The following is a 70,891-nucleotide window of genomic DNA, read 5'->3' as shown; positions in this document are numbered from 1 at the left end:
GATGGCCGACGCCAGGGCTCCAGCAAGTAGTGAGTTGCAGTAGTCCAGGCGGGAGATGACCAGAGCCTGGATGAGCACCTGCGCCGTCTCCTCAGTGAGGAAGGGGCGAATCCTCCTGATTTTGTAGAGGAGGAATCTGCAGGAGCGTGTGACCGATGCAATGTTTGCTGAGAACGACAGTTGGTCGTCCAGGGTCACACCCAGATTCCTCACAGTCCGAGTTGGCGTCACCACGGCATCATCAATGGTGATGGACAGGTCTCGGTGCGGGCAACCCTTCCCCGGGAGGAAGAGTAGCTCGGTTTTGTCCAGGTTCAGCTTCAGGTGGTGTGTCGCCATCCACTTCGAGATGTCAGCCAAGCACGCAGCAATGCGTGCCTCCACTTGGGCGTCACCGGGAGGAAATGACAAGACCAGCTGGGTGTCATCGGCATAACAATGGTAAGAGAAGTCATGCGAGCGAATAACAGAACCCAGAGATGTTGTGTAGAGCGAGAAGAGAAGGGGGCCCAGAACTGAGCCTTGTGGAACCCCCGTAGTCAGCGTGCGTGGTTCTGACACAGCCCCCCTCCATGTCACCTGGTAGGATCGGCCTGTCAGGTAGGATGCAAGCAGGGAGAGTGCAGAGCCTGAGACGCCCATCCCCTCGAGGGTGGAGAGGAGGATCTGGTGGTTCACAGTGTCAAACGCCGCTGACAGGTCCAGGAGAATCAGGACAGAGGAGAGAGAGTTCGCTCACGCAGCGTGAAGCGACTCTGTCACCGCAAGGAGGGCCGTCTCTGACGAGTGACCCACCTTGAACCCGGATTGGTGGGGGTCCAAGAGGTTGTTCTGGTGGAGGTAGGAAGACAGTTGTTTAGAGACAGCGCGTTCAAGTGTTTTGGATAGAAAGGGTAGAAGAGAAACCGGTCTGAAGTTCTTGACATCAGAGGGGTCAAGTGATGGTTTTTTCAGAAGGGGGTGACTCTGGCAGTCTTGAAAGCCGAGGGAAAGCATCCCGAGACGAGAGACGTGTTGATGAGGTGGGTGAGGAAAGGAAGGAGTTCAGTGGCAATAGACTGAAGAAGAGGGGAGGGGATCGGGTCAAGGGAGCACGTGGTGGGGCGGTTAGATGTAACAAGGTCGAGGACCTCGTTAGGGGAGAGGGGAGCAAAATGGGGTAAGATTGGGTGTGGAGAGGGAAGGGGGAGCTGAGGGGGAAGAGCTGTAGAGGGTAGAGAGGGAGAGGGTGGACAGGGAGAGGGGGCTGAGAGAAGGAGGATCTGATATCGTTTACCTTCTTGTCAAAGAAGTTGGCGAAATCATCAGGGAGAAGGGAGGAAGTAGGAGGAGGGGGTGGGGGTTGGAGGAGTGAAGAGAAAGTTTCAAAGAGTTTTTAGGATTGGAAGCAGAGGTTAGGATTTTCGAGTGGAAAAAAGCCGCTTTAGCAGTAGCTAGAGAGGAGGAAAAAGTGGAAAGGAGAGATTGGAAGTTAAGAAGGTCCTCCGGGAGTTTGCCTGTTCTCCATTTACGCTCAGCCGCTCTTAGGCTCCGTCTATCAGTACGCACTGAGTCCGACAGCCATGGGGCAGGAGGAGTTGGCCGTGCAGGCCTGGAGGTGAAGGGACAGAGGTTGTCCAAAGAGGAGGAAAGGGTGGAGAGGAGAAGATCAGTAGCAGTATCGGGGGATAGGAGAGAGAAGGATTCAGGGTCAGGGAGGGCAGAGGTAACGGAAGAGGAAAGATCAGCGGGGGAGAGGGAGCGGAGGTGACTACGGGTAGAAACCATGTGGGTAGGTGGAGGAAGTAAGGGGGAGAGGAGAGGGAGAGGGAGTAGGACATGAAGTAGTGGTCCGAGTGCTGGAGGGGAGTGACAGAGAGGTTAGCAGTAGAACATTGTCTAGTGAAGATAAGATCCAGCTGGTTGCCGGCCTTGTGGGTAGGAGGAGAGGGAGAGCGATAGAGGTCAAAGGAGGAGAGGAAGGAAAGCAGAGGTTCTAACTTATCAGTCTGGATGTTGAAGTCGCCGAGCATGATGAGCGCGGAGCCATCGTCATGGAAGTGCGAGACTAGTGTGTCAAGCTCCTCCAGGAACTCACCAAGAGGGCCTGGTGGGCGGTACACAACAGCAATGTCATATATATTATTATTATTATTATATTCCTTTTTTATTGTGGTGAGCTTGACTGGATAAGTGACAGTAACAGCATGAAATTCAAAAGAGGAAGGGGAGAACTGTGGAACAGAGACAAGAGAGTATTTCCATTTTGGGGAAATTAGCAGGCCAGTGCCACCACCTCGCCTCGCAGCTCTGGGAGTGTGAGAGAAGGAGTACACATCTGACAGAGCTGCGGGTGTGCTGGTGTTTTCTGGTGTGATCCAGGTCTCAGTTAGAGCAAGAAAGTTGAGGGAGAGCAAGGATGCGTAGCCTGAGATGAACTCAGCTTTCGGCACTGCCGACTGGCAGTTCCAAAGCCCCCCCAACACCACTTGCTCACCATGGGCTGAGAGAGTGGGGTAGATGAGATTAGTGGGGTCACGGCACCTGGGAGTGACCCATTGTCTACGTGACCACCGGACAGAGGAACAGACAGAAATAGGATGCAGACACATGGTAGTCAATACAAACAAATTACTGACCCGTACAAGTACACGCTCGAGAAGTCTGGCTTGAAAAAGTCGCCCTGTTGCCTTTGTTTGCCCTAGCCTTCGTTTGCCTGACGCTTCCAGCCAGCAGCAGTGGTTAAGGACCTACCTACTGATTGCTCATTGTCTGCCAGGAGTGTAAGCCACTCCCCCTAGCAGTTAAGAGGACAATTGACCTATTGAAGCTAAAGCACACCTCTCAAAGCAGTTCCTGATTAAAGGGACAGGAGGACAACAGAGCATCAAACACTTCCTGATTAGAAGAATGTCAGAACAGTAGAATCAAGAGAATCAGCATCAGTCACTAACCCTTTTTTAAGCAGGCTTGGTACAGTTTAAGATCAATTTTAAGAAAGCAGAGAACAATATACTTAGTCTATCCTAGCAGAATCAAGTAGTTCAGTATCCCTCCAGAGTCAAAATAACACTTCCTTTATATGTCAATGAAACATATTTGCCTCTGTACTACCCTTTAGCCTCGACTTGCAAGGTTGTCGCACATATAGGGTTAAGAAAATATATTCCACATTATCTATTTGCAACAAATGACTACATACATTTTTGTTAGCTTGATTGACACAGTTGTCATTTAACTGCTATTCATTTATGGTATGGAGGTTTGTACTTTTTATCTTTGTTTATTTTGATGGCTGGCAGCTGAAAGAAGAGTTTCCCTGAGAATGTTTCTCTCTTATTACGCTGTGGAGGCAAGAATTCACATTTTTTCATAGTCTGACAATATATGAAAACTCTCTAAATGTGATTGACTTTGAGACGGGCTGTGATGGCTGACATTTGGCTTCACCTGGAATATACAAAGAAGCCTTTACAGCCGTCTGTGAATCAAGGCAGCCTTTTATATACTTATGTCCAAAATTAAATCACTTGTACTGAGAAAGGAGCTCTTTTGCAAACAACACTTCTTTCTTTTTATAACCAAAGTCATGCTTATTTCTTAACTGCAACTACTGCTGCCCCTTGCTTTCTGTCTGGTTCTTACCATATTAAATGTTTGATACACTGAACCATATGGACGGAACAATCAAAGCTTTGTGGAACTCCTGGGCAAAGAGAAGGTTGTGCACGCCCACACTTACACACTATAACTAAAACTGAAGTAGAAAAAAAATGTCCATGCTGGAGAAGGAGATGTTTTTCTCTATGTATTGCATGTGTGTGAGGAACTTAGCGGCAGCTGGCTGTACAGTCACTGTGAAACACAGCAGATTGGTGAGAGATAGAGAGGTGCAGTAATTTCTGATTTTAGTTTGAGAATAGAGAGTTTTAGTGAGATAAGCTGCAACCATTTGAAGACAGTGGGTAGGGAAATTAAAGAGGAAAAGAAGGAGAGATGCTTACAGGTGGGGCAGAGTTGAATAGAGAAAGGGGAGGTGGTGTTAATGACTGTGAGGTCACAGTCAACAGGGGCTGGGTCTGCCCCACATGCTGAACACAGCTAATTGGCTGCACACAGGAGCACTGATGCAGTCACCAATGAGGTTGCAGTAGTGGCAGCTTTCTTGTTTGTATCTTGTCTGACCCTCCCACTCTGTGACTTTTAAAACCAGGGGAGGGCTGGTTGCTGGTTCTAGAGAGTCCTCACCCTCCTTGCTGACCTAGCCTCATGAGTTTTGAACATCAACCCAGACCCCTCTCCCTCTTCACTGCAGAGCACTTTGTTAAAAACTCTTAGACTTTTTGGCTTCTTAAGTGTAAGAGATTGAAGATCATCTGTTGTTTTTTGTGTTGCTTATCATCTCTGGGCAAGCTTTTTCACTCCCAACACTGTGGATGAGTGTCACATCAATCTTACTCCTCCTGGACTGAATTTATCAGCTTGCCTATACTCTGACGTGTGAGAAAAGCCTGTGTTCCCTCTTCACATCATCGCTGAGAACGTATAGTAACCCTAGGTATGTATCCAGTCATTTAATATGCTCACTTATATCTCCTCTGCTCAGTTCTTTTCTTTGCTGTTATGTTGTTTACTTTATGTGCAATTTAATGTGTGTGCATGTACAGTATGAGTGTGTGTTTTTCTTTGAGAAGACTAAGGTAAACTTGGTACAGACTAAGTCAGATGCATACCTATCCTAGAAATAGAACTGAGGGTCACTGTGTTGGAGCCAAATAGGTTATTCTGGTGTATATTCTGTGCTCAGCTGTCTTTCTTTTTGTTTTCTCTCTATTAATGGTTTTGATCAGCTGTTATTTTCCACTGCACTTGGTCGTAGACATAGCGGAGACAATAGTCAGTATACATATTGCACTAAGTACTATTAGACTGACTTAGACTAATGAAAATATGTTCATTTTAATGATTACATCTTGTTTTGAAAAAAAATGTGTATTTCAATGTAGATGCAAAGATTTTTCTTCTGAATGATTATTTTCTGGTTCTCAAATATTAGCATTGATTGGTCCTACTTTGCCTTTGATGGCCCCATCGTGTAATTTCGACAGATCCCCTTGTCGCCTGCCAGACCTTTGACCACCAGCCTCTGTGTCCTGTGAGTGAGTTTGTCAGAGAAGGTGAAAGTCAATCTTTGTTTCAAGGTGCTCTTCTTTGTGACATCTAAAACCGAACAACAATATCCATTGACCTTTTACAGCAACATGTAACATTTTGGCATAGTTTTAAATGTACAGGTTACATACTGTAGGTAAAGACACATGACTGAGATAGATTGAATCAAAAAAATGTATCCTAAAGTCAGCAGTCATTTAATGTGCTGTTTACAGTGACCGGTTATTCTTCTTTGCAGTTGTCTGGGTTGTTGTTTTGCTTGTTAAGTTTCGGTAGATGATTTCCGAGAAATGTTCTAGATCAGGATCTGTTCCTACGAACTGTTGTGGGATGTTGAATTTGGATTGTCCATATTAAGGGAGAGGTTTTAACAAAGAAGATGAAGAGAGGTAGCTTTTTGTTGTTCCTCTCACTTTCTTCCTCTCTCTGTGTTAAACACAACATGCATGTGTCTGGCAAAGTCACATTTCACCGTTGTATTATAGCCACCAGAACTTTTATAGCCTCATAGCATGTGTGTATGCGTTTAAACACGTGTTGACTTGCAGTGAAAAACCCCATTAACACTCAGTTCAGTGTTACCCGCTTATAGCACATGATAGCATTCGTGAATACTCTTCACATCTCCAAATCGTAGGGGGTGGAGTTCTCAGCAGAGTTGGTCTAAACGGAAAAGTACTGAGAGGCAGGGACTTAAGGAGATGTGTGTGTTTGTGCATGAGTGTGAAATTAGTGTTGCTGCGCCTTTGCCAAGATGCACTTTTGCACCTGCATGAAAGAAATTACCACAAGGAATAGAGACAGAGAGGGCACTCAAGACTAAGGCGCTCATCACAGAGGAAAACAATCCTGTTGCCTCCCTGCTTTCTGGCCGTAGCGCCAGTGAACAGTACAGCCAAAGGGTCAGACATTACTTGAAGAAGCATCACAGCAAATGCACTCGATTACAGCCCACATATACCAACTGACCAACTGATTTTCACACCAAAGTATCAAATAATGCAGCTTGGTCGGTGTCATTAAGTTTCAAACTATAACGCTCTACCAAGTGGCAACCTTGGGTGCTGAGAATTGAAGCCAACTCAGATGTGCCAAACACTGCAGTTCCTCTAATGGCCACTTGAGGCTGGCTCCAAAAGCGAGTCCATCCCCCATAGACCATTGACTTAACAGCTTAACAACTTAACAGTACAAATAAATGTTTTCAGGCTGTTACAAAAAAATGGTTTTGGTCTCCATAGCTAATTTCCACGTTCATGACAACTGTACGGCGTGTCATTTTTTATAACTCAGCGTAAAGTTATGTTAAGACTTCAAGTTAGACAGAATAAGGGTGTGACCACTTTGTTAAGCTGTGTTGTCACTTCCAAGATGGCGATGTACGGAGTCACCCACTTTGAGCTTCACAACGGCTCTTCAGAAACCTATGAGTGATGTCACGGAGACTACATCCATGTTTTATAAAGTCTATGGCCGTTTCTCAATAAGTGAACTTCTCTGTACTTGTGTCCTCCTGAACTTGTGAAACGTCATCTAGCGCGGCCCAAGTACTGTTCCAATACACAAGTTCGCATTCAGCCAAGTACGGTCCAAATACCCGGAAGTGTCCTTGCTCCGCCCATTATATCGGGGATGCATCGGAGGAGACTTGTGTGGACTTTGGACAGCCAAGTATCCCAGAATGCATTTCACCAGCAAACAAGAGACGACAATGTCAGTTATCATTGTCTAAATACTGCTGTTGTTGTGTAACGGAATTTAGTTTTAAGATTTTTTTAAGCGAGAATGTAGTTGTTAAGACTTAAAATATGCGGTCGATTTATCAAGATAGAGCCTGTTTGAAAATAGCGCCGACGTTTGTCGGAGATATGAGAGGTCCAGAGAGGAGACCAGGCGGTGGTGCTCATGTAGCCCGCTGACAGCAGCCTGATCTCGGCAAGGCCTCTCCAGATGTGCCGCTGGCTCCGGTGTCTCTGTGGTTGTGGTTGCAGATGTAACACAAAATATATACATATTAATATTTTAATATTTTCTAAATGAAAACGAAAAAAGGCAGGGTTGTGTTTTATATCATATTTCGTTTTATTGTCAATATATATGACTGAAGATAACCGGAGTAGGCGGGACCGACGAGCTGAGTTGGTGACGTCGTGACGTTGGTGACGTCATCAAGTTCGCTGCTGTTCCAATTGCAAAATGACCGTACTGCGTCCTCCCATCCTCGGGAGTTTGTACTCCCGAGTCGAACTATCCAAGTCTGAACTTGCAAGTTTGCAAGTCCACACTTGACCATACTTGGTATTGAGAAACGGCTGTGCCCTTCCTACCCCTTTAGCGTCTGTTTTGCACGTCTTAGCGATGGCGTGTCAATATACGCTTGTTACATGCATTGCGTCTTTTCAAAATAAACTTCCATCTTTACAAAGCTATAACCTTGGATTCAGTGAAGTGAAGCCATTGCGGAAGTGTCTTAAAATGTTTATTCTTTCTACCGGCCAGCAGAGGGCGATTCCTCCGTTTGCGATAAAGAAGTTCGATTCTATTGAAGTCTAAGAGAAAATGACCCTACTTCTCAATTGATTTATTACCTCGTAAACATGAGTTTATGGTCTCAATTGCTAGTTTCAAGACTTCTTCTTTTAATAAAAGATGGTCCAGTTGAGAGTAAAATAGACCATATGGTGGAGTATGCTTTAGGGTGGGTTTACTGTGATTGACGCGCCCTGCTGCTACCAGAGCTGTATATTGGTCTCTACGTCATTCCTTTTTATTCCAAATACGGTCACCTCCGTTCAGCTGTTGCAAAAAGTCAAGATGGCGACGGCCATAATCCAAGATAGCAATAGCGAAATCGCAAACAACAAACCAATGGGTGACGTCACAATGACTAGGTCCACATCTTATGTATAGTTTTTACAGAAGTTTAAGTTTAGGCAACAAAACCATTTAGTTAGATTTAGCTAAAGTGGTTAACATTAACTTGACTTTGTACTTGACTACCGCACTTCAGTTACGTGACTAACAACAAAATGTTTAATTTTAGTTTTGCACTGCGGCCTTCTGGATCAAAGTCCTCTGTTCATTTGGCCCATCCACCTCCACACCCGCTCACCATGTGTAGACAATCTCGCTCTTTAAACTGCGTCAGTTACATTGCGAGTCATGCCGCTGGTGGGTGCGTCGTATACACATGCTAAATGTGCATCGGTGTCAGAAGCCGAGGCGTACAGAGCAAGCTGCGTTACTTAACGCCTTGTTTAAATGCAAATGATTGACACAGACCTCTCAACCATGTCTACATGATTCATTCTTTGAAAAAGGATCATAAAAGCATGACTGTGATATGACATTAAGTGTGATGAAATCCTTGTGTCCTTATAGATATCACATTGAAAGACGCCGGCGAGAAAGCGTGAGTTTATGTGAGTGTTTAGTGAAGGAGGGGATGTATAATGGGACATTTCTTCCGACACCAAAGTAGGTCAATAGGTGTGCATATCCCTATAGAGGGACCCCAGGCCTCTCTCTGCTCTGTGAAATATCATGCATGGTGTTACAAAGTGTGTGTAGGCTCACTAAAGTAGTGTGGACTGTGAAAATCCTACCAAGCTGAAAAGAACTGAGTATACAGTTTATCATAAGAAGTAGGTCAATTACAAACAAGTCACTCATGTAAAGCAATTTATTACCTTATTTACCATTAATGTCAAATGGGTGGCTCTCAGTAACAAAACCCATATTAGCCTGTTTTAGCAAATTGTTTTTGTTATATAGCAAATTAACTTTATGGTTTTATATTGCAGCTCTTATCAACCTCATTTCCAGCAGCAACAGGACGCTTATATTAGTGTTGTAATTGTCGTGTGGATGTTTTTTTCTGGTTCCAAATGGCTAATAAATTGATTGATGCAGCTTAAAGGAAATAAGTAAATATTCCATAACCTCTGTTGTTCATGAATTCAGAAACCTTGGGTTACTAAAGGGAAAATATCTCTGTGGCAACCTTCTCAGAAATTCATGGGATTGAGACACAGTGCCCGTATAATTCCTTCTTGAAAAGTTACTTTGTTTTACAAGAGGAAAAAAATACCATCAGCAGCCCACTTGGAATTCTGCCACCCCTGTGTTTTCATAAAGCCCCATAAAAATGTTCCCTGGGTCAGTTCAAAACATTTATTGAATTCTCAGAAGTAAAGGCTATTGCTTTCTAGATGTTCCCAACCAGTCAGACAGCAGCAATTACTCGTCTAATTGGTTGAGTATCAGACTTATTGTTTGTTTAAAAGGGTTGTCTGTTCTGTACAGCTTTAATATTGTAGAAAAAGGGTTACTTGAGATTGCTTTGAGGTTAAGACATTCATGTCTGTTACATCAACCCTAATCATGGAGCATACTTGATGTATTCATTGCATGTTAAAGCTTGTTCTGCGAAGTAGCTTATATAAACAGCCGTCAGATCAATGTGATGGATTTAAAAAAAAGTTTGTAGTACTGCACTTGGCATTCGCCCTAATGTTTTTAGGTGTGCAGATCTTCTTTTTTTTAACCAATATTGCTTGCACCAGAAATATCTGTTCTATAATTTAACATGATGATGCAGTCTGGTATGTAGAGGCTGCAACAATGTCCATAAACGCACACATACAATAAAAACATGTGAGGTTTTCAGACTTTGGTGTGGCACCAAGCAGCCGTCACTCCCTCACCCATTCCTTCCATCCTCTCAGATAAGACACACACACACACACACACACACACACACACACACACACACACACACACACACACACACACACACACACACACACACACACACACACACACACACACACACACACATATTTGCCTCTAAGTCCTACCCGTATTTTCAGTCCATTCCTTTCACAAACATTTCCTTTCTTTTCCTCTCTCTATTCTCCCAAGTGGTTATACATGCATTCTTTCCACCTCGAGTTTATGATCAAGGCCAAGTTTCGTTGTATAACAAATGTTTTTCTCTTCTTTTGGCGGGAGGCCATGTCTGCTATGTGTTTGTCAACATGAAAATGATGGCTGGGTTTATGCTTTCCTGTTTATAATCAAGATGAAGTTTTCTAAGAAACTGCCTTTCTAGGATATTTTTTGAAAGAAAATACTTTTTGAGTCCTTCACATTTCCTTGACAGCATTAACACAGTTGATACAGCACAGTCAACTTCTCTGTCAATGTGCAGAGAAGTGTGCAGAGAAGTGGGTGTAAGTAGGTGCAAACCAGCAGTTAAAGATTTATGCTTTTTCTACAGACAAAGAAGAAGCTAATCTCATCTTTTTTATTTTTTTGGGAAAACCGTCTGTCTAACACTTTCAGTAACCGCACACACATAGGCACACTTGTGTACACACTAACGTGTTGTGCTCACTTTACAATGTCTGGGTTCGAAACTCGGGCCGCCCAACCACTGAAGACGGGGGACAACATCTGTCCGCCATCTTTGTCAGTGCTGCAAGTATTATGGTGAGACCCCTTTTCGCCTCTCTGACTCTTCAATCTGCCATCCCCCAAACACTTGCCTTCTTTTACCATCTCTCTCCACTTCACCCCTTCTCGACACCCTGTCTCCCCCCATCTCCAAAGCAAGCAGAGCTCATCTGCGTTACTGCTGCTCTTTTCTTTTTTTTCTCCACTGTAGCCTTTTCTTTATTTACCGTCTTTATTTTTAGAGTTCCTTTTCCACCTCGCTCAACATCCTCTGTGCATTGGTTTGAATACAAGCTACTGTTTTCTATTCATTATTGTTTATGATTTGCGCTTCATAGCTTTCTGCTCATGATGAATGTACCTTTTGTTTGTCAGAATCATAGATGACACTTCAATTTGTGCAATCTTGCCTCACCCCATGCCCTTTGCCCTGCAGTCCTACAAATACTTCTTACATTAAAAGTTAATAGAATAGGTATTGTAATGTGATTTTACTTGTGCATTTTGAGTTGTATATTACAGTGAGTTATACAAGCATTGCAAACAACATTTGCATATTTCTTTTAGCAGCTGTTATCAATTCAAGTCTTTTTCTTTCTTTATTATGTCTCTCTACAGGAAACACACTCAGAAGTAGTTCAGGATGGCTCTCAATGTGCCGGGTCTGGTGGTGATGGCGGGGTTCTACCTGCTGATCTTGGGTACGGGCATCTGGGCGTCCATGCGTTCCAAGAAGGAGGAAAAGAAGTGCTCAGGAGATGGCATGGAGATAACACTACTGGCTGGACGCAACATCAACTTGCTAGTCGGCATCTTCACTCTTACTGGTATGGCAGTCAGAGGGAGTTCATTCAGACTGATTATTTGTAGTCTCTCTGATTTGTTCATGACATTAGATAATATAATTGTTTATGTTTGTAAGAAGAATGCAAATGGTTATTAAGGTCTCCTCGTGATGGTGTGTCTAAAGAAAAGTGATTGTTTGGTAGGAATGATGAAGTCAGTGGAATGCACAAGTATGGGTGGTGTCTTTGCCCAGTTTCTCCTTTCATTGTGTATGTTTGTCTCTCTGCAGCAACGTGGGTGGGTGGAGGCTTCATCCTCGGTATAGCTGAGGCAACATACAACCCAACTCTAGGCGCAGTGTGGGCTCTCATGCCTGTGCCATATGTCCTGACCTTCTTCCTAGGTGAGTAGCACCTCTGTTCCCCCAAGCTTTAAACCCTTGTGTGTGTTGTCCCCCCCTAATATTGTAGAAAAAGGGTTATTTGAGATTGCTTTGAGGTTAAGACATTCATGTCTGTTACATCAACCCTAATCATGGAGCATACTTGATGTATTCATTGCATGTTAAAGCTTGTTCTGCGAAGTAGCTTATATAAACAGCCGTCAGATCAATGTGATGGATTTAAAAAAAAGTTTGTAGTACTGCACTTGGCATTCGCCCTAATGTTTTTCGGTGTGCAGATCTTTTTTTTTTTAAACCAATATTGCTTGCACCAGAAATATCTGTTCTATAATTTAACATGATGATGCAGTCTGGTATGTAGAGGCTGCAACAATGTCCATAAACGCACACATACAATAAAAACACGTGAGGTTTTCAGACATTTGTTGACTTTGGTGTGGCTGAACCAAATTAACTTTATGCAGCCTGACATAAACAATCTTGTACACAAGGCTTATTGGCCTTGAAATGAACACCTGCAAGCACCAGTAACTTGCCACACAGGCTGGTAACATTAACACAATGGGAAGCCTCACTTAAATAAAGATTTACCTTTATTCAGTAGAATCCCTTTGATATCTATAAGTTAAGTCTGACAGGTCAGGACTCAGTATTAGAAGAAGAAAGATTGTTGTTGTCAAGATTTGACATTCAGTGCATAACTTGTTTTACACTAATGATGTCATGTGTCATGAGTCATGTGGTATAATGACACTCATTACAATGTGCTATATTAGTATTTAAACAACAAGTAGACAGAATCTACTTGTAATACAGGATTCATGTTTTCATCATTATTCCTCAAAAGAGAACATAAACCATTTCAGAGAAAACTCCAAAATGAAGTTTGTGCAGACAGTTAACAAGATACAACATCAAATTGAACTTCACAGACTTCTCTCTCGAGCTGAAGCGTTGCTGACCAGTAAGGTAGCTGCCATGCCCCCGACTCCCATCTGACTCCGCACACCAATAAATGTGTCACTCACTTTAAAAATAGGACCATGAGAAATCAGTTCAGAACTGTAACTTGAGGCAACAGGTGCTAAGGGAAAGTTCACCCAGGGACTTAGATTGCTCACTCTTGAATTCATCAAACTACAAACTCAGTGTGCTGTCTGTGAGCATTTGAAACAGGTGAAATCCTCAGCACTCCAGTCCCAATGCACATTGGCCTGCATGGTATGAGAGAAATAGGAAACGGAAACTCCAATGTCCCTGATCAGGAAATATAACATTCCCCATGTTGGTCTAGTAGACCCATGGGTTCAGCTGAAGGTGTTTATTGTGTTATTTGGAGGGAATATTGGTTTTATTTCTTAAAACACACTTGTTCTTTCAATCTCTTGCTCACCCTCTTCCTCATCGTCCCTTTTCTCTCATTTGGATTATAATCATAGAAATAAAGCCATGTTTGGCGTCATCATTTTCAAGAGAGAGATAATCATTATATGCTTATCCCTTCCCTCTTGCCTCAGGTGGGTTTTTCTTTGCCAAGCCTATGAGAGAGAACAAGTATATGACAATGATGGACCCCTTCCAACATAAATATGGGAACGTCCTGAGCACTGCGCTGATCCTTCCCGCACTGGTGGCTGATGTCCTGTGGGTGGCACGCACACTTGTCAGCCTGGGTAAGTTACTTAACTCTGTTCAACTGTCTTGCACTATAATGTGTGCACACACCTACTCACATACTTATGCAATCATGCAGGCAACCACAGATCTTGTTACACAATGTTCAGAAACACGAGAGTAGAGCACAGCTGGATGTTGATGGTTGGTGCTTTTGGGCCGCTCTGTGGATTACTTTCAGTTTCGCAACATCAGACAATCCACGGTTCATAAGTGAGTTTACTATAATAAACTCACACTCAACTCTACAAACTCGAGAGGGGCTCTTTGTTGGCAAGACCTCGTAAAAAATGTTACAATGTGGTTGCATTTCCTATTGGTGGCACCAAGGTAGCATGTTATTGTAATGAGTCTAAATGCTGAGCTTCATTGCACTGGTTTTCATCATTCATGACTGGGCTGGATCATATGTAGCATATGTGTTTATTATTATGTGTTATGTCCACGTGTTTTTGTGTCTGTTTGATGGAATAAATATAACCCGGGGCTGTGAAGCATCTTCAAACAAACTGAATTCAAACTAAAAAACAAGTGGCAATTTATGAAAGCAATCGTCTCAAAGTTATCATACAATACAAGTCATTGATTTGGCCCAAAAAAACATTAAAGTCACCAAGCTTTCTGCCTGGTTAGCAGTGGCTTATTTCTAACGAGGTACAACACTGTGTGCGCTGGTAGAACCATTAGCTGTTAGTTGTTAGCCAAACTCACAAGGGTCAGTGATGGAAGTATCAAACAGGAAGCAAAAAGTGTTTTTAGTAACCCTAACCGCAACCCTGAGAGGACCTTGATTTTGCAGCCATAACTGGGATGCAAGATTAGCTATGGTCTGAGTCACCGCAACCCTAAGAGGACCTTGATTTTGCAGCCATAACTGGGATGCAAGATTAGCTATGGACAGACACAAAGTTGCACACTCACTTACGGACGCAGTCTGGACACACTTGAGCATACACACAATTATCCTTGTGTAGATAAGATAGATAATAACAGGCTTAATATTTATTAGGGCTGTACTGAATAATTCAAAGCTGTAAAGCTTCATTCATAACAGTGACATTTGAACATTGCATGGTTAGGTTTTATAGTGTAGGCGATAGTTAGCCCATATCTCCATATCCTTGGATTATTATTTTTATTATTTAGATGGATTATTGTTGTGTAGTGTGAAGATTTTTCAGGTGAAAAGATTACATATTTGAAGATTAAAGTGGCACTGATAATTTGTGTGTCTTTGTGTGTGTTTGTGTGTGTTTGTGTGCTTTGAAAGTGGACAGAAGTGTGCTGGTTCTCTGAAGTGTGAATCTGTTTACGTAATGTTTTCGTGTGTGTGTTTTTAATGCTGTTTTCTTTTCCAGTGTTTTTGAAAAGGGGGGTTAAACATTGAGCAGCCTGTTGATTGTGAAAGGTGATCAATTACTCAAACCAGATTGTTATAATTTGTCATTGGAGTCGTCAGACATTGTTTGTGCCAGGGCTCTTACTGATTGACAGAAGGAAAATGTTACATGATAATTCTTAAAGTCTTTTTAAACTTGAATCCGAACGGTGAAATCCATTGACAATGTTTGAGTCACCACTGTAGCACTGTATGCAGTATGACGCTCCGCAAAAGGACTGGTTGAGAGGCAGGAAAACCTATTAAACCAATATAGAATCAGGGGACCCCTCACTCTTCAGTGAAACCTCCTGTCGTTGTTTCTGGCACAGTAATGCTTACTTGGAACACACGCACAGAAACACTTGACACTCCAGAGAGTGCACCGAGCATTTGACCCACGGGAGTTGTTGCTGGGAGACTGTTTGTTTATGTGTGTGTATAAGTAGTATAAACTGAGCTTCATGGTTGGCTTAAGCGTGTGTGTGTGTGTGTGTGTGTGTGTGTGGGCGTGTGCCTGTGTGTTTGCGTGTTTGTGTATGTGTGTGGTTCAGTGCCAGAAAGGATTTCACTTTTAATACACACTTCCCATGTGCTGTCATTTAGCTGCGTGCAGTATCAACAGTACACAGTCATGGTCAAATTTCTACCGGGAAAGAATCGGGGACAGGACAGGACGGCCGCAAACGGTGTGTTTGTGGCGGTTGTGCACGCACGCACATGCATGAGTGGATCTAAAAACAACACAGGGGTATTTAGGCAGCTCTTTCCCTCAGTCAATCCCTGGCACTGCCCATTTAGTCCCAGAGGCCCCTAAATCTCATTCCCCCTTTTCCAATTTCAAATTTGGCATGGATGGGAACAGCACAGCTCAGCAGATTGTGCCATAGTGCCGTGTTGAGTGTCATGTCCAGGTCAGGTCGGGATGTTCTAGAGATGGATTCCAGTTTACACATGGCATCATAATGCATCTCGACTGACCGCTAGGGGTTAGAGTCTGATAACAGTCAAAGTTATACAAATGACAAGAGTACACAAAACAAAGCAAAGCAACACAGAAAAACTTGCAATGAGAACAAGTTAGAAATAAAAGTCGTGAGTATGACTTAAAGAGTAAAAAACATGAGGTAACTTTCTATCAATGTTTTGAGGCTTGTTATGCAACATAAACTTACAGTTCGTCACCGTGGTCATGTATACATTTGCGTCAATTACCACCTCTTAATGTATAAGTATTCGTAATATATCTGTATTTAGCGCTTACCTAACAAAATGCATTTAAGTGCCAAGTGTGAACAGGTGGTGAATAACTTTAGGATCTACTATCACTTTGGAATGGCAATTAAGTGATGGGTCTTTCTGCAGGGTTAAGAAACATCAACAAACAAATTCAGGTCATATGATAAAGCAGCCGATAAATAACATGGTGACAAATCTTACAGGGTAATAGATTTGATTTAAAAAATGCCAAACACATGGGGTGAAAGTAAAAACTGAGAATGGTGAAGTATGCATTATCAAGATGGTGCAAAGATGGGGTGGTTTAGGGGGGTGAGGGGTCAGCAGGGTGGTAAGTCGGGATCGATGGTGCCGTCTGACACTTCTCTGTTTAAGGGCATTGTTGTGATGTGGCTGCAGGCTGCGGCTGGGGAGACCCTGACAATGTGGGAGAAGAGCTGGTGAAGGTAGTGTCGTTTTGCTTGCCTTGTTTAAGTAACAGGATGTCTTTTTTTTTATGATTCACTTGTTTACCTTTACTTATACATTATTTACACATTTTTCTCACTACTTGAAGACTCTTCTCTTTACCTTCTGCTTGATTTAATTTACTTAATTAAGAATTATCAGTATTAGGATGATAATTCATCCAAGAGGGTGGAAGGGCATATTTTGGAGTCACAATCAATAGGCTGCTTCTGTTATGTGTTTCTGTACAGTTGGTTACAATTTTATCATTATCACTTTTATCTTGGCTTGTTGCTTTATATCTAAGCTATTGGGTGCTTTTTAAACGTTTAACCAAAGCCTCCCATGCTTAAGTTTAACTTTATTATTGATTTCAATAACTAAAAATGTAATGTTTTGCTTCTTGTTGGGAAAATATGGATTTATTTGTGTTTTTGGGGGAAAAACTGTATTATGATATAAAAGGTAAAACAAGACTGCCTAGCTTCTTAGTAAGTCTTTAGTATAAGTACAAACAAGTGGATGCATGTATAATGTGTGTCTGTGGGAGAGGGAAATATTAAAAAGCCAAAAAGAGACAGAGAACCTAATAAAACACTTAATTTAACTGTCACAGTAAGCATCTGCATGTATCCGTAGCAACAAACACCTGTACATTAGACAACTTGGTGTTAGATTTTTGTCCGTCGGCCCTCCGATGCTTATCGCTCTGCTGTGTTGCTCCAGGTGGAACTATGAGTGTGATCCTGGACCTGCCCTACATCTACTCCATCATCATCTCCTCAGTGGTGGCCATAACCTACACACTGCTGGGGGGGCTCTACTCTGTGGCCTACACTGATGTCATCCAGCTCATCCTCATCTTCATCAGTCTGGTGTGTAACATTTAGCTGTTGACCCGTTCACACGGCAGCAAGGTGAACCGCATAGCTTCAGCTTCATTCTTCTATTGAATGATGAACATCATTCAGGAATCCTATCAGATTGCTCACTCAACTACATTGTAGTAACAAGTTATATAAGTTGATGTTGATTAGTTGATGTTAGTAGCTGCTGGAGCTTTCAGTCATTTCATATGATCTTTATCAGCAAAGGTTGCCCAATTGTAGATGTTAAAATTTATTTTTCTCTGAGCACTTTAAAGACTTCTTGTTTGTGTTGACTTAAAAGTTGAGCTTCATGAGCTCCATGAAATTCCATTTAATTTCCACTGGGTAAACTTAATCATTGTCTGGCATAAGTTTGCTGGGCAGCACTCAGATTTCTCCCCCTAGAGAACCCAAAATCAGATAAGCTGTATCCTTGTGTTTGTGTATACAGTGGGTGTGTGTCCCTTTCCTGATGACAAACCCTCACTCTTTGGACATCACTCTGACGGCCTACAACGAGACCTTCCAGGCTCCCTGGGTTGGCACAGTGGAGCTCGATCAGGCCGGCAAGTGGTTTGATGACTTCATGTTGTTGGTGAGGGGGCTTGTTATTTCATTCGATGAGCCAACAGCCAGGCAAAACAACAGCAAAGGCATGAGAGGATTGTTCCTTCCTGTCCTGCACTGCTGTGCCAACTGTTTCCTGTCATCATTTCTGAACTTTATGTTTGTGCCAGGCTCTGGGTGGGTTGGCCTATCAGGCGTTCTACCAACGAATCCTGTCCTCCTCATCTTACACCCAAGCTCAAGTGACCTGCTTCGCCTCTTCAGCCTTCTGCCTGGTTCTGGGTATCCCATCCATTCTGGTGGGGGCGGTGGCAGCCTCTACAGGTACACAATCTTAACTTACAGCTCTGGAACATTCTTATGTCAGCTTTCATTTTCAAGATTCACATTTAATGTATTGTCATTGCACAATGAAAATCATTTGTAGTTGGGTTATAAGTATAAAAGTATAAAGTATAAAAAACGAAACATTTTTTATGCTGGAATGGAGTTGAGTGTGGAGGATGAGGAGTTATGGAGGCTCACAGCCGTAGGAAATAAGCTTCTCTAAAGCAGCTGTTATTTGCCAGACGGCAGCTGGTTGAACAGGCTTTGGCTGGTGTGGGTAATGTATTTTAATAAATTTTGGGCCTTTCGCAGGCACCTCTTGTCACCAATATAACTGATGCTCGGTAGATTGGTACCAATGATGTTCTGGGCGGTTTTATCATCCGTTCTAGAGCTCCCCTTTCCTGAGCCGGGCACATCCCATGCCAGTTTGTCCAGTCAGAAGGCTCTATTGCTCCTTTTGTTTATTAGATATAACCCATTTGTCTTATGGACCCCACTCGGTCTTTCACACATTACTTCGATGTTAATCCAAAAATTCATCTGTCCTTCTTCCCAGACTGGAACTCAACCAGTTATGGATTACCCACCCCATATGAGCGCGACCAGGCAGGCTCCATCCTCCCCATCGCCCTGCAGTTCCTCACACCGCCCTACATCTCCATCATCGGCATTGGAGCTGTAGCTGCTGCTGTCATGTCCTCCATGGACTCGGCTCTTCTCTCCTCCGCCTCAATGTTTTCGTCAAATGTCTACAAGAACATCCTCAGGAAGCAGGTGAGAATCTTGGAGAAAGATATCAACGTTGTGCATAAACATAACCAAATACTGAATACTACTGTTGAGAAAAGAGGGTTTGAAGTTTGAAGACTCCAAACAAAATCTTAATGTTATGTTTTGTAGTCTGATCCTATCAAAGTCACAGACCGAACATTACTTTAAAATCTTTAATTTGCTGCTGAATATGTCAATCATGTGAATCCACTAAAGGATTTCACAGACATTGTATCACTATACTGGACTCACAACACAAACTGGAGGCAGCAACAAAGTACCTATTGAATTTACAATACTATACATTCTGAGCACAGTATGTGGGCATCCTGTACATACTGTAACGTATCTACAGGATGCCCACTGCTATACACAGTCTTGTGTATGATGTTTGCTCTATTACAACAATGATGTCATTATTACGCCCCCAAGGAATGTTCTTGTAGTGCTTTAACTTATGGGTACTGTGTGTTTGCTAGTGAATCTCTTTGTAAATAGACTTGCATTTATAAATGGCCCTTTCTAGTCTTCCAACCACTCAAAGCGCTTTGCACTACATGCCAACATTTACTCATTCACCCACAAGTTGATACACTGATGGCAGAGTATGAGATATGCCATGCAAAGTGTTCTTTAAGTTTCAAACTAATACCCATTCACAGACTCACATATACTGATGGCACAAAGTCATTTTGGCTTAGGTTTTTTGCCCAAGGAGGACACATCGACACGATGACAAGAGCACCCGGGGAAACTGTTGAGGGTTCGGGATCGAACCTCAACGTCATGTGCAACTTAACTCTCTTTGTATTTGTTGTTGTCATTCTCTCTGCAGGCGTCCGACCGTGAGATGCAGTGGGTGATCCGTATCTCGGTGGTGGTGGTGGGTCTGGCTGGCACTGCCCTCACCTTTCTGGACAACAGCGTCCTGGTCTTCTGGCTTGTGGGCGTAGACATGTCCTACACCATCATGTTCCCTCAGCTGGTCTGCGTCCTCTTCTTCAAGGTGTCCAACGGCTATGGAGCTACCCTGGGCTACCTGATGGGAATCATCCTGAGGATCATGAGCGGCGAGCCCCTCATTGGCCTCCCGCCTGCCATCCATTTCCCTGGCTGCCGTATGGATGACGAGGGAAGGCTAACCCAGTTCTTCCCCTTCCGCACCACTATCATGGTCCTCTCGCTCTTGTCTATACTGCTCTTCTCTTGGCTGACGTCCATCATTTTCAACAAGGGCATGCTGTCTGAGAGGTGGGATGTGTTCAACATCAAACGCAAGGAGAAACCAACAGCCGGAGCCGCGGACGACGAGCGGACCAACTCTGGTAGCGAAGAACCCTCAGCTGCCAAGCAGCTACTGGACACCACCAGCTGCTGAAGAGGCTCACGAAGAGGGAGAGAAGATGGGCTCTGGCTGGAGGCGAACATGTTTGTTTGTCTGCTGAGCAGGCGTTCACAGAGGGGGAACAAAGGCAAAGGCTGGATATTGGCAGTATCACAGTGAATTTGTAGCAATAATATAGAGAGTGTGCACCTTACATCATCACTTGCCTCATTGTGTTCTACAGAGAAAACAGAGAGAAAACAGGTTATGTCAGCAAACCAGCCCTATCCCACACAGCACTGTATGATTATATTATATATATTAAGCAGGATTAAACATAAGTTAAAAGTTCTCAATAATACAACTTCAACATTTTATTCATTAGATAGTCCTCCCTAAAACAGACTTTTTTATTTGTACAGATTTATACAAATATATTTATAACACATTTGACGAACTGAGATTTAATTTTCGTCAGACCTGAATTCAGTTCCCAAAGACCACCGTGCTGTGGCAACACAAAAGACACTCCCAAAGGATTAGATATTGCATTTTGTAAGATAGAATGTTTTGCATACTCTCTACAAAATCAGAAACCATCAAGATATCTGCTCCTTCCTTTACTGAATAATCATGAATCAGCTAGGCCGGCAAGAAACATGTCTCACTGTGCTGTACTGCACTGCGAGTGCACCTTACTCCTCTCTCGGTGTGAACCTCCGTTAATGAATTGCAGCTATGTGCAGCATGACAGAGCTCTCATTCACACCGGAACAAAGAAATGCCTTCTAAAGAACGCCTGCACGCTCTGCACGTTTCTGTGGCGCATTTGTGAAAGACATTTCTTTATTTAACAGATCATTTTAATGTGATCTGTTTTCTTCCTTTCTATAGTTGATCTGCTGCCTTAAACTCTACTTCACTGTGATTCTTCTTTGCTTACTTGTTAATATAAGATCATCAGTTTTCACTTCACACACAAAAATTGCTAGCACACCAATGTAATTTGGTTTTAGAATTAAAAACTGTGTCGTTTCCTGATTACCAAACTTCTTAGCTTGCAGCAGTCCACACTCCTGAAGATGTTTTTTTTATTTTACAGAAAAATAAATCTGTGTGCAAAAAGAGAAAATCAGAGTTTTGTGAACATATCTGTGAAGATTCAAAGTTAAATGTTAACTTTCAGAGCAACGTTTACCTCCATCACTTAAATAGTGCTCCTTAGACACCATCAAGTTTAAGACTTTTTGTTTGTAAACCCCCCCAGTATTGTGACTAAAGGGTGTCACCCTGTGTGACTGCTGCTGAGTTGTGTTCATTGCTGGTGGCTTTGCTATTTAATGAATATCAAAAATCACAAACGGCAACCGAAAAACACAGAAGTGACACAAACACTTTTGCAATAGTTTTGTTCTTTTGACTATTTGAAATGACTGCTTTTTTGTGACTAGTAGCAGGGAGAAGCAAAACTGCAGAACTTGATCTCCCAGCATGCCGCAGTTATTATTAGCCCATTCCCTTTACCTGCAACTTACTCACATGATGAATAACTGAATGTAGCAGTTTGAGATACACTTGCCAGATGTATCCCTCGATTTCCTCCTCCATTTTCCTCTGTCTGTGTGAAAGATGTGCCTTTCAGTTTGATGGTGACCTTGTGTTGTATTTTTTTGTTTTTTGTTATATACTGTATGAAAAGCTTTTGTTTACAGTGGGATCATTATTTCCTCTGTGGTGGTGAAGGGTTTGCAGCTAAATTCTTGAGAATTTACATATAGTTTCACAATAGTATACTCCCTTTCTATAATTGTATTTTATTAGAAATGTTCAATGACGACGTGTGTTTTGTTTTACTGAGCCTTATTGTGGTTTTGATGAGCAAAGAGATTCCTGCTAACAACTGAAATCCTTCCTCTACTATACTGTTGCTCACAAAATCACTGGAATCTTGTCTCACTCCGCTGTCAGTGGTTATTTACTGGCCATTATAAAAGGGGTGTATACTCTTGACACAAATGTTCAAATAACTCATGGAGTGGTAATGTTGGCTCTAAGTACACACAACTTTAACCCATGATTCTGACTTCTATCCAAAGAAAACTATATGAATGTAATTTTCCAAAGAATGATTGCACAGAACAAACTGTTCTCAAAACAGGACGCATTCAGGGCACAATGCATCCATCTTTTTATGCGTGATTGTGATTTCAACCTGTATATACTCTTGTATACTGTAAAGTCCTTATCATCATGATTTGTATATTAACACTTTTTTTTAATCTAAGCTGATAGCTAAGTGTTGTGAGTTCTAGAAGAAAACACAAAAGTGTATTAAGTGTAAGTTAGGGATGTTTTTAAAGTGAAATAAATTCACCTGCATTTTTCAGAACATTTAATATAACTTCACCTTCACAAATGTTCAAATCACTGGGTGGCAGTTTATTTGTGTCAGCAGTGATTCTGAACAGCTGTGCGTTGTACACATATCACAGGAAATGCATGTTACATACTGCTGAGTGAAAGTATTGGCCATTTAGGATGAACACTCCGGCCTGATAACGTCTCCAGACAGGATTTGATGGAGGAAAACACACCAGCAGTCCTCAGCAAGCCATCCACAATTTAAAGGATGGCAAAGCCTCAATAACGGAGGGTATGTTTATGTCATCAGTCCATTTCATCACTTTTGAGGAGAAATGTTTTGTTTTCCATGTGGGGTAAATCAAGTATCATCTATGAATGTACTGACAGTTGTTGGTTTTACAATATCAATAGGTAGTATATTGTATTATCCCCTAATATGTTTGTATACTTATATGATTTACATTAACAATGATGTATGTATACTGAACTTTCACTCTTGCCCCATGGCAAGGTCCTACTTTGTAATCAATTAATGGAAACATTGTGAGGTGATGTTCTGTCAGAATAAAGGCTGAAACCAAATTATTGTTTCTTTGGGGTCTTAAATCATCTTTGTGGCTCATGCAACTCGTGAGCTTTTCAAGTATGTACCTAGTTCTAAATATAAATTGTTTTCCAGGCATCCAAATAACTTAACTTGTTAATGGCGCTTGAGCTGCTCAAAGAACATCGATGGTAAAATAGAACACAATGGCTGAACAAAAAGAGCAATGACAAAAAGTAATTAATACACTTTAAATGCTTAGTATTGGTGATTAGAGAAGCCATGGAAGGGGTGTCACTTCATCCTCCTGTTAATAAAACTGCCTTTTAGTTTGTTGAAAATTAAAGTTTCAACATGTTTTAATAGTGTTGTCTGTAAAATAGTTAATATTCTTTGCCCCCTGTCCAACCATTCAGAGCCATTAGACTGAATATTTTTCATGAGATGTATGATTACAGCAGCCCATAACGCTAAGGATGTCCAAATGTAGAGGTCAAACAGAACTATTAATACAACCTGCTTCAGTGCAAATTCTCTTATGTGACCAAGTTACGTTTTAACACTTCTGGTCCAACAGTTTGACACTTGGACGACACTTGAGCTTGGGGCTAAACACCCAGCTATGTTGAATGGATTCAACATGCATTGCCTGCATGAGGCTGAGCCTGGTACTCACTCTGTTGGGTGAATATTAGGTTCTTACCTTGTGTGTCAATCTGATTCAGCTTGAAGAGATGTCACTGATATCTGGCTTGTCCAACATTGTTCAATGTTTTACTCTTAAGTAAAAAGGACTACAGGACCATTCTCCAGTTTTTTTAGACAAGTAACATTAGTTAACTGAGGACTGTTTTGGCTTTTTTCAGCAAAGAATAACATTTTTTAAATGAGGATAAAAATAACCTTAATAGCTCTTTGATCGATTGGTGTCATGTTTTATTTTGGTGCGGACGATTTCACTTTAAAAGCTAGCTCTGACTAGGGTTACTGTTTTTGTGTTGGAGGAAATATATTGGGATATCTTGTAAAAAAAAAAAAAACTCTTAAAGCTGCCAGCTCAGTGGAGGAAAGGGGCCCTGCTCTCACTTCATTCTCATTCTATTTATAAAAGGTGGATCCAATCAACATGCAATCTTGTTCCAAAGCAGAGGATACTGTTGCTCTTAATTATAGCAGCTCCACAGCTAATTGGTATATCGTTGCAGAGGGTTTCACTGAAAAACAAATGTCACATAACACATTAAAATATCCTTTCTCAGAACAGTCGAGGTTAGGGTTTAAATATAACTCTAAATCATAAAATATAATAACTGAACGGGAAAATATACCAGAAGTTTTTTTTTGTTTTCTTTTGTAATTGTCAAGTAAGATAAGACAGCCATAAAGTTTTAGTACTGTGTGATATAGAATGTTAAGTGTCAATATAAAGTTACCTGAATGATATTTTGCTAACTCGATATGTAGAACTACGTTAGCATGCTAGCCTATTTGAAAGTCATCCTTCAGGATGGGCATTACACTGTTTTGATTCAGCTTCTACTATTACTCAACTATTTCATTGTTCTATCAGTAAAGGTCAGACAACATCCTCTTTATAGACCAGAGAGCTATGATAAAATGTCAAGACCAGTCTACTCTTCTAGCTTTCAGGTTTTACTCCATTCTCCTCTCAAGTCCTCTCACCTGAAAACGTCTCTTTTATTTCATTAGTCTCCATTCCCAGTGAGTCCTGTTTAACTGGTCTTCAGCAGCTGGTCTGACATGTCATCCATCCTGGTCATTTGAGAACTGACATCAAGTCTTCAGGCCGAGGTCTGGAGGAGGGAAACATGCTGATACCATCTCCCCTTTAGGGTAAGAAATCCTTCTAGGAATCATCCCCAGTCAGCCCCTCTTATTGGTCACGATACAGATCAGAGGTTATCGCAGTATAACTGATCAGCACTCTCTGCTCAATGCCTTTAACAGTAAAAAGAGACCGCTACTGCTGATGTAGAGGAACGTTACATATGTTAACATCATGACCATACATGTCTCTGTTTCTCTCACATCTCCTTCTGTTTCCCATGGCAACAAATACAAATCAGATCAGATGACATCACACACCTACAAAGAGAGACCATGGAAGACGTTGCATATTTTTTTATCAGTAATCCAAATTATTACACAATCTCTGCCCGGTCCTGCAAAATTGTTTCTTTGCGATCAAATGTTTATTGAGATTAATACACAAAGTCTACAACAAAAAGCACAACTTGTTATTTGAATTTGTCAACAACAAAAAGTACATTCTAAGAAAATAAATGCAATATATACACAATCTGCATAATTATATGTATAGAATAGGTAAATTAATAACAAAACAAAACCATCACCCCTACCTCCTGAACACATTAACAAACACACATTTGGGATGTTTGCCGTTGGATACCAGCAACCCATCAATGCAATCAGAAGGTGGAGGACACTGGAGGTGGGGGTGGCTCATGAGTTTATGAAGCTGATGAATCTGCGAAGATTGGGCGGAGATGGGGAGGTGGAGAGGCATGAATGTACTGAAGGTAGAGAGACAATCATATTTAAAAGAGACAGCAGCAGGATGGTAGGTGATGTAACTGTGTTGTTGTGCAATTGGGTAGAAGAGACCAGCTGATCAGAACAGCTGATATCACATTTACAGCCAAGAACAATGACTCAAGCAAACTATGAGTGAGCATGCGAGAGAGGAGTGAATGGCAGATGTATGAGAAATAAACTACAAGCCAAGGCATGCAAGAGTAAAGTCTCCTTGACTGAACTTGTGCTATAGCTTCATGTGCTGGCCCAGTCTTTACAAAAGACCCTTTATTGTATTCTTTTGTTTTGGTTTAAACATAATCTAAGGGGTATATAGGCCAGTGATCAGGTCTCCCCAGTATAAATGTAACTGCCTTAACAAAAGTTGAGCTCTTACAGCATGCAAGCAGTGACTCTTAATGATCACTGTAGTGGCTGCTATGGCTGTGATAGCGACACGAATAATGCATTAATCGGTCAAATAATAATAGAGATTTATTCTCAAACAGGATCACTGTGTGTCCTTTAATACAGTCAGAAGGCAACCTTGGTTTTGTAAGTCGGACTGTTGATGGCAGCGATGAGGGCTGGAGTGCAGTCTCTGCTTTGTCCAGTACTTTTCCACTAACTAAGCTACTGAGGTGTGTGTATGTGTGTGTGTGTGTGTGTGTGTGTGTGTGTGTGTGTGTGTGTGTGTGTGTGTGTGTGTGTGTGTGTGTGTGTGTGTGTGTGTGTGTGTGTGTGTGTGTGTGTGTGTGTGTGTGTGTTTGTGTGAAGAAGACACAGCTGCACTCGCTGTATCAGCCAATCAGAAGGACAAGACAAAAAAATAAACAGCAATCCTTTGATTATGTCCTGAACTCCTTGGGCGAGGAGGGATTTAGTGGCAGCATTTCACAATCACATAGCATGAGCACGAGCTCATTCTTATTTGGCTGTATTACATAACAGTAAACCACGTGTATCTGCTAAGCGAGGACAGCCTTGCCAACTCTGGCACCTCCAATTGTGCTTGATTCGATACTGAGGCTTCTAAAGTTGTAAACAAGTTCTGATCATCACAAACGTACACATGCACATATTATACAACACTGATGATACAACACCCTGATAATTGTTGCACACTTCCTTCTCTCGTTAAACGGGACACACGCACATACATCATTTTGTTAGGGTGTGGTTTTACTTCAGTTGTGAGTAATCACAGTTTACTCACCTAGTTTACAGATGTGATCTAGATACGACTAACTCAAAGTGTGTTATTGTTTGAATAAGTGTTATTGTGTGTCGCTCCACCTGGAAGCAACCGGTAGTCTTACATTGTTTAGGATGTTGACAACTACACAATACAGAAAACTGTGATGCCCCTCCTCTACACACACCCACACACCACAACATACTGTGGTGGAAATTCACAATATACTAATACTATCTATCTATGTCCCGAGATGAGTCTCAATGAGCGTTGAAATAATGATCAGATTACAAATGAATGTCCTTAAGGTATTTTATTTCTTGCAAGAAAGAGACAGAAGTTTACAGAGTCACAGGGAGCCTGCAAAGTACTGCACTGAAGAGTAAGGCTGCTCACCCCTGGTATATATGCAGGAAAACCCACAGAGACGGGGTGACCAGGGTTATAACTCAGTTCTGAATTAGTATCTCCTGATGGACAAGACCAAATACGGAAATAGGTCAATAGGTGAATAAGGGGAGAAGGCCAAAAGGAAAGAAGAACAGGTGGAGGGACGAGAAGCAAGAGAATAAAAGGAAGACAGGGGGGGAGGAAGCTAAAAGGTGAAGAAGGAATGGGGGGGAGAGATGTGTCAAAAGGAGCAAGAAGTGTCAAAAGGAGAGACAGTAAAAAGAACTTGTTGTTCTTCCTGCACCTGGCCTGGGTCATACGGTTCCAGGCCTTCTGAGTCAGACCTTCATACATACACCAATATACATTTAAATTACAATACTTATTCAAAAAGTCATTGTATAGCATGTCGCAAAAAAAGTCATAGTATAGCATGTTGAAAAAAGTCATATTATAGCATGTCGCAAAAAAAGTCAGTATAGTATGTCAAAAGAAATTGAAAAAAAGTCAGAATAGTATGTGGAAAAAAAAGTCATAGTATAGTATGTCGAAAAAAAGTCACATTATAGCATGTCGAAAATATTGGAAAAAAGTCATAGTATAGTATGTCGAAAAAAAGTCATAGTATAGCATGTCGCAAAAAAAGTCATAGTAAAGTATGTCAATTCTTTTTTTTAAAAAGTCTGTCACAGTCACGCCTGTTCACTCTTCCTGCACTCATGCAGTACACACATAATACATAATATATAGGAGGTATGTCTTCATTCAAAAACCACATAAAGAAGATAATTATAGAAATTGTAGAATGGCTATAATGCCAAGATCAATACTTTTCTATTTCTTTTATAGGACAGGATTTTTAGGAGTTTGCATAGGTTTTCTTCTACAGTGTGTCCCAAGAAAAGAGAGGACAAAATATGTCACATTATAAAGAACGAGTATTATACAGAACGCCTCACATTGTTTTAAAAACAAGTCAAAGTCGCCACCTCTAGGTGGTAGTCTGACTTTTTCAATGCCACAAAACCTTAAAGTGGATATGTTGTGTCTTTCATCATTAAAGTATACCGCTCCAGGATAGTCTCTGTCATTTCTGCATATAGAACTTTTGTGTTCACTAATACGCAGCTTGAGCTTTCTGGTAGTTTTGCCTACATACACAAGTCCACATAGACAACATAGCATGTACACAACATGTGTGGAGGCACAAGTGATAACATTCACTATGTGAAATACTTTGTTGGTGTGAGGGTGATGAAAACTGTAGGTTTTGTATGTATTATTGCACTGTGCACAGCTACCACAACGGTAGTTGCCATTGGGTAGGGGGCTTAGCAGTCTCTGTTGTGTAAGTAGAGGGGGCTTGTAATGTACAGAATTTGCATGAACCAGTAGGTCCTTAAAGTTTTTTTCCTCGTTTATACACAAAAAGAGGCATATCATTAAAACGTGGGGCTAGTTCAGGGTCTGATTTTAAAATATGCCAGTGATTTAAAAAATTATTTAATGGCATGTGAGTGGGGGGAATGGGAAGTGATGCAAGTAACAAAAAATATTTTCTCCTTTTTATTTTTATTTTTCCAGTAATTCCAAGCAGGGTTTACTCAGTGCAGACTCATATGCCCTCTGAATCCTATAGAATTATATGTGAAAAAAAGTCATAGTATAATATGTGGAAAAAAAAGTCATAGTATGTCAAAAAGTCATTATATTTTTTTTAAAGTCATGGTATAGTATGTCGAAAAAATTGAAAATAAGTCATAGAATAGTATGTGAACAAAAAAGTCTTATTGTATAGCATGTCGAAATAAAAGTCACAGTATGGAATGTCGAAAAAAGTAGGAAAAAAAGTAATCGTAAAGCATGTCGCAATTAAAGTCATTACAGTCAGTACAGTACCAGTCAAAAGTTTGGACACCTTCTCATTCAATGGTTTTTCTTTATTTTAATTTTTTTTCTACATTGTAGATTATCATGGAGACAAACTATGAAGGAACACATATAGATTTATGTGGTAAACAAACAAATGCTCAACAAACCAGAATATGTTTTGTATTTTATTCTACTATAAAAAGTCATAGAGTATGTCAAACATTCATAGAATAATATGTGGAAAAAAAAGTCATAGTATAGCATGTCGAACAAAGTAGAAAAAAAGTCATATTATAACATGTCGAAAAAGTTGAAAAAAAGTCCTAGTATAGTGTCAAAATAAGTCATAGTATAGTATGTCGAAAAAAAGTAATAGTATAGTATGTCGAAAAAAGTATTAAAAAGGTCATATTATAGCATGTCAAAAATATTGGAAAAAAGTCATAGAATTGTATGTGGGAAAAAAAGTTATAGTATAGTATGTCGAAAAAGTAGAAAAAAGTCCTGGTATAGTGTGTCAAAAAACTCATGTCGAAACAATTGAAAAAAAGTCATATAGCATGTCGAAAAAGCAAAAAAAAAAGTCCTGGTGTAGTGTGTCAAAAAAAGTCATAGTCTGTCGATTTTTTTTTTTAAATTCATTGTAGGTCGAAAAAAAAGAAAAAAAAGTCATAGAATAGTATGTCGGAAAAAAAGTCATAGTATGTCTAAAAAAGCAAAAAAAAGTCATTGTAGCATGTTGAAAAAAATTGGAAAAAAGTCATAGAATAGTATGTGGGGGAAAAAAGTCTCATTTGGACAGGAGAAACCGGCGATCGAACCACCAACCTTGAAAGGATGACCAACCCTTCCCACTGAGCCACAGACCCATAATTGTATTTATTAAAATAGTACTAAATTTCTTCAAAATTTGCTTGAGGAAAGAACTTACATCCTCAAAACTTTGGAATAAGAAGAAATTATAGTGTTTTTCACAATTGTGGCAAATAATTACATATTTTATAGTTTTTCCACATATTTCTATTGTCCTGATTTTTTTCATCATACATCATTCTTACAAAAGAAGCTACAAAATACAGATATCCAATACATTTTGATAACTTTTATTCACTCAACACTGGGATCACAATAGCATGTAATGAAGAGAACTTGTGATAGTTAAAACAAAACACAATACATATATTATAACAAATTAATATTTCAGTTTTTATTTGGTCAGTTGAAAAACATATATTTATAGACTTTAATATCGGGTGTCTGTTGTGAAATGAAAAAAAAATATGAATGAACTGCCATCTTTTATTAATTCAATATTACTAACAAATAGAAGAGATGTGTCAAGATTGTTTTGTGACATGTTTACGACTATCTATACTAAGACATTTTTAATCACTATTTCACTCTAAATGGACCATCAATTGTTAATTGATATCATAAACTCATGTCTACAATGTTTACTGATGTAATGAATCAAAGTGAGAAGTAGGAGCATTTTCTCATAGACTTCTATACAATCAGACTTCTTTTTGCAACCAGATGGGTCGTCCCCAGATGGATAGAAGGGAATGCAAGTTTGAGGCATTCAGCATTGGCTTCAGTTCTCAAAAAATCTATTTCATAATTCTGTAAATTAAAAAAAAAAAAAAGAATGGTTTCGTTGTTAATTCCAGTAGAGAAAAATATCTGATTGGTTGCATTTTTTTTTTTGCAACATTAAACCACTCGAATGCGCAAAGAAAACCTTGGCAATTGCCACTCTCATATCATTTTCGCAGCAGAGTCTGTTCCTTTTCTTAGTTTTCATGTCCACCATCCTCGAAAAGGATTGCTCACAAAGATACGTTGTAACAAACGGTGTGAGTATCTCAAGGGCTTTCTTGGCAATACGAGAGTATGGTACGATTTGGTGACACCAAAACGTTGAGAGCGTTGTTGTTCCGAAGAGTTGCTGTTGAAGCTGCTCTGCTGAAGTTCAATGATTTCGTCGAGGCATTCATCGTTTACATCTGCTGTCATCTGCTGAACGCAGCATAAGTTTTAGCTTTCTCCGTGCTTTTTGGGCTACCCAAGCCACCGTACCGTTATGCTGCGTTCACACCGAACGGGGCGCTCGGTGTGAACGCACCTTAAGGAATAGACGGTCATTCCTTTTTAAAGTGGCGGCTCACTTGACCGCAGTGTGTGTCTGCCGAACCCCTGAGAGTGACTCATCGAACCCCTGGGGTTCGATCGAACCCAGGTTAAGAACCACTGGTCTAAGCGCCTTTTAGTTGCTGAACTTCTCAGTACTGCTAGGCCCGTGCACGTATAACTGCTGGGCGACATACTCCTGTTATCCTACAATAAATGTAACATTTGTTTTAAGATGAATCCGGTGTAGCAGTCTCTCTTGTTTTCCACTCAACACATGCATTCCTCAACACCCAAAACAGCACGAAAAATGCAACTTTATAGTATCGAAGTTGCATTTTCCAACTTGAATTCCTCCGCCCACAGTCCAAAGACATGCAGCCTGGGTCCGTGTACGTTTTGGCGGTCTGTTTCACAACCTAACCACTCTGAAGCCGAGGCAACCTCCGTTTTCGCACGAACTGTGAACTGCCTTAAACTAGCACAACTAAGCCTAACCTAACCTAAGCTAACCTAACCTAACCTAAGCAATTGTAGTCAACGGTAGAGGTACTTGTACTCTTTTTTTGACGGATGTGCGCATGGCCGGTTAGCTCAGTTGGTTAGAGCGTGGTGCTAATAACGCCAAGGTCGCGGGTTCGATCCCCGTACGGGCCACTACGTTTTTTTTAAACAGCGGACCAGCTTAATATCACCGATATTTAGGTGGCGGATCTCTAAGTAACAGTAGTCTTTCATCATAGGTACTTCTGCTAGTGTTGAGTGGAAAACAAGAGAGACTTCTACACCAGATTCGTCTTAAAAGAAATGTTACATTTATTGTAGGATAACAGGAGTATATCGCCCAGCAGTTATACGTGCACGGGCCTAGCAGTACTGAGAAGTTCAGCAACTAAAAGGCGCTTATACAGAGTGCGCATCATGTTATATAGGTTTTGTGAGTTGAATATGATAGGTCCAAAAATGAGAGAGGCGGCTCTTGGTTTAGACTTTTAGACTTTCTGAGGGCCTTGGTCAGTTGGTCGTAAAAAGAGCCTTTGTTATCTGTTTTCTCTGCAGTAAAAGCACAAAATATACTGTGTTTGAGATTTGTATGTGTGCTTTTATACATATGAATGTAATATTTACATGACACTAGCTAATCTGTTTTACAAAATACAGTTAACAAAAAGGAGCACAAGCTCCTTACAGTCCTTACATTTCGACAGTAGCTGTGAATTTAATAACAAAACGCAACCACAGCACCTCCAACGGTTCCATGGTGTAATGGTTAGCACTCTGGACTCTGAATCCAGCGATCCGAGTTCAAATCTCGGTGGAACCTGTCTTTTCCACAACACTTACTTACAAACGTGTGTGTGTGTGTGTGTGTGTGTGTGTGTGTGTGTGTGTGTGTGTGTGTGTGTGTGTGTGTGTGTGTGTGTGTGTGTGTGTGTGTCACAAATAATACATTAGAAGCATTGTGATAATTAACTGCAATAGTATACATTTGTATGGTTATGTATGGATAGATATATAAAAAGAGAGTGAAATGGTTTATATATTTGTCATTTTATTTTGATATACACCATCATCCCGTTTCCTCACAAAATAAACCACTTTGCAAGCATAACTGAAATGTAAAAGTCTGCTTAACCTCCAAGGGTGGTTGAAGATGCTTTATTTAATCCTACCTACCAAAATCCTTTTGTAAAAATCCAACACTTGGAAAATATTCTGTTCTGTATTTGGTCCAAATTCTCAGCGATGGCAGGTAGGAATCATTTTAGCCAGGACAGGCGTCTCTGTTATGAGGAGGGGCTGCAGTGTCATGCACTGCTGTGGATGTGCAGATCTCTGGCTGCAGTCAGCTCAAGTGGATCCATCTTTCATTTTTTCTGTCTTTGTTTTGATGCTGCTGCCCCCTTCTGGTGGGAACGGGTACCTGTATTTCTAGGAGCAAGAAAAAGGGTATAAATTAAAAAAAACAACATAAGTGTATACCTCCTCAATTGCTTTGCATAGAAAAAAAAAAAGCTGGTGCACCCACTTAGGAGCTTTGTCTGGTTTCTCTGGATGAAGTATGACCACCTCCTCCTCCTCACTGTCAGATATCTCAACCACATCTCCTGTAAGTCAAAAAAACAAATGTTGAAAATGAAACAGAATAATCATTTTTATTACCTCAGCTAAAATATAAATTAAATACAGTTGGGTTTGATCTGATTCCAACAGGTTGCATCACTTTCTCTATCAAATTACTTTTGTGTTTGTAACCATCTTTTCCTTACTTTCTCTTTAGAAACAGAAACCCTACCTATATAACTTTCACTTGACATTAAGAGTGTTATTTAATTTTCTGACCTTCTCTGCTCTTCTGTTCCTCTTCCATCGTTGTAACCTTTTCCTCCTGTTCTTCACCACTGTCCATGTCTTCTGATTCCTCATCCTCATCATCCTCCTCCTCCTCCTCCTCCTCCAGTCCCCAGGTGTTCTGCAGCCCCTGACCTACCTGACCCACACCTGGGACGGGCACCACGGGGGAAGGCACCCTGGTATGAATGGTTAAGGAGCCACAGTGGGTATGATATGGCAAAGTGACAGATAAAAGGCAGACATTCTCCTGGTAGTTGTTATTATTCAGGCTGAGTTAAGGATACGTCTGAGTTGGCGCCTCGGCTTTCTGTACGATGTCTGTGGCTCTTTCTGTCACATCCGTCATCTCCACTGAGGTCTCATCCATTTTCAGTGCTGTGATTCGCTCCTGTGGCAAAGACTCTGCAAAACCACACCTACCACCCTCCTTCCTGGAAAATATTTTTAAAAAAAACAGAGTCCTTGTGTGTCTTCTAAAGGCAACAGTTAAACAGTGGTCAAAATGTCCACTTCAACAGTACTGACGTGTGTTTCTGTGATGTCACTGCTCACCTTGCTTTCTTGTCGTTCTCCAGGGCTTTGCTGATGAGCTCTGTGATTTCAGAAACTTTAACGCTGGCTATTTTACTGCATCTCATAACCTGCAACCGCACACAGACACGATATATTGGCGTTAACATTTTAGAATTAAAAAAAAAAAAAAATGCAGTATTATCAAGACTTTTTACCTGCTCTTTAAGCAACATGATGCCCCCGCTCGACTGGATGGAGCAGATCTCTCTGTGTTTGTTCATGGCGATCATCAGCAAGCCGTCCATCACCCGCTCCTCCCGTTCACAGGGGTCGACCAGCAGATAGGTTCTGCAGAGCAGGAAAGACGAACGGAAGAAAAAAAGGATTGGTGTGAGGACCGAGCTTTAATTAGTCTACTGGATATTTTTATAATAATAATTGTTTTTTGTTTTATATACACTTGGATGCCAGTTTATAAAAGGTACACCTCACTAAAACTTTTCTAGTGTAATACTACAGTCCTGCAGTCATTTTACCCAAATAAAGCTTACACTCTTTAGTTTTTGTTGAAACTGTGTCGATTCAACTGTATGAATATTTTGGCAGATGTAGTTTGGGTTAGGGTTGAATATTGTTGAATGCACAAGGGTGAGTGCCCCTCAAATAAAAATCTTAAAAACTCAGTACTTTGCACAGAAAAGGATTTTGTCTATAATTTAAATGTGATGCCTACCCTTGTTGAAAGAAGGAGAAGCTGACACTGATGGGCATGTGGTAGATACTCAGAGGAATAGGGTCTCTCTCCTCTGGACTGTACTATTTGAATACAAGAAAAAAAAAAAAAAAAAAAATTACAACCACAAAGTATGAAAACTGTTTTGAAGTCAGTAACAAAATAAAATGCAACAAAACTGTTTTTGTTTTGACAATAAAAATATGTTTTGACACTGACATAACAGAATGGTCACTTCACGTAAAGCAGGAAAGTTGGCACATTATTTACCCAGTGAGTACCATCAAAGAAATTCAAATAACAGAGGGGTTTGGTGTTTGGAGTGTCAGGCTTTTCCCCGGATGATTCAGTGATGCAGAGACACCACCTGCTGTGTTTTTTTTGCTGACTCACCACTGTGACTTCCTCTCCCTGGATGCCGACATCGGGACGTCTGAAGTGGCACAAAGCGGTGATTGCAGCAATGCTGGCAGCATCCATCAGGTTCCCATCGTGATTCAGCATGTGAACGTCCACTCTGATCTGCCACACCTGAACACAGACAAACACACACAGGATAAGGTTCTTCTCTTTTCGTGTGTGTGTGTGTGTGTGTGTGTGTGTGTGTGTGTGTGTGTGTGTGTGTGTGTGTGTGTGTGTGTGTGTGTGTGTGTGTGTGTGGTTCACCTTTACTCCAGACACCACACAAAGGGACTCAGTATCAATGCACTTGGAGTTCCTTAAGCATCTCTCCAGCTGTCTGTTTAACTTCACTGACAACTCAGACTGTCTGGAGAGGGAAAAAAAACCCACAGATGATTTACACTCTCTGCACAAACAGTTGGAACAAATTAACTAAGACACAGTTTTAGTCTGATACGCCCCACTCCATCAACAAAAAAACAAAACATCATGAGGTTATTAAAAATGTGACCAGTGAGCAAGAGGGACATATATACGATCTGCAATATGTATGTGTAGAAAAGAACATGAACATAATCTCCTTTTTTCCTCACCTGCCTTGTTCAAATGCTGGCGAGGCCATGGGCGACAGCTCGATGTTGAAGAACATGATTCCCTCGTTTGGTCGGCTTTCTTTAGGAGTCACCAGCTCACATGACACCTGGGCCATGACCCTGAAGAATGAAGCACATTGATACTCCGTTATCACAAAAAATATATATAACTTTTTTAATAAATTTAAAAAAATCATATGAATGTGGGTGCATTACATGGGCAAGTGCTTACTTCAATTTTTCACAATATCAGTGCTTTGAAGACAAGCATAGTTTATCCCATCCTTTTATTTTAATGTGTATTATAAAATGTCAAGATTATAACAGATGGACCATTTGTCATGTGAAATTCAATAGAGAGATTTGATAAAATAATGTACAAAACATCTTACATTTTCAATCTGATAGAATGGTGCAAAAATACAGAATCAGAAACAGAACCACTGTATATGAAGTTGTCAAATTGTACAGAAAACAAAAACTTCATAGCCAACTGTAATGCAAAATTTAGGGGAAGATTTATTAGGAGGGCTGAACACTAACAGGAAAAAGTAAACACTTTACATATATCTGGCCTTAGCTTCACCTGGTTTTTCCCAGATCCACAAAGCAGCATCCATAGTCAGTCCCAAATGTGATCTTCATCTTTCTGTAGTCGTAGGTCTGTCGTCCATCCAAACGCTGCAGGGAGACGACAGGAGAAACTCTAACTCAGGACTTTTCAGATATTGGGCATTGACAACAAAGCCGCCCAAAGCAGACATTCATGAACCAAACTCACTGAAGGCTTTCCATTTCGCAACTGACTGCAGTGGTAATAGTACATTTCCCGGCGGTTATTTAATAAATCAATGTTAGTACAGAAAGCAGTTTATTTTTCCTGTTGGGGAACATTTACTTTGTCGTCAGTTTTATATCAGAAACCTGCTCACCTTTTTATCTTCGATCGCTTTGAGCAGGAAATCCCGCTCACAGTTAGACAGCGGTGTTTCCTTCATTCTGTGTTTTTGGGTGACTGCAGTCTAATATCAGTAAGTTAGTTCACAACTCAACTTCTACTGATCCTACAAGCATGTGTAGTCCACCATAGATATGTTCTGAACTATACCCCGGAAGTGCATACTGCATGCCATAGTAAAGGTCGGGGGGCGGGATTATTTATTTATCTGACTTTTCCGGAATTATTGTGAAATTATTAACTATTATATTAGCGTATTTGTGCTCGTACTAGTATTATAAAGATCTTCGTTGGCAGTGTATGCCCAAGGAACACTTTTAGTAGAACGCAAGCTTTTACTTTGAAAGGCATCAGCAAAGCGAATGTCTGATGCCTTCAAGTGCTCCTAGCTGAACTCGTTGTTTGGGACTTTCAAAATGGTAAATATTTAGAGCTTGCTAGAATTTTAGGTTGAATTGGAAATATGACTGAGTATTATGTTTGCTCGCTTTTGTTGTAACACTAACACAATCAATCATGTTGCTAAAGGAGTTTTTAGTGACTGTATTTTACAACTTCATCGACAAAAACAACAAAAAGTTTTCCTGAGTATCGTAGATATTTGTTTAAAAAAAAAAATACATTTCAAAACAACTCTACAACTAAATTATGCTCCATAAAACGTAAATAAAAAAAACTATTTAAATGCTGGGCAAATATAATGTATTCCAAACGTATCTCATTCAAAAGAATAGCAAAATTGGAGAGAAATGCCGCCACAAATACGCTCTACTATCAGCAGCCCCCCCGGCAAAGCTCTCATCTCGGCTAATATTTGAGTGCACGTGAAGGCAGCATCCGCGCTCTCCACCTGCCCGATGTGCGCATGCGTCATGCCCATTTGCAGCGACTCGCTCTCGCAGTCAGCCAACCCGCGCATCGTTATCCAGGCCGAGCTGTCATCCACGTCCCGTCCTCTCCAGACGAGCACCGTGTTTATCCACACCGTACCCGGCGGGGCCCCGGTGATCCAGGTTGATTTCCCTGCGGAGACGTAAAGGCTGTTGTCGAGACATTTACTCCCGCAGCGAACGAGACGGCTTTGAGGTTTGTTTGTTTGTGTCCGCTCATTCATTCTCCCCATCCTCCCCGTGCGACATCACGAGCGAGCTAGCGTCGTATCATTTCTTCAGCCCAACAAGACGTCTTATTTGAGACGCATTTCCACCGGTGGCATGTTGGACCAGCATTGTATAAGCCCCTCAGTTTAGGGGCTAAGCTTGTGTGATGCTATCGTTGGCTGTTTATGGCTCCACGTCCAGTTAGCATAGCATAGCTAGCGGAGCAGGTGTGCATGTGAAGGAGTCGGGATGTTGCAGTGCTCGGTGGCAGCCATGTTAGCTCCAGCACCCTGTCCTGTGACCTGCTCTGTCCAGTGATGTGCATCGATCAAACCAGACACTGCTGGCACTGTGTGGCTGTGAACCAGGACGGGGAACATGTGATTGGCAGTGCGATGATGTCCAGATAGAAGAGCTGTGTGTTTAGTTTGATATGTTAAGATAAGAGCATGGCATGTTGATCACGACTTTAAACCAATGTGCTATGCATTTCTATAGCTTTGTTAGATGTGTGATATTACCATTGTATTCAATTAAAACGATATCTTTTAACATTGTATCAAGAGCAACATTATGATTGCCTTTATTTTATTATTTATTTATTTTATTTTTACATACAGTACCAGTCAAAAGTTTGGACACACCTCCTTCAATGGTTTTTCTTTATTTTTATTTTTTTCTACATTGTAGATTATCATGGAGACAAACTATGAAGGAACACATATAGATTTATGTGGTAAACAAACAAATGCTCAACAAACCAGAATATGTTTTATATTTTATTCTACTATAAAAAAAAATTCCTACATTGTAGATTAATATTGAAGACATCCAAACTATGAAGGAACACGTATGGAATTATGTGGTAAACAAACAAATGCTCAACAAACCAGAATATGTTTTATATTTTAGATTCTTCAAAGTAGTTGAATGAGAAGGTGTGTCCAAACTTTTGACTGCTACTGTCCATCCTATTGCTGCCCTGTATGTGTCAGCATTGTTTATAATCTCAATGGCTTGGCTGTGTTGTGGTTCCAGTTGCCTGGTACCAAATTAGTGGATGTTGTTGCTGTATTAGTGTACACATTTGTATTCTGTTTCCTGTTGCTCTGCAGGGCTTGTTGACTTCTGTCTGAACATTTGAAGCATCACTTAATAGGTTTCATAGACGCCAATGGACATCTGAAAATCAGCCAGCTGGCTAACACTGGCATATGTATATAAATGTTGAGTGACGTGTATTGTCCTTTTTTATAAAGGAATGAAATTAAATTAAGTTGGGGAATGACCTGTTTGGGGTTTTTACAGCATACACTGTGTAGTTTAGTCAGCAAGCAAGGCTAAGCTGTAATATGGTTTATGAAGAAATCCCATACAAATGACCAGAAAGGCCAAAATCTGAAGGATTATGACTGAGAGGAATATTGAATTTGCACTGTTTAATCTAAAACTGTCTAAAAGCTATCCCTGACATTTCGATGACATGTCATGTATAACAGGAAGCTTGTGGGGGTATGAGGCATTAAACCAGTTGAGGTTGCCATCATGTGCACTCTGCAAAAGTCATGCCCACATCTGTGAAGTTAAAGTAAAAGTAAATGACCCTTTTCATTGTGAAGCCGCTGAACCTTCATCACAATAGTGCGCCTCTTCAGCAGCTAGTTCTTTTATTCACACAAGTAAAAGTCATTGGTTAGAATAGAAAGAGAACCACCTTTGACTCATTCTTGTTGAAGTGAAGAAGCCAATTCATTGAGGGCTCTCAGTGATCCACTGCCTAATGTGACCACCTCATATATTAAGCATGAAGATTCTGTGCATCAAGAACGGCCCAAACAGTTTTGCACTTCTGTTCAAGGACACTCTATGTTGATTTCAACAACGGTATCAAGCTTCTGATTTTATTGAATCTACATTTTCATATCAGAAACATGGGATGTGGCCAAGATTTCTCACAAAGTGTTGCATTGCTTGCTTTAAGAGCAAAGATTGCAAATAAATGAGCAACATTTTGGTGCTTTTCAAGATAAGATATTGTAATAGTGCTCCGGGTTTTATCATCTCTCCCTTAAGTTGATCCTTTTGATCCTCCTGCACTCTGTTGCCTAATAGAACAACAGCAGTATGGGATTTAAAGTTGATTAGGAATGAAGGGAAGCGTGCTGCTGTGCTGTCTGCACTGATGCCTTTCAATTCCTGCTGCTCTCAAGAAGAGTGAGCAGGTGTGGCCTGATCAATAGGTCATTAAAGCTGTTGTTTGGTGTAGGGGGGGTTCAAATGCATTTAAGGACACACACAAAGATTGTCATCGATGCATTTACTGTCACAAATTAGGACTACTAAGTATTTGGGAAATAGGACATATTATAAATCCAAAGAGGCATGCATGGTTCAGATATTAGTGACATCTGCTGAGAAAGAGTTTGTCTTTTTATCTGGTGGGAATGCATTGCAGCAGAGAAGGGGCAGTCTTAAAGGTTTTGCGAGGGGGAAAATGTGAGATAAGGATGTAATCTGAGGACACAGGCCTCTACATCAAGTAGCACTGTGTGTTCTAATGTGAACGCAATCTCTTTTAGTTTTTTTCTTTCACCCTCGAATCCTTCCATGCTTTTTACGCACTTGTGATCTCTATTTATATCCTTGATGCCCCCCCCCCCCAGCGCGCCCACACACACCCCATTGCTCTCCATAAATAACATCTCACACCTGCCCCTTCTCCCCCGTCCCTCACCATAACCTCCTCACTCTGCACACACCAGGCTCATCTCTGACGCCCTTATCGCACACTCTGTTCACCCTCCTGCTATCTCTCCCCTCCCCCTACAGATGAAGTTGGAGAGGGGTTGGATGTGGTGTGCGCTGCTCCTGTCCTCGCTCGCCGTAGCAGCTGTGGCGACCCAGGAGAAGCAGTTGGAGGTTGATATTTCAGATATCTTCGATGAAGATATAGGGTTGGACCAGGAAGAATTAAATGTTCTGATGGCAGAGGAGGAGGAGGTGGAGGAGGCGGAGGAGGCGGAGGAAGAGGAGGAGGCGGCGACAGTGATGGACGAAGACCACTCGGACGAGACAGACGGGACAGCAAGTGGCAAGGCTGAAATGGATGCAAATGTCTCCTTCCAGGTCAGAAACGGGTCATAGGTTAAGTAAAGGTCATTTGTGGAGCTGAAGTCTGTCTCAGTTTTTCTTCATAGTTGCAAAGTTTTGGATTAGGGGATCATGGCCTGTAGATTAATTTATAATTTATGTTTTTTGTTCCCCAGGTAACATACAAGACTCCCGTCCCTACTGGAGATGTCTACTTTGCAGAGACGTTTGATGATGGTTCACTGGAAAGGTACATTTTACCACCAAGGGATGCTAAACATACAGCGTAAATGTTTAATTCGTGCTAAGATAAATGAGTCTCGGACCGGGGATAAACTTACACAATCAGTGGTTGTAGTGTGTTCACATTTTCTTGTGTGGAAGCTGAGGGTTTTGTGATGTTGTTCTCCATAGTTGGCAGCTGTCAAAGACAGTGAAGGGGGATGCAGATGATGACATCGCCAAATATGACGGTTTGTTTGCTCTTGGCTTATCTAGATGTGTTTGTAGAGAGCTTGTTCGAGACACTTATCTGCACTTTTATGTAAACGACAGTAAAGCTGTCTCAAGCACAGACCCTGAAACAGCACCATGACCGTGAGAATAAAGGTTGAATGTCTCTCTGCCTGTAGGGAAGTGGGCTGTGGAGCAGCTGAAGGAGAACAAAGTTCCAGGAGACCAAGGTCTGGTGCTCAAGTCCCGGGCCAAACACCACGCCATCTCTGCAATGCTGAACAAACCCTTTGTCTTCCAGGATGAACCTCTGGTTTTACAGTGAGTTCAAACACTCTCTCTCTCTCTCTCTCTCTCTCTCTCTCTCTCTCTCTCACACACTCACTCACACACACACACACACACACACACACACACACACACACACACACACACACACACACACACACACACACACACACACACGCTACAGTGTTAAGGGGATAATACGACCGGACTTGTTGAGCTGTTTTGTTGTGTTCTGGATGCAGGTATGAGGTGAATTTCCAGGATGGTATCGACTGTGGTGGAGCATACATCAAACTGCTTTCAGACACTGGCAATCTCAATCTGGTTGGTATACATGTTGTAATTCTACTTTACTCTATTTATGTATTGATGTCCACAGGCCATTTGACGGGCATGTCTATCCAAAGCAAATACTTAAGATACCTTTGTTAATATTGGTGGAAACGTGGTGGAACTGGGTCAATGTTGTAAATAGACTTAGTTTATTCACTCTTTAAAAAAAACTTTTTTCCTTTCACTGTAGGAGCAATTCCATGACCGTACACCGTACACCCTAATGTTTGGACCAGACAAGTGTGGGGAGGACTACAAGCTGCACTTCATCTTCCGCCACAACAATCCTCTGAACAAAGACATGGAGGAGAAGCACGCCAAGAGGGCTGACGTCGACCTCAAGAAGTTCTACACTGACAAGAAGACGCACCTCTACACTCTGGGTACAGAGACATGCAAATGGACAATATATCTGTCTGAAATGTGTCTGTTACATGTACTAGCTTACATACAACAATGAGTTCTGCATACCTATCTGTGCTTTTATAAAATGTACATTTCTCACTTTGCTCACACATTCATTCAGCATGTTTTTCCCCGTTGTTAGTCCTGAACCCAGACAACAGCTACGAGATGTTCGTAGACCAGTCCAGTGTGAGCCGCGGCAATCTGCTGAATGACGTGGTGCCTCCAGTCAACCCCCCCAAAGAGATCGATGACCCACATGACTCTAAGCCGGAGGACTGGGACGAGAGGGCCAAGATTCCTGACCCTGAGGCGGCCAAGCCCGATGACTGGTGACTGCAACCCACATACTAGCAGACAGTACAGATTCTGTTGCAGATTGCATGTGTTTAAATGTTAGGGCCCCAGTGACCTAGTCATCAATAACAAACATGGCCGTGTGTGTCTCAGGGACGAAGATGCTCCAGCAAAGGTTGAAGACCCCGACGCTTTGAAGCCAGAGGGCTGGCTGGACGACGAACCAGAGTTTGTGTCCGACCCGAGCGCCGAGAAACCAGAAGACTGGTAAATGAACATGTTCACCAAACAATGATGTTACAGTAAGGAAACGATCCAGCCTGACAGAGCTCCTCTGTGTGCAGGGACGAGGAGATGGATGGAGAGTGGGAAGCCCCGCAGATTCCTAACCCCGCCTGTGAGACGGCCCCCGGCTGTGGGGAGTGGAAGCGTCCCCAGATCAACAACCCTCAGTACAAGGGCAAGTGGAAAGCCCCTCTGGTGGACAATCCCAACTATCAGGTGACTATAACTATAACGGATCGGACGTTTTTGCCTTATTTGAGTTTTATTTGAGTTTTATTTGATTTCTTTTTTTATTAACTGTTCCTAGCTTCTTTTTTTTTTTTTTAAAGCTCAAATAATGAGCTGCACCCTACAGCACTCTGCCAGTTCCCTCTCTGTATTTCTTGTAACTCCTCTGACCTGTCCTGTTGGAGAAGCTGTATTTTTGTGCACCAGCTGAAGCCATATGAATTGTTTTCCTCTACATTCTCGTCCCCAGGGAGTCTGGAAGCCGCACAAGATCAATAACCCAGATTATTTTGAGGACCTGCAGCCGTTCAGGATGACACCTTTCAAGGCCGTGGGCCTGGAGCTCTGGTCCATGACCTCAGATATCTACTTTGACAACTTCATTATCACCTCTCACAAGGAGGTGGCCGACCGCTGGGCCTCCGACAGCTGGGGGCTGAAGAAGCTGGTGGCCAGCGCTAACGAGGTCAGTGGGGTGTTTTGTAAGGGCAACAGGAACATAGAGCAGCGCCCTCACTGACACTTACATTTTCACTGTGTGCATGTCATTTACTACAGGCTGTCAGTGTCTGTGAGAGAACGGTTCACAAAGGCTCACTATTTGCTCTTGCTCTCTGGTTCCTTGTCTGTCTCTCCTCAATCCAACCAGCCGGGGATTTTTGCTCAGCTGATGATTGCAGCAGAGGAACGACCGTGGCTCTGGGTGATTTACATTCTGACAGTTGGCCTGCCTGTCGGATTGGCTGTGCTCTTCTGCTGGCCAAAGGTACCGTCAACCTAACGAGTCATTTATTTATTGCGTGGTTCTGATCCTCAATTTAAGCGAAGCACTCCAGCAAACCCTGCTCTAAAACCTGACTGTGTCTCCTGTTTGTGTCGTAGAAATCAGATGACGACTACGTTTACAAGAAGGTGGATCCTCCCCGGGCTGATATAGAAGAAGAGGAAGAGGAGGATGAAGAAGAAGAAGAGGAGGCAGCAGGAGATGAGGAAGACAAAGCAGCTAAGGCTACAGAAGGAGCTCCAGCTGCAGGTTAGAGGGTCAAACACACACTCACACTCTTCTGTTGCTGCTGTATTGGTCTTCTGCTGCTTCTTTGTTTTAAAGTCATATTTCTTTGTACTTACTGTCATCACCGTTACTCTGTCTCTCTCTCAAAAGCAACAGAAGAGGCTGAGGAGGAGGAGGATGAAGCCGATGCAGGAGGTGACAATCTAGAGGGGGATGATGATGAGGAGGAGGAGGATGAAGAAGAGGAGGAGGAAGAAGAAGAAGAAGAGGAGGAGGAGGAGGCAGCAGAAGAGGAGAGCAAAGCTCCTGAGAGAACATTAGAAGAGGAGGTTTGTGTAATTGTGAGTTATTCTTACCTGCTTAGCAACATGAGCTGATGGTGTTGGTATCTGATGGTGTTGAGATCGGGGGGTTCATGGAATTAATACCTGGAAGCAGATTCCTGGATTTCACCACCTACTTTCTGTTTCATTTAGATTTTCTTAGGTATCTAATGTAAACCCCTACTTATAATTCACATTAACCTTACTCATGACCTTGAATACATTATGTTTAAAAGGTTGCTGTTTGTTGGTTTACTGATAGAAGGCACAAAGCACCTCACGGACCTATAAATGCCACACTGAACAGGATCATTCACTCACCTCCCTTCTGTTTAGACTAGCTCATGTCTCTGACACTGTGTCCTCGCCCTTGTGAGAAATGAGCCTGGCTCAGGGAGTCTGGCTGCTCTTGTTTTCATTTTCGGTGATTTCATTTTCCAGAGTGATCATGTATTTAATGCTACCTGGCATTTAAATGGTCTTAATTTAATTCAATCAATTGAATTAGACTTGATACATGTCTAGACACCCTGTGACATGGGGCTAACTCTACACTTGTTTTGTTAACATTTTGGTAATGTGACAAATGGGATGTTTTGTCTCATCCACTAAATGTGCCTTTTTCTTTGTTTTTATTTCATTCCAATTGTGGCCCGCAGCCGAAGGAGGGAGGAGACGTCGCTGAAGAGAGCCACAAACAAGCTGTGCGAAAGAGGAGGGTACGGAAAGACTGAGGAGGTGAACGCGCCTCCTGTCTCCCCCAATGCGGAAGGGTGGAAGGGCCGTCTCAGCTGCTGCTCCACCCTCTCTGAGGAGAGCAGCACGCATTTCCTCCAAACCACCCGGTAGCCTGCAGTCACCCCGGCTGCCCCATCTCCCTCGGCTACACCCATCACAGGACCGCAGTCTCCCACACCACATCCTGCATCCCCTCATCTCGTCCAGTCTCTTCCTCCTGCCTGCTCATTGAATGATTGGATGAACCCCCTGGAGATTCTGTGCATTTAGATGTTTTTCCTCCTCCATCCCGAGCTTCCACGCTTTCTTCATCCTTCTTCTCTTCTCTCTGCTGTCAAATATGCCTGTCAGCCTGAAAAGGCCCACCTCTTCCACCACTGTTCCCTGTTCACCCCGTCTCTGCTGTCAGCCTTCTCTCTGAATATACGCCATCATAGTTCTACCAGTCGGTCTCCTCTGAGAGTGATGGCAGCAGACGGTCTGCGCTGCTGCCGGCTCCAGTTGTTCATACAATTTTACAGCATATCATAGGGGCTGCATCTCAGAGGTTTCTTTATTCTTGTGTCCTTTTGTTTTAAAGAACATGTTCGAGAACACAGTTTGGCAAACTTCCCACCTTGTTTGAAATTGTTCTAGTTTCAAGAACAGACCGGGAGGAGAGGACGCCAGGCTGCTAGGAGAGGCTGTTTGAGATTTATTTGCAGAGTCGGGGCATTTCAGCTGATAAATTGCCTCAGCTTAGGTTTAAAAGTTTACCTCTTTGAAATGGATGTTCTGTTTAGATTTTAGGTAGTTTGTTTGTAAGGAGCATCAGTTACTTTTGGGTTTTTTTTTATAGCAATTTAAGAATTGAGGATTAACACAGACGACACTATTTATTGGTTTTGTTTAAGATTTATGTTATGCTGGTAAGAATAAAGATTTAATATTGCAGTGTTTGGAATGACTCTAGCCAGTGTTCTTAAATATGATATGCCACTGATGTGCTTATTCTGAACCTAGATCTGTTCCAAAGGTCTAGGTCTGATCGAAACACTGAATGCCTTGGCCATCAGTTGTCAATAAGACAGGATTAGTGGGTTTCTGCAGCAAACCGCTGGATATTAAACATGTCTCATTCAGTCAGCACACAGCAGCGCTTTTCCAGAATATCTAGACTAGCTGGAGTTAACATCCAAGATTATTGCCTGGGAAAAACATTAATGATAATTTATTTGTTTTATATTATTGTCTCAAGCTTTTGTAGTTCATGTTTTTTGCCAGATTCTGGCAGAAATCCTTGTTTACATTTGTTTGCAAATTGTACATTGCTCTTGAAAATAAAACTATTTAATACAAAAAAAAAAAAAACTCTCAGAATATATTCTCTTGCTCTGCTGAAAGTCAATGTAGGGTTGGGAAGTTGACAAAAGACCCAGAGAAAGTAGTTATCTGAGGTTTTTATTAAAACCAAAAAATGTTTAAAGGCAGAGTTGCAGGGTATCTACACACAAAAGACAGTTGGTACCAGGGTGTGTGTAGGTAGGGCACAGTAAGCATGCCAGACAGAAATGAAAGAAAATCTATTGTTCAACTGTTAAAAATATCAAAATAACCTCAATAAATTACAGCATATACAGTGTTTATAGCCTCCCATAATATTTGTGAATCCACCCCTTTCAAACAGCACCACAGTCACTTGATGTTTACATGATTGCTGCTTTCCAGACATTATTGAACTGGATACTTAAATTTAAAGGGAATGCAAATTTGTTCAGATAATGTGACTTTTCATCTCTTTCCAGCCTCATTCTTTTTTTTAATCTTTTTTTATCTGATGCAGCAGCAGTCTTGTAGGACACACCCTCCACTCTGCTGTACACTGAGGACATCAGCACATTTTACAGTCAAACCCCTCCTCTAGCAGGCGGTGTACTCCAGGCCTGGCTGAATGGATCAATAGCACTTAAAGGCCTATTTACTGCTTGCAGTTAAAGGCGAAAGCATCCCTTCCTTTCCTCCTCCTCATGTCATCTGGTTCATCTGGTCCATTTAGTCCACTCCCCCATAAAGAACGAGGACACAAAATGTGATAATGCAGGTTTTGTCTCTGAATCAGCCGAGCTGCATTTATGACCATTTCCTTTGTCGCTCTTCCATTGCAGTCTGGGCCACAACACTCATTCATGACGAGATAAACTGAAAGGGTTACAAATAGTTAAGTGTAAAACGAAAATAGTTTTTTTTTTCTTCATGTAATGTGATTTAAAATGGGACCACTTGCAATAACACATAATTGATTTTAAGCTAAGATTTACACAACTTCTAGCTTCTCTGTGCTTTTACTTGCATTGTTGCCGAGCTCTCAATGGTACCTACATGTATCTAGTATCCATCTCCTATTGTTAAAAAGTTGCCAGTAGCTTTATACAGTCTGTAATTTAGTGATTATTGATTTAATGGCATTTCATTAGATATACTACACTTTTAACTTAAAAAAACTCATACATGCAATCCAAATACTTTTTTATTCTCAGTAATACTGTTCAGTTTGCCTGCTTTTAAGTGGCAGATACAGTCATGTTTCATATCGACATGATGACATCCAAGAACTACTGAAAAACTCAGATCCAGCTGATGTAGAAAATATTTTACAAAAAGAAATAATAACATAAACCAGTTTTGAAATGAGCTTAATGGTCAACCGTTATTTGTAATATGTTTGGTTTGTTTTCACCCACACACAGGTCAGTTTGAGACAGGAACAATGTGTCAGAAAGTTGGGGGGAAAAAAAAAAAAAAAAAATCACAGAAAATCTGAATCATCCTCAAACATAAAACCAAGCAGGTAAAGCAGAAATTAGTTATTTTACAGATACTACTTTGACAGAGAGCATTAAGAACAAACTCAAGGTACAAATTACCCTTAACCACTTCATGAACATAGTCTGGTTATGTTTTTGTCTGTAGTGTGGAGAGGGAGCTGCTGCAAAACAGACCTGGGTCAAACTAACATTAAATGTATCTATTTCTGAGTCAGCGGGACACGTGACAAAGTCAGTTAATGTTTTTGATAATCAAAAAGTTAGTTTTGACTCAGGTAAGTGAGCAGTAATGGTTACAGAAAACGCCCAGGTTTGCTGAGAAAACAAACCCCTCTCCATGTCTCAGTGGTGGGTTTCCTCTCCCAGCTGCTGGCCTGGGATTCTTTTTTTAATTTTTTTTTGAGGGTACCTCACTTCCGTTTGCTCTTGGTGTCGGTGGTCTGGAAGACGCTGGAGGCAGACATGAGGTTCTCAATGTACTGACCAAGGACTTGGTTCTCAGATTTTAACTTCAGGTTCTCTTCCTTGACTGCGTCAACACGCGCTGAGAGGTCTGGAACAAAGACAAGGTCCATGGTCTTTATGGTTTAAGTATCAGGTTCTGACAGTCCACAGCAGTACGGGATCGCATGTCATTTTAAAACATACATAACACTGATAGCATTGACAACAGAAATCTGGTCGGTGACATTTAGCCTAGTGAGACAGATTTGGCCATCAAGTTACTCTATGTAACTCAGAGTTATCAGATTCAACAACTGAATTCACTCTCTTGAATAATTTCTTGATTTATTTCCCAGTTTAAAATAAATTATGAGATTTTCAGGTTCCCAACTACCACCACTGGATAAAATGTTTTTTAGCATGGTGTTAGTGAATGTGGAAAAGAAATGGACGGAGACTGTAAGAGAGGTAGATTGAGTGCATTGGGACAGGATTATATCAAGACAGCACAACGGCTGAGATGTGGAGGGGGGGGTGAAGAGAGAGGGCAAGAAGAATGCTTGGGGTCCTATTTGATCTGGTTTGTATAAGATAGCAAGACGAGGATTAGCATGGATACAGTTGTGTGTGTGTGTGTGTGTGTGTGTGTGTGTGTGTGTGTGTGTGTGTGTGTGTGTGTGTGTGTTACCTTCTAGTGTGTGCTGAAGTTCCAAAACTTGATTTATTAACCTCGTCTTCTCCTCCATCTCCACCTGGTTCTCCATGTCTCCTGCAATAGATACAAACGCTGATGCTGCTGACGTGCACTTGAAAACACACGATCTCATTATTATCATTACACGATCAGACATATTAGCGTTTCACAGAGTTGCACGTATGCAGACGTACCGTCTATATCGCAGTTCATGATGAAGAGCTCGTTCTCCTGTTTAGTATACAGGGCTGCAGATCCACCGTCCACTGCAAAAGAACAACAACAGGCACTGTAAGCTCAATTAACCAGGCGTACTGCACATTAAAAGGATGGTCTAACATGATGAATATTTCAAAAGGCTGGCAGAGATTCCCTTCACTGTCTACTTCTCTGATCATATGAACAACACCAATCAACAGGGGTTCATGGTGTCCCTGGTGGTGAAGGGAACTAGGTGTGCTAACACACAACAACAAGTCGTATGAATCGAAACATTGCCTTGAAGAGAAAAAAAGAAACAAATCAGTAAGATAAAGATGCTATACGTGTCAGTCTGTCATAATGTCAGCTAAGAAACTCAGATCAGGCATGTTGTCCCTGCCTGCTGAGGGAGATGGGAGCTGGGAGGGATCTGAGCTCACACCGCACCCAGGGCCCGGGTGAGAGGATGTGGTGATGCTGCCTCCTGGCTCCCATCTTACATTGAGTACTAAAGCCACAGATGAACGACTGACGGCACATTCACAGCCGTCCACATCACACATCACCTCTCTCCCGTCCACAGCCTCAGTCAGACTTCTCTGTTCTGGCCCTTCATTGCTTCATCATTAAGTCCTTCACATAACCAGATAAGACATGTATTTATTGCGCTTTGCATAGCCTCCCAAAAAAACGCATGAAAATCATTTCCAAATACGCTGTGACGTCAAACCAGGGCTCAACACGGACCTCTCGTTCGTGTCCGATAATGGACGCGTCTGCTTCCGCTAGCTCTGTGGCTAAGCTAACTGAGCTAGCTGACGTGGGGCGGTGCTGCTGCTGGATTCACCGACAGAGCGACGACCTCAACACCGACTGTGATGTCTGTAACTCACCACATCCAACCAAAGAGGAGTGAGTTATCTCGTCTGATGGACAGAGCTCCGCTACCCTAACGCTAGCTGCTACCGATACGAGCTAGCTGCTGATGCTAGCTAGCTTTAGCTGAAAACAGACACGGAGACGCTGCCTGTGGTTTAGCTAACCCCAGCTCACCTAGCTAGCCGCTCCACCTGTCTTTCACACGGAACACTTGGCTAGCATGTGTCGGCGTTTGAACTCACCCACCGCAAGAAACGTCTTCTCCGTGCAGCGGAGCGAGCCTGTAAACAGACTAGAGGCTGTGTGATGGTGATGATGGTGATGATGGTAGCGACGTCACCGTGTGCGCGTCACCGAGCCGACCGACAGGGGGCGCGCACGCACACACACTTGCTGCAGATGCTCAGGCCTTCAGTCATTCACACTGGTGTGCTATCACACACAGAGCAGCAGTCATTCTCATCAGACCATTGCATGTTTTTTTTGTTTTTTTACATCTCGATATATTTCTGTCCCTCTGTCTTTATGTATCTGTATGCATGGGTGGAGCGGTTGCCAGCCTTTGTGAACATTAATATATGGGTGTAGTATTCTTGCAGCCTCTGTGCTGTGTGTCCTTGCTCGATCAGAGGAGTCCATATGCTGCTTCTTGTTAGCCAAACAAAACCCAGGGGACTCTTCTGCTTCAGCCAAAAGCCATCTATGACCAGTCTGCTCACTTTCCATCTTTTTTTCACCCTCTATTTTGTTGCCCTACTGTGTGTGTGTGTGTGTGTGTGTGTGTGTGTGTGTGTGTGTGTGTGTGTGTGTTCCCAATCCCTGTGAGATATCCCTGGCAGTAAGTGCCAGAACTGCCATACCCCCAAATTACCACCATTTCAAAATACTATGTGCTTTCCAGCTCCTTCTTAGTGACAATTTATCAATAACAAAGCTGTGAGTAAACACATAAGTAGTCCATGCTGTAATCAATTTGCAAGTGAAGATTTTAGAGACTGCAGAGGACTCTAACCTCAGTGTAGCCCGCCAGACCAAGATTACATCTCACAAACTCAGTTTTTCACCAAGTAGCCAAACCTTTGCAGAACAATGGAGAAGAAGACATTACAGAATAATAAGTAGTTAAATATAGGCTAGTGTAACAGTATTACAAGAAGACAGGAATCATTACACAGCAGTAGGCCTATCTATCTCATGTTGGCTGACATTAGCTCACATAAGCTTTTGGTCATACCAGGCCAAGTAAGGCTGGGGAGGCAAAAAAAACAGAGTGTATGAAATGTATCAAGGGTGGGGTGTGTTGCTTAAGAAATAACCTTTAACCTTTACGAAAGAAAAGATTGTCTGTTTTCTATTTTTAAAAGCACATAGTCTCACTTTGAAGCTGCAATAATGGATTTTTTTTAACAATGTAACAAATGACAGTGAAAAGATGTGACAGTGAAGTCCCTCGTAATGATGAACCTAAAGATATTCATCACCCGTATCTGTTACTTTCGGGTTTACGGAGCTTTTTAGTAAAGTTCAGCTCATTGTTTAGCTGCTTAGCCAACAACTGAACTGTTTTGTTTCACTCTCACTGCTCTCATAGCAGCAATTTCAGCCACAACAGGCAACTGTTTTTGGTGAAAAAACTCAAAAACCCCACTGTACACAACCTGATCAGCATCAAACGGCAGACAGACACAGATAGATGTTAACGTACTGGAACATTTAGCAGCTAAATAGTCAAATATTGCCCTTCCCTCTCAACCCCCAGCAATGTTTTGAGAATGCAAACTAGTATGTTATACCAATGCTGCGGTAAGAGATAAACAGTATGCAGTTTACTGTTACTTCATACAGGATTTAGATTGGAAGGGATTATTCCCCATAGTAAACTGTGACCTCTTAATATTTAACTAAATGTTTTTTTCCTTAAAATCAAATTTAGTTAAATGAAAATGACTCTGCCTATTAGATTTGCAGTGAATCCCAAAAAGAAAGGCACGCGGCTTTGGTAGGAGCCACACCTCTGTCCTGTCACACACCAACATTACTCCTCTGGTTTTACAAGCTGGCCCCATTTGTTCAGTCACATATTTTTAACAACTGCCATATCTGTCTGTCATGTGTTCTCTCATTCACAAGTGAAAAATTGTTCAAATGAAATGATATGTTTGATTTAATGGGTAGATATTTTGACAGGTGACAGAAAGTCACTTCAAACCTGAAGAGCATGTTCCATACTTACAATATATCCTTGAGAGAGTAATGCTGTCTTTGACTATGTCTTAATTGAAAACACGTTTAACATAGAATTTCACCATTAAAAAGCAATTTAATAAGAGGGATTTAGATTTCATCCGACATGATAAGAAAAGAAGATTGTTGGTTCCTCAGTTGTAGATTATAAGGAACTTCACAGCTGTTTGTGTACAAAAAAATGAAGGACAGAAAGGGGGCTTACTTTGAAAAAGAAAAAGACCAAAACAATTGCAGAATAGTCCCTTGAGGCTTTACCTTTGTCGTCTGCCAGAGAGATGTTCGTGAACGTCCCATCATCCTCGTCTTCCTCGGCCTCAACAGCGTGAGTCTCCTCTCCTTCCTCCAGCATGCTTCCTTTTTGTTTTTAACCCACACACTCATTCATTACTATCAGAGCTTTCTTTCTGTTCAAACTTTGCTCTTGTCTTTCCTCTCTGACTTTTTTCTTTAAGCCCTGCCTCCTAACACACCCACGACCTGAATCATTCACATTGTCACAGTTACCTGCCCTACCTGACTGGTGGCTCAGATTACAGGGTTATCACGAGAATGGGTCGCCATGGTGACCACAGGACAAATTCATAGACAGACAGCCCCTGTCAGTGGTGAAAGGTTAAGTCCTAGTCTGCTCACGTGAAAGGGAGCCATAAAAACGGAGCGGAGGTACACACTTGGTCACACATTAACCTGAACAATAAGAGTTTGTGCTGTTAATGTAAATACAGTCCATGTTTTAAGCTTTGTGTTTGGGCTGTTGTTTTTATACCATTTTGCTCAAAAATCTGCAATGCTGTAACATGCATGACAGTATTAATTAGTTATTTGCCACGATTATTGGTGTATTTTCACCTAATAAGATGACACCTCAGAGCAGTGTTGACCTAAAATGACAGGAGGGGGGCATGAATGGGAAACCAGTTTCATTAGATCTGTGGGAGCAGACTGCACTCTGGTGGTTAATGCTGAACACTGCAGATCAGTGACGAGTACCAGAGAGACCATCATGCTCCATCTGAGAGCAACCTGCAATGACGGTGCAGTTTACACACACACACACACACACACACACACACACACACACACACACACACACACACACACACACAGTAACGAGGGTGACCTGAGGCCTTCATGGTCTAGAATTTATGTTCAATTAAGAAAAAATGTTTTAGCAAGTTAAACGAGAATGTAGTAAATCAATTTTAGAGGTTATCTTCACTATATTATGCAGAAACTGTAAAATAACAATAACCTGACAAAAAAACTATAGTTATACCATAAGAGATAAAGTAGGTACTACAATAAAAGTTCAGTCTTGATTTTGGACAGAACATATACTGCAAGATCCACTTTGCAGCTTTTCAAGAGCTCTCAACTGGACCTTTAGGCCTTTTTTTTGTGTCAAATCCTAGAAATTCATGACAACATGAGGTTACATTTATTTTGGGAAAAAGAGGATTATAATCTTTCAGTCTTTTCCATTTACTGGATAATAGTGATGAATGGTGATGCTAGAGAAGACAAATGCTGCTTAAAGATGCTGCGCTAATAATAGTGTAAAGGACTGGAAATACTATGTAATATAACATAATTATACAAACAAGAGAAAGACACTCTAGCAAGCAAGTCAAATCGGGTATTTAAGTCTAGCTCGCTGAAAAAAAACACGTACATACAGTGCAGATAGTATCAATTATAGCAGCATGTAGTTTTGTTGTCTGAAAGATAACGTGTTTGCATCTGCTTTGTCCGTGTTTGCGTGTGTGTTATGTTTGTGTTATGCATTTGTGTGTAGATCTGCCATGCTCACACTTGATGGTGCTTTAGTGCATCTTTGTTTTTTTTCTGTTTGCATGACCATGATGATCGGTGTCTCTACTTGCTTTATGTTTTGTTGTGTGAGTGTGTGTTCGCACGCATGTGTGTTTGCAGAGGATTCATCCACCCCATAAAGCCAGAAAGACAATGACATTTATGGGAACAATTTCCGGGGGAAGGGGTAGCCGTTAACACGCAACAGATCTCTGACAATCCAGCAGCCTGATTGGCTCTCCCTGATCCTCGCTGCTGACCACAGATCAGCTTCATCACTCACACAGTAAAAAGAACAACACTGCCAACTCAACTTCCACCCAAAACACTCAATAACATTCAAAGGCGAGTAGAGAACAAAAGTCAAAGTTTACAGGCTGGTGGAGGATGATGTTTCACCATTTAGATGTTTTAAATGTAAGAGATTGTGTGTGTGTGTGTGTGTGTGTGTGTGTGTGTGTGTGTGTGTGTGTGTGTGTGTGTGTGTGTGTGTGTGTGTGTGTGTGTGTGTACTGGTTTGTGGCCAGTGAAAGGCTCTAACACCTGCGATACTCTGAGCCCTAGAGACAGTTTGACCCCTACACAACCTGGAAGCAGTCCACTGAAATACACATCACAGCTTCGTTCTGACAGAAAGGGAAGCCACTGAGAGACGGAGAGTGTGTGACCTTTAATCTGGCACCTATGTGTGTTTGTGTGTGCGCGCATGTTTCTCTGTTTTTGTATATTAAATGCACAACTGTTTGTTGTTGAAATCTGAAACCTTCTCTCCTGTGTTTGTGTTGTTAATTATCGCTAAGCAGGGACATCCAGGAACCAGAACAAGATCTGAAGCAGGATTAGCTGCATCCACAACTAGAGAGAGAGAGAGAGAGAGAGAGAGAGAGAGAGAGAGAGAGAGAGAGAGAGAGAGAGAGAGAGAGAGAGAGAGAGAGAGAGAGAGAGAGAGAGAGAGAGAGAGAGAGAGAGAGAGAGAGAGAGAGAGAGAAGGGTTTTTATTGGTGTTACTGTTCTCTCCCCTCTCTCTCTCCCCTGTGATAGTCCAAAGACCAGATGCCCACTTTGGCACCAACGCTCTGCCAGTGTTATGCTAGGCATTGGGCATACACGCACGCGCACACACACACACACACACACACACACACACACACACAGACACACAGGGAGGAGAAGAGGCTGTAAAAAGAACACTCGTCCATCTGCCCATCTCCCAGCTAAACTGGTACTGAGCACATCAGCATGTTTGTGTCTCCCTACAGTGTCCTCAATACGTGTGTGTGTGTGTGTGTGTGTGTGTGTGTGTGTGTGTGTGTGTGTGTGTGTGTGTGTGTGTGTGTGTGTGTGTGTGTGTGTGTGTGTGTGTGTGTGTGTGTGTGTGTGTGTGTGCTTTGTGGTATGAATGAGTCCAACTGTGAATCTCTACAGATTGGAAGCTATTTCTGCTTTGTGGTAAAAGAAAAAAATGTTTTCTCTGAGTTTGTACAATTCATTCAAATCATGGTATTCAAATGATAGCATTTACACAACTTTTTCAGATGCACCAAAACTTCATGTTCAACCTCATAAATTGGTATTTTAAACCCCCAGTTTGAGGCAGTGTAAGTCAAAGGGAACAGAAGAGAGCCTAAACACTCAAACTGGGTGCCACATTCAATTAGTTCAGTTATATACATTCATCAAATGGTGACATTTAGGTTTTTTTAAATTATAAAACTACAAAGGTGTAAATCCAACATACTGATTTATTCCTGCCATAATCTCTGACCTGTTCAATAAATAGTATGAACATGTTTCCTCAGGGGTTTTGAAAAACTGGTTAATCAATGTTTTTTGTTCCTCTACGGTTTCATTTAGTAATGTTTTCGAACATGTTGTTCCATCGTTTCTGACCTTAAAAACAGAAGGCCAGTACAGTACAGTCCCTTTAAATCAACATAGCAGGATGGTCGGAGCACACTACCCTCTTTTTTTGTTCCTTGCTGATGTTTTTGAAACAGTTGTTCCCCTTTTGCATGGGGAAGGATTTCAAGCCATGAAAAAACATGTCTGTGTTTTCATTCCTTTCTCTTCTGTTTCTTATTGAGAGTAAAGTGAGAAAGACATAGAAGGAAAGTCCTTTTAATCCTTTTGTCAATCAGTGAGATGAATCTCTAACTTGTCAAGCTGTGCATGTCTTTTATCAAGGATAGGGTGAAAAGGACAAGGTAAAAACAGGGAAAATAAAAAGCAAAGTTGCACATGCACACTCAGTAAAACTATACTGTTTCTGCGCTAAAGAAACGGTCACCAGCAACAGTTAATAGAGGTCACCATCTTTTCTTGTCAACGTGCACGCCTTTAGAGACGGTGTCCTCTTGAGATGCTAAGTGCAAGTGTTTGTGTGTGTTTGTCCTGCCTTGTAGATCTATCTATCTATCTATCTATCTATCTATCTATCTATCTATCTATCTATCTATCTATCTATCTATCTATCTATCTATCTATCTATCTATCTATCTATCTATCTATCTATCTATCTATCTATCTATCTATCTATCTATCTATCTATCTATCTATCTATCCTGTTCCAGTAAGAGTCTACTTCAGGATTTGCAGGCAGCCCTGAAAGGCTACAGTGTTAGTTTACGATCTTCCCCAACATGTTTCCCCCTTTCACCTCCCCTCCCCTCGCCTCTCCCCCCTTCTCCCTCTCACTCTATTCTTCCTGCCACAATCTCATCCTACTCACACATACTCTGTGGGGGAGTGCACACACACACACACACACACACACACACACACTCCTGTAAGAATACTTGAGTGAGTAGAGTAGTCGCCTGCACTCTTAACTGCCATTTCTTTTGACTCTCTGTCTGCCAGAAACCACAGGACAGAGCAGAGCAGTGGATTCATCAGCAGTGGAGGATTGTAGCAGCAGGCATCAACCTCACCTGCTCCACTGTCTGCTAGAGTGTCACACTGTCACTCCAGCATTAAGGAAACCATGCAGCACAGCATGTTCTAGACACTTAAAAGTTGTATTTTTAACATTGGAAAAAACATAGAACATAGACATGGTAAATATAGATTTAAGTTTGCAGTAACTGAATATTAACAAACTCTGATACAAAGGTATTGTATTCATCTTCAACAGATTCACCGTATAGACACGCGACCACCATGGGACCTTAATTAGGTAGAAATATGAAGTAGTAAAGTAGCACAGTTGTAAACATTGAGAGACAAATACTTCATACATCCAGTTTGAATTGTGCCAAGTTACAAATATCATGTTTGCAAATTTAAAGGATACTTTTTCAGGTCAAGAAAGTTGCATGTCCTCGTAAAACTGTTGAAGTTTACTATAAGAAAATATGTAACTAGAAAGAGTGCACACTCGAAAGTCGCGAAAGTGACGTCACTCTCGCTGAAGCTACAATGACAGTATGTGTCGCTGGATAAAACACATCAGGTGAGAAAACGTTAACATTTGTGCATGGACCATAGCTAAGTTACATAGAGCTAGTGTTGTTGAAGTTCATTGTGCAAGACAGTTGAATAAGTTCATTGAACAGTTTAACACAAAATATTACTGTGACAAACTGCGACTTTCTTGACATGCAAATTATCTTTTAAATAAGCAAACATCATATGTGTAATTCATGCCACAAATCAAATGGGATCAAAAGCTAATTCGTCTCAAAATAAGGTCCCATTGGGGGACATCAAAAGGAGGGAGGGAGGGACTTTACCTCACTTTATCAAAGCCCTTCTGGTTAACAATAATAACAATTTGAGACTGTTCCCATATAATAAACAATGTTTCAGGTTTTTTCTCCAATGCACCTTTTTTGAAAGTAACGGGGTATCCACAACACAGAGACAACAGATGCATTTAGGGCCCCGTGTGTGTGCGTCAGGGGCCCGGGGCTTAAGCCACCCACCACCATAAGCTGCATGATGTAGACTGACTTCAACCAAGTATTTGTTTACCTCCTCGCATGTCTGAACCTATACAGATTTGTCTATAAACCAGTAAAAGTACTTTCACTTTTAGGCATCCTGTGAAAATATGTGATCAGACAGACACACCAACAGGCACACACACACGTGCACAAACACAAGCAAATGCAAATGTACACTTACAGTATAATCTGTACAGAAAGACAAATGCCCACGCCAAACGCATCCTTAACTAAGGGACATTTCCTTCATAATTCAGATGCACGTTGAAGCCAGTGAGTTGACTCACACATGGATTTATTGATAATGTTGGCTACTTAAGGGCTATGAAAACAAGCTGTGAACGCAACATTGACATATCGTCATAGCAATATTATGGCAAACTTGTGAGGAAACAATTGCTTATTTGCCTACCATCTAATACAGAACAACATCAACTTTCATATGAAGTCGTATAAGGAATGTGAGTTTTCACTCTTTTAGCTCTGTTTTACTCTTTAGCTGTTAAATGCTCCACTCTGTTTACTAACCAGTTGTAAACTATATCTGACTGCTGCAGGTACAGTGTGCATTGTGTTTTTACACTTATTTTGCTTCGCCTGACCGGCTTTGGTAAGAGTTTGATTGGCAGATGGTTCATCCAATCACCTGCTAAGTATTTATTTGGAAGTGCCTGCCCTTTCCAAACAGTTTCCAGTGACAGCTCTTCAGATGGTTCTGTGTAACAAATCATTTTGGCGGGTAGGTCAGCTCCATGCTGCAGCTGATAATGATGCTGATGAAAGCTGTGAAAATGAACCAAAACATCAGGCTGAAAGACGCACCACAGAGCTCAATGGAACTGCAGAGTAGGGCGACCCTTCACACAGTCATTAGACACCTTGTTTTTCTGTTTTCGCATAGACAAAACAGTCCTATTTAATTGTTCTTTTTGCCTTGCGTCACCATGACATTGCAAGAAAGTGTCAAATAACATTCATTAAGGGATATGAGTCAGTGTATGAGTGTGTGTGTGAGTGTGGTCTAGTTATTGACATCAGCCAGTTGTGGTGCTTCTCCCGCTGACCTGTGTGGACACGGAATGTCTCGATGGTGTCATGAAGTCATAAACGCACCCGTGAAGTCATGAACACATATAATGATCTAAATTTAGAAGGCAGACTGTCACATCGTTATGTGTCTCTATGTTGAATGTGTGGGTGTGTGTGTGTCCTAAATCTTAAGTTGTTTTGATACTGTCATGAATGATTGTATTAAAACAGATTTGTTTGGATCAAACAGTAATCATTCAATTTTATCATCAACTCAACTTTCTCTTTTGTATTTTTAAGATCTGCCCCTGTTGTGTGTGTTGACCTTGTAGAGCAGTTCTCTTTAATTTGCATATTACTCTATAATGGCGAACGTGCAGGGCTGTAATCCAGGAAGTCAGTTGACATAGTATAATGAGACGAATTAGACAAAGTCTGCATAGGCAAGAGGTCGGGGTGGATGAAGTGATTACATAAACACAAAACTGTCACCCAAGAGAAAGCCCCCGGTAAAACCAAAAGATGACTTATGTAACTTACATAGGTGCGCCATCTACGTAAGTAATGTAACAAACTAAGTTATTTTAACCCAAAACATGATCTTTTCCTAAACCTAACCAAGTACTTTCTGTCTAAACTTGACCAAGTAGTTCAAACATACTCTTTTTAACCCAAAATAAAATGTTTTCAACCCAGTCTCCCCCCAAATCATCAAACACCGAAGGTTTGTCATTGCCACTTGGTGTCTGATGCCGATGCACCAAGCTTTCAGCTATCTCCATGTCAACACTAACCCTTGTCATTATTAGAAGGTCGGAGCAACTGACGTAGTATAAACAACTAACGCTGGTCACTCCCCGTGCAAAACTAAAAGTAAACCTTGACATTTTGTCATGGCAGTCGTTACTCACTCTGTAGTCACGAAAGTTTTTCAGTCAAGTTAATGTCAACTACAGTGGAAGTGAAGACAGAGGTTTATTTTACTTTTTTTTTCCTGTAACAAGTGGAAACTGACACACTTTCCCCACCACGTCCAAAACGGACTCTAGAGGGTTACGTAGATCGTCATAGTGTGAAGCCTATGGCCACTGAGCAGGGGTCGGGTCTTGACCAGTTGGAAATCAGAATGAATAGTTATTTTCCTAAATCTAACCAAGTACTTTTGTGGCTTGAACAACAGCAGGTTCTGCTCTGCATGTTGCTTATGTTGATGAACATTCATAGAAAGATGCACACATTTATTTTTTATCCAAACAGTTGCATGAAGATATGTTGTGTACAGTTTTTGTACATGTGCAGTTGAGCTTCTTTGTAAATCTGTGAGACGTGAGTTTGTTTGCGTGTGTTTGTTTTCCATAAAAACTGATGACAGTATTATTCCCATCGTTTCCACTGGGCCATCAGTACATCAGTCTCATATGCAAATAGTCCCGTTTGTTTATATCTGTGTGTTTGTGCTTGTAAGCATTTGTGTAAGTGTGTGTGTCTGGGTGTGTGTTTGTGTGTGTGCCTCTGTATGTGTCTCAGTAGCGTGTGCATGGTTCTTAAGGAATTAACATATTTTGAAAAGAAAAAAGATGTTGTTTCTTAATGAGAGAGGGCATATGCATCTCATTATGGTATCATTAGCATAATTACCCAGCATCCTTTGTGATCATGACACGCACATGTTGATGTGCATATAAGTTGGCGTATGTGTGTGTGTGTGTGTGTGTGTGTGTGTGTGTGTGTGTGTGTGTGTGTGTGTGTGTGTGTGTGTGTGTGTGTGTGTGTGTGTGTGTGTGTGTGTGTGTTTGTATTGTTCCCAGTGAAGTCCACCCCCATGTTCTCTGTGTCTTACTTTTCTCACACTCATTTTTTCTTGATTCATTCCTCTTTTCTTTTCCGTCTATTTAACTGTAAAAATCAACAACAGTAACAAGTAGAAAATAGTCCCTAAATGCTCAGATCAGGCTTATTCAGTAGAAGTCTAGTTTCAAACTGTTTTTCTGTTTTGCCTCACACTCTTCTGAAACAGCTGACCAGGCAGAAAACAACATGATTCTCCTCTCCAGCCTTCAGGGCGACTGCGGTCACCACCTCTTGTCTGCCGGCCAGAGGTTTTAGACCGTCGCGGCACTGTGCACTGAGAGTAAACACTGTGGTAATGTGTGCATGTGTGTGGGTAACAATAGCATTCCTGTATGAAAAGCAGCAGTTACTGCAGCACAGTAGAGTCAAATGCCAGGCCATGGACACACTGCAGAGAGTGTATTCTCATTTAATGTGCATTGGCATCATATTTGCTCGTAAGATACTTTCTTGCAAAAGTTTTTTTGAGAAGTGAAACTCACACAATTGAAGCCGCATTGATTTCTGAGGGATTTAGTTTTCTCCTCAAAATCTTTTTCTCCATTTCCCATGAGATCATGTGCAACATGAAGTGAGACATCAAACTTAAAATTAGAACTGCTAGCTTTCTATAATGGTACATACAGACAAAGAGGAGTCTAGTCTGGAAGGATGGAGTCTATGCTTCATCTTCATGTTTGACAGCTTCCTTGCTGTTGAGGGCAAAGACAGAGAAATCTGCTAATGTATTCCACACAAACTATCACATACATTAGACTGGCTTCATACAGTATATCAAGGATGGTAATATTTAAGCCCTCACTCCGGTGCAAAAAGTAAAGTATAAATTCCATACAGATGTGTGATACAAATTATCAAACTGAGATCCTATTAGTTAATCAGCTCTTTTTTTTATCATTTAATTTAAGTGAGGGAGAATATATCACTTTCAAAAAGGTAAAGCAGTACTTATAAGAGTACTCTGACTTGAATTGTGTGGCAGCTTGTTTCTATTTCTGAGCTGCCTTTTCTTACTGCAGATAGTCACCTCAGACTCAACACGCATGGACATGTCTCTCATTAACTGGCAAGCCTTCACAATACACAGCAAATACAATAACATAGCAATACGTACATGGATAAGAACAAAGCATATGCACAGGTCAGTGATGTTGTCAGCCCAGACTGAGCATGCTACAAAAAGTAAAGTGATTTGAGCACAATGACTAAATGAGTTAGCTAGCTAACCAAGTGCACTATTCAATGAAATGCAACCAATTTAGCACTATAAAGATACAATTGTTACACTTGAAAGCTACTTTTAAAGTAATATTGTTAACATAGAGTGAAGAGAGCTGAGAGAATATGTATTCAGGCACAGTATTGGGGGTATCACCCACATTTTGGCAGCACTGAGAACCCATTCAAAATCACTGTAGTTGTGCACATAAAAGTGAGCAAAATAAACTGAAAGTATGCTTCGGTTCGCCATAACATGCATGTAGCCATCACTCGGCCTGTGTTGTATTGATTAAAATAGAAGCTTATCTGTTCAGTCAGACGCAACAAGCTGTAACATGAGGCTTCAACAGTTAGACTAATTAAGTGGGTATCTTCCAGAGTTGCTGTTTGTTTCACACAGAATTCCCTCTTTGTGTTACCCCAGTGGCAGCTCAGCAATGAAACAGTGTCTGGAAACACAACAAGGGAATTTCATATCAGAAAGACTTTGCTTTAGGAGGATATCAATTTAATTTGGGTCTCTCAGACTTCTAGCTTCTGCTTATTTATCCACATATCGGCATGGCTTGATGGATGGTGATGTTGGTTAGTTAATCTACCACTTTGGTCCAGACTGACATATCCTGACAAATATTGGATGGATTGTCTTGACTTTGGTAATCTCCTCACATTTACTCTAACGTCAGCTTTAAGAAAACAATGCGGAAACACAGTTTGGATCTAATATTTTAACAGCACTTTGAGTTCAAATTGATTGTCTCTCATGTCCCTCCGTCCTCCCTTCTCCGTGCATTCCTCTATTTCTCACCCCTCCTCCTTCCTTCCATCCAATCCCGTTCCCTCCCTGTGGCTCATCAATATATCAACCACCCTGATTCTCTCTTTATCCCGCTCTCCGAGGCAGCGCCGTGTACATTAAATATTTAGAGACAGACGGTCTAGTGCAACAGCCCGGCAACTTCTACAGTCCTTTCTCTCTCTCTCTCTCTCTCACTCTTTCTCTCTGCCACTCCAGGGAGGGGAGTCTCCGGAAGAGCCCAAAGGGTGGGAGAGCCCCGTTTTCCCCCGGGTATCACTGAGCGTGTGTCGGGGGTCATCACAGGGTGAACAGCGCAGGCTGAATGTCAAAACACAGTGGAAGTCGATGTGGTGAGCGCAGAGGAAGACAGGAAAGGCCACATTGAAAAAGAAGAAGAGGAGGAGATATGTGGCGTAAGTGTGTGAGGAAATCCTCAAATTAGGTTAAGCACATTTCTCTGTTGTTTTATTTGTGGATGTTTGTGTTTGGTTTGAATGTGTTTGATTGGTTTATGATGTAACAAAGAGAACAACACACAGCCAAACAGACAGTGTTACTGGCCCTGTTAAATACTTCATTCACGCTCTTAGTTCTCAACAGTGAGCATGTTTCTATGTGTGTGCCTTTTGTGTAAACTCATTCTTTACCTCCCACACTCGAAGTCGTGAGCAGACAAACCGGCATGACAGTGAGAAAGGAAAAGAAATACGTCTCTGCCTTGTTCAAGAGCGAACAACAAATGGTCTTTTGTGCTTTTGTGCTTTTGTTTAAGTGCACACCGCAGAGGCACATCCAGTGAAAACAGCTATTAAAATCTCTTAATAATCACTTTACCTCTCAAAAACAACTCTCTTCTTTAATGACTGGCTAACTACAAGTGTTAGAATTCATCTGCAGCGCTGTTACACCTTTGCACATTGTAGCATAGGCATTCAATCCTAAGAGCTCAGGCTGGAGCTTTTTTATGGTGGGAAACTCATATTTTAACTTAACCATGGCTGTTTAAGAGGCAAAATACACTTGGACACTCCTCCTCGAACATCCAAAACCATCCTTTCCAAAAATGTTAGTGCTGACAACTAAAATGCATAGAAACTAAAACCATTCACTTCAAAAGAAAAAGTTTTAGAAGAAGAAAATCTGTTAGTATTATGGCAGCAGAGAGGGAGAAACAGAAACATAGAAGTTAGGTCAAAGCGTGTGTGTGTGTGTGTGTGTGTGTGTGTGTGTGTGTGTGTGTGTGTGTGTGTGTGTGTGTGTGTGTGTGTGTGTGTGTGTGTGTGTGTGTGTGTGTGTGTGTGTTTGTGTTCGTGTAAAACAACATTCCATTCATTCCTGACGAGCTAAGCCGGCCAGGCTGGGCAGCAGCACCGGAGCACCAGTTCCAGCCACACACACAAACACATCCATGGACGTACAGCTGAGTCTCTTATTTAAACTGTGCTTGTAGGGCGAGTTGGACAATGTTACGCAAAGTAGTAGTCATGGATTTCTGCTGCACAGGGGAGTAGAAGAAGAATTTACAGTGATAAGTCAGACCAAGGTTGTTTGGAAACCAGATGAATCTGCAAGCTCTTGTTTTATTGATATGGCAGATGCGTCTGGCGACCTCTGCTTTGGATAGAATTCCGGTAAACTTGAGGTCTGACGGGCCAATCACAACAAACACCACGTCACATGTTTAGTTGTCTGTTGGTCTGTCCAATGCGTCCGGAGGCAATTTGGTCCACTCCCTTTGAAAAACCAGATTGGAAATTGAGGTTTCACATAACCTAATTTTTGTAATTTTACTTTGCCGATGTTAGGCTAAGACCAAATGTTTGGAAATCATGTTTTCCTTTTGTCTTAAATCTAAACTGAATAGAAAGCCAGTCAAATAGTGTGTAAACATTTATAACATTGACTTTAAATTACTTTTCTGTCAGTGTTTAGCCGATTGGAACATGACTCCATCATTTTGGCTTCATTAGCAACACTAATTGTCATGGTGGTCATGTGGGAATCAAATCCCATTTGTTTAATAAGACTGGGAACTACTTTTGAAAACATGGTGTTTGCAGCAGGAAATGGGTATCAGGGCATCCCTTTTAAGCATGAATAGCCTAAAGTTGATTTGATCAGAGTTGGAAATCACAGTAATGGTCCACAACAATGGTAAACAAATGAAAATACAGGATGAAATGTTCCTTTTTGTAGCAATGTGGTTGTAGGGATGGTAATCAGTTCAGTCCAGGGTGAAATTTCTCAACAAATATTCAATGGCTTGTCATGAATTTAGCTACAGACATTCTTTGTCCCCCAAGGATGAATCTTACTGACTCTGCTGATCTCATGACTTTTTTTCAAACACTAACTAATGATATTCTGATGAGCCACAGCTGTACTGTCACTGAAAGCACGCTAGCGTGCCGATATTAGTATTGAGCACAAAGCAACAGCTTTTATGAAAATAAATGAATTCTACTACAAAATAAATGTTCTTACTGTTGCTCAATGCTCTTTGCATTCTGGTATCTTTTCTTCTTTGCCAACAATGTTTTGGTTGAAAAGTAAGCACCACTATGAATTCATTTTAAGATGTAAAAGATAAAGAGTGGACTGTGTATTTTTGCTGTTCAAAAAGAACCACAGACTGATTATTTTTTCTCTGGATGATTGAACTAATCACACAGCTAACGCTGCCACCTAGCTCATTGGTAATCGATTGACTGAGAACTGTCAGATATGGACTAGTAGTTGGAATTTCCAGATACATTTTTTTAAATCAGAATTACACTGTTTTTTAGCATAGTAAATTATAGGCTCTGAATCTGTTGCTCCAGGGTTCAGGGCTGTGAAGCAGCTTGTGCTGCTAGTCATTGAAGCTAGCATTAGCTACAGATGCTACAGAGCAGATAACTAGGGGTTGCAAGTTAGAAAGCTTTTATCTAGGTTGTTAGAGGTAACTCATCAGCAGTTTGTCGGTATTAGGACAACTATGTAGCTGTTCACAATAATTCACAGGGTGACCAAACCAATTTGTTTGACATCTTATAGGTTTATAGACATAATATGGGTCTGGAGGAAAAACATCTAGTTGTGGCCCAATAGCCCAGTGGTAGGCTATGGTGTGTTTGTACTGACACAAAAGTAAGAATCATTGGTGGAGGAATCTACTGTTGAATTTCAATTCCTAAGTCACTGTCTGAAATCTGTACGGTGCTCTCTCAGTCAAGGGATCACTCTCTTTCAAAGGTGTAGTGCACTATGAGCACGTAAAAAGAAGCATTGGCAAGAGATATTTGAGCCAACATTTCGCCCAGGGCCAGTGGAGACATCTCCTCGCTCAACCCAGAACAACAACAAGCAAACCAAAGCCTTTCCTCCATCTACAAAGAAAAAGAGAAAGCCAAAATGTTCCAAGAAAATCCTCATGGCTTCAGGTCTGGCAGATGGGGGATGATGAAACAGTCAGAAAGAGTGAAGTAATAATCATTTTTTTCTGCTACTGTTTTTCTTTCCATGCCATTGTCATGTCACGATGGAATGAGAGTTCCTTGTTTTTACATTTTGGAGTTAACATTTTTGCTGTTGGGGTTTTGTACTGATCACAGTTTACTTGGTGATCAAACAGTTGTTTCAGTAACTACTATGAATAATATTTCCTGGGTTAAGTTAATTAAGTTTGCATTTCTGTATAATTATTTTTCCATTCAATTGCTTCAAGTAACTTCTTGGTTCCTCTTCTGTTTTCTGTGTGCCCCAAAAATATTTTTTCCCTGGAAAAAGTGCAAAGGCTCAATCAGAACCTCATTAAAGAACAAATGTAAAGCTTTCACCAAAAGCGTTCAATTCACTTTACTGTCTACTACAAAATGCTCATAGCTTTATAACTTGGTGAATGTCAGTTGTGGTTTATTTTTTGTCTATTAGTGCTGGAAATAAAAACAAAATCATTATCAAACTTTTTATGTTTGGCTAATGTAGAAAAGTTTATGTATCAATAAAAGCAATATGTGACAAAGTTCAATGTAAACAGACTCAGCAAATGAATCATGATGTACTTGAAACATATAACGTCAACGACGGAAAAATCCAGCGGATTAAATCATCATCTGTGTGTTGGCTGATGAGTAGACTGTAAACTTCCATCACGGTTTCCACAGTGTTGTCATTTGATTTGACTGGCGCTCTTTAATCAGATCATCCCATTACGTCCTCTTCCTTTGTGAGGGGTTAATGGCACCTGACTAAAAAACTAGTAACTGTTTATTTGGATTATCTAACTCCCAATATTCGCTTAAGAGTAACACATTGAAACCTGCATTGATTCTTATTTTATTTTACTGATTAAATTGCGCTATATTTGGATGGAAATTTTGCTTGAAAAAATGGTTCCCAATTTCGGATCAAGAGATTCATCTTATTAATTGGCACAGGTAGAAAATAGTATAAAACTAATTTCTGAAACACAGAATTATGTTAATTTATCAGACTCATCTCCAATCTGAGCTTCTTTCTCGAAAAACTATATAGTTGTACCTTTTCAGGCTTCTATAAATTATTAAAATGAGCTGAGGGAAATCACAATTTATATTGACATGGAATCTCTTATTTAGGGCTCTCATGGAGGTATTGCTTCATATTAAGGGGTCCAAGATATCAAAGTGGAAGAATCTCGACATGAAGACCTTCAAAACACTAAGAGGGATAAAACAATGTGTTTGAATGCAGACACACCATTTGATCATCCAAACTGATAGTTCTAAAATACAAAAAAGAAAAAGTTGTATACTCTGCAGTGAAGCTAAAAAAAGTAGTTGTTGTGCAACACACATATTTGTGCTTGAAATATAATTTTGATCACTGGTGCTCATGCAAGAATCCCCTCATTGATAATATTTAAACAATGAAACATAAAACATAAATTAATTATCCTAATGAAAAGGAAGCAGAGACACATGCTGTCCATGTTTTATGTTAATTGCAATGCAGATTACGTGAGTGTTTGCATTTGAGTGTGCAGGTCCATGTCTGTTGGTTTACAGTGTGTGCGTGTTGGGGGGATGATACATGAGTGTATTAGTGGGACGGTTCGAAAGAGGCAAGGGAGCACATATGGCTTGAACAGTCGGGGATAGAACTCAGAAATCCCACATGACATGGCAGATAAAAATAAAAGTGGGAGAGAGATACACAAACTGAGAGAGGAAGAGAGAGGGAGAGAGAGATATGGTGTTTGTGAGGATAAGATTCCCAATGCTGTCTGTTTGTGTGCACTTGTGTGTGTGTTCGTTCTTTGGTGGTGACTTGGTGACTGGGAAGAGGAGTGACCATGCAACGTAAAAACGTGTGATTCACAGCATGACTTTATATTACAATAAATCATCAGTCATGTGTTGTAACTGCATCAAAGATCATAGTTGTATTATTCAAATATTACATCCTGAAAGTTGATAAGAAGATGTGAATAACACGGATGCATAAAGAGCAACCAGGACATTAGACTTAAGGGCTCTTATTTGAAATAGATACAAAAGTCGTTTCTTTTTTCTTGTTTATTGGGGTCTTTAAGTGGAACTGAAACTTATTCTACTGTAGGGAAGCTCTAGCCCCCAGCTTTTCATCCATGTGTTACTAAACTACTATGTATTGCATACTATGCAGTACAAACCATGCAAAACACCCAAACAATGCATCACATGAGCAGACCAACCCATAGTTCACATCATAGCAAGGCTATCAGCATTTAATACATTTGATCCGGCTTAAATGAATTTAGTTGCGATCATCAACAACAGAAACGTATTTCATTCATAATTCTCCTCACTGTAACTTTTTTGCGAGTTTATTATCTAAATTCTGAGAAAGGATCTGAATAAGTATGGCTTCAGGCAATGATTTGTGGTTGTAGTTGTGCATGTAACATGCACACTGCAGCATGATGAGTTTCTATGGTCCATTTCAACAACATTAAAACAGGGTTAATAGCAATAATAATAATAATAATAATCATTTTGTGAACCTCCTAAACTCCTCTCTTCTCAATCCATGTAAGATGTTTAATGTATTTTCTATATAAAGTGTGTGTGGGACAATTTCATTAGTATATCAAGTACAAGTAGATGGTATGATTTCTATAACCAGTTTCACACTTCACTGCTAGACCTAAAATGTGTAATAGTTATTACAGAAACCTGTTGATAAAGGTAATATAACAGTAATGGGATCATAGATAATGGAAATTTGCTTCTATAATTAAACTGTCTGTATGGCATTTTGCCACTAAAAATGTTCTAATTTAAAATATTAAACGGGGTTAATTGTGCTTCAATTAAATGGTGCTTTTAAACAGCAAGCTCATAAAATGTTTTCTCGTTAATAAGTTAATTAACATAGTATGCAATTGCGCAGAACAATGTTTATCCTTTGGTTAGTTACCACTGTAAAATAAGTTCATCCTGGTCTACATCGCTGCCCTATTTCCTGGCCTGACCTCTCTGTTGGTGATGTTATGATGCCCATTATTGTACTATAATTAGTATAGCGGTCCACCACTTTGGTCCAGTTTGAAATATCTCAACTGATACTGATATTGTATCGACAAGCAATTTGGTACAGATATTTATGGTGCACAGATGATGTAGCCTATCCTAATGCTTTTGGTGGTCCCCTGACTATTTGTTTGGCAGCACCCAAATTGTGGTTTTTTTTTGTGAGATGTCTTGACTACTATTGCATGAATTTCTACATTCATAGGGACCTTCGTGTCTCCTTCTGATTTTAAGATGATTTGTAAATCGTTTATTATTAATTACCTGCAGTAACGATATTACCATCAGCCTCAGCTGTACTTTGTGTTAGTGTTAACTAACAAATGTTAGCATGCTAATGACAAAAACTAAGATGGGGCCTCTGTATGTTTTTAAGTTTAAGGGAGAGGTCCTTTTGAGTCAGAACCATGTATGAAACGTGGTAATGAAGAAATTAACTTATTTAAGATAAGATAATCCTTTATTAGTCCCGCAGCGGGGATATTTGCAGGATTACAGCAGCATAGGGTAAAGTGCACACAAGAGACATAGTAAAAGAAAGACAAGATAAAAATAAAATGAAATAAAAAACAAGTATTATAAATAAAATAAAAAAGTAAAAATCCACAATAATTGAAATATTATATGTACAGACAGAAAAACTATTATAGCTATAATTGCACAGTGTATTTTATTTGCTAGATAACTAGCTAGTTGATCTATTTACACCAATGGCATACAGAGGAAACCCGACAGACAGAGACGGGAAAAGACAGAGACAAATAGGGGTGTAACCTTTTATTAGGCCTACTACAAACAACACAGGTCGGTCCTGTCCTTCACGGAGTGCACTCCGGATTCCAGTCCGGGTTTTGCCGAGTACCATCAGCGGGCTCCTCAC

The 70,891-nt window shown here is 41.1% G+C and overlaps 4 protein-coding genes and 2 non-coding genes across 9 annotated transcripts; 4 read left to right on the top strand and 2 right to left on the bottom strand.

Annotated features, from left to right (window-relative positions):
- Nucleotides 1–10,197: 10,197 nt before the first annotated feature.
- Nucleotides 10,198–23,332, top strand: LOC129095617 (high affinity choline transporter 1-like). Its single transcript, XM_054604133.1, has 9 exons — nt 10,198–10,644; nt 11,227–11,435; nt 11,684–11,797; nt 13,315–13,470; nt 17,262–17,410; nt 17,856–17,999; nt 18,142–18,295; nt 18,858–19,075; nt 19,908–23,332. The coding sequence occupies exons 2-9, from the start codon at nt 11,252–11,254 to the stop codon at nt 20,448–20,450; spliced, it is 1,662 nt and encodes a 553-aa protein (XP_054460108.1). The 5' UTR covers nt 10,198–10,644; nt 11,227–11,251; the 3' UTR covers nt 20,451–23,332.
- Nucleotides 23,333–32,030: 8,698 nt separating this feature from the next.
- On the top strand, nt 32,031–32,104 carry trnai-aau (transfer RNA isoleucine (anticodon AAU)). Its single transcript has one exon. It is a non-coding gene; the product is annotated as a tRNA-Ile (tRNA).
- Nucleotides 32,105–32,699: 595 nt separating this feature from the next.
- On the top strand, nt 32,700–32,771 carry trnaq-cug (transfer RNA glutamine (anticodon CUG)). Its single transcript has one exon. It is a non-coding gene; the product is annotated as a tRNA-Gln (tRNA).
- A 198-nt stretch (nt 32,772–32,969) lies between these two features.
- exosc9 (exosome component 9) lies at nt 32,970–37,150 on the bottom strand. Its single transcript, XM_054604847.1, has 12 exons — nt 36,976–37,150; nt 36,630–36,724; nt 36,044–36,163; nt 35,715–35,817; nt 35,442–35,579; nt 35,049–35,131; nt 34,531–34,663; nt 34,355–34,443; nt 34,087–34,233; nt 33,791–33,978; nt 33,477–33,555; nt 32,970–33,379 (listed from the first exon to the last, which is right to left on the bottom strand). The coding sequence occupies exons 1-12, from the start codon at nt 37,039–37,041 to the stop codon at nt 33,316–33,318; spliced, it is 1,305 nt and encodes a 434-aa protein (XP_054460822.1). The 5' UTR covers nt 37,042–37,150; the 3' UTR covers nt 32,970–33,315.
- A 677-nt stretch (nt 37,151–37,827) lies between these two features.
- clgn (calmegin) lies at nt 37,828–46,924 on the top strand. Of its 3 annotated transcripts, none has more exons than XM_054604022.1 (15): nt 37,828–38,087; nt 40,931–41,227; nt 41,368–41,441; nt 41,606–41,664; nt 41,824–41,965; nt 42,175–42,256; nt 42,456–42,648; nt 42,813–43,002; nt 43,121–43,234; nt 43,312–43,468; nt 43,731–43,946; nt 44,130–44,246; nt 44,363–44,513; nt 44,649–44,833; nt 45,475–46,924. In XM_054604022.1, the coding sequence occupies exons 2-15, from the start codon at nt 40,931–40,933 to the stop codon at nt 45,547–45,549; spliced, it is 2,052 nt and encodes a 683-aa protein (XP_054459997.1). In that variant the 5' UTR covers nt 37,828–38,087; the 3' UTR covers nt 45,550–46,924. The 3 variants fall into 3 exon arrangements, with proteins under 3 accessions (XP_054459997.1, XP_054459996.1, XP_054459998.1); XM_054604021.1 differs by having other exon boundaries at nt 37,829–38,087; nt 44,643–44,833; XM_054604023.1 differs by having other exon boundaries at nt 37,831–38,087; nt 44,643–44,821.
- A 1,630-nt stretch (nt 46,925–48,554) lies between these two features.
- scoca (short coiled-coil protein a) lies at nt 48,555–50,927 on the bottom strand. 2 transcript variants are annotated; one of them, XM_054604025.1, is made up of 4 exons: nt 50,818–50,927; nt 49,690–49,761; nt 49,490–49,570; nt 48,555–48,910 (listed from the first exon to the last, which is right to left on the bottom strand). In XM_054604025.1, exons 2-4 carry the CDS (start codon nt 49,706–49,708, stop codon nt 48,768–48,770), a joined length of 243 nt encoding a protein of 80 aa, XP_054460000.1. In that variant the 5' UTR covers nt 49,709–49,761; nt 50,818–50,927; the 3' UTR covers nt 48,555–48,767. The 2 variants fall into 2 exon arrangements, with proteins under 2 accessions (XP_054460000.1, XP_054459999.1); XM_054604024.1 differs by having other exon boundaries at nt 50,822–50,927.
- Between the last annotated feature and the right edge of the window lie 19,964 nt (nt 50,928–70,891).

Source organism: Anoplopoma fimbria, chromosome 9 (genome assembly GCF_027596085.1).
Source record: "Anoplopoma fimbria isolate UVic2021 breed Golden Eagle Sablefish chromosome 9, Afim_UVic_2022, whole genome shotgun sequence".
In the NCBI taxonomy this organism is placed as follows: Eukaryota; Metazoa; Chordata; class Actinopteri; order Perciformes; family Anoplopomatidae; genus Anoplopoma; species Anoplopoma fimbria.
The sequence above is the reverse complement of the archived record's forward strand: the minus strand, read 5'-3'. Positions and strand labels throughout refer to the sequence as shown.

Bases quoted from the DNA above. Each gene is read 5' to 3' on its own strand.
- LOC129095617 (XM_054604133.1), top strand. From the start codon at position 11,252: ATGGCTCTCAATGTGCCGGGTCTGGTGGTGATGGCGGGGTTCTACCTG. The intron at 11,798-13,314 runs GTGAGTAGCACC...CTCTTGCCTCAG, and splicing joins TGTCCTGACCTTCTTCCTAG to GTGGGTTTTTCTTTGCCAAG. The intron at 18,296-18,857 runs GTACACAATCTT...CCTTCTTCCCAG, and splicing joins GGCGGTGGCAGCCTCTACAG to ACTGGAACTCAACCAGTTAT.
- exosc9 (XM_054604847.1), bottom strand. From the start codon at position 37,041: ATGAAGGAAACACCGCTGTCTAACTGTGAGCGGGATTTCCTGCTCAAA. The intron at 35,580-35,714 runs GTGAACCACACA...GTCTGTGTTCAG, and splicing joins GTGTGGTGTCTGGAGTAAAG to GTGTGGCAGATCAGAGTGGA. The intron at 34,664-35,048 runs GTAGGCATCACA...CCTGCTCTGCAG, and splicing joins TTCTCCTTCTTTCAACAAGG to AACCTATCTGCTGGTCGACC.
- clgn (XM_054604021.1), top strand. From the start codon at position 40,931: ATGAAGTTGGAGAGGGGTTGGATGTGGTGTGCGCTGCTCCTGTCCTCG. The intron at 43,469-43,730 runs GTGACTATAACT...TCTCGTCCCCAG, and splicing joins TGGACAATCCCAACTATCAG to GGAGTCTGGAAGCCGCACAA. The intron at 44,514-44,642 runs GTTAGAGGGTCA...CTCTCTCAAAAG, and splicing joins AGAAGGAGCTCCAGCTGCAG to CAACAGAAGAGGCTGAGGAG.
- scoca (XM_054604025.1), bottom strand. The intron at 48,911-49,489 runs GTAACACACACA...TCTTTGTTCCAG, and splicing joins ACTTCAGCACACACTAGAAG to ACCTCTCAGCGCGTGTTGAC.